General features: G+C 36.1%; 2 pseudogenes; both read right to left on the bottom strand.

Moving 5' to 3' along the window:
* Window positions 1-32,260: 32,260 nt before the first annotated feature.
* LOC131145729 (pectinesterase 2-like) lies at window positions 32,261-35,035 on the bottom strand (annotated as a pseudogene).
* Window positions 35,036-61,164: 26,129 nt separating this feature from the next.
* On the bottom strand, window positions 61,165-70,945 carry LOC131145728 (pectinesterase-like; annotated as a pseudogene).
* Between the last annotated feature and the right edge of the window lie 1,144 nt (window positions 70,946-72,089).

The raw sequence follows: 72,089 nt of genomic DNA, 5'->3' as shown, positions 1-72,089 counted from the left end.
GATTTTTAAGAATATGTGGGAATTAAATTACCTGCAGGGATTTCATTAAATTAGATTTTGAAAATATTTTGGAATTAAATTAACCTGCAGGGATATGATTAAATTAGATTTTTGGGAATATTTTTGAGATTAAATTAACCTGCAGGGATTTGAGTAAATTAGATTTTTGGGAATATGTGGGAATTAAATTAACCTGCAGAGATTTGATTAAATTAGATTTTGGAAATATTTTGGAATTAAATTAACTTGCAGGGATTTGATTAAACTAAATTTTTGGAAATATTTTTGGGATTTAATTAACCTGCAGGGATTTGAGTAAATTAGATTTTTGGGAATATGTGGGAATTAAATTAACCTTTGTGTGACATGAGATTAATACAGAACAATAATGATATGATGGTGTATAAGTTATAATATGATATCATCTAAATTGTGGGGCATGAGAAATAACTGTGCTACAACATAAGTAAGCCTGATAGAACATTTCGTGATGTTATAGGGCAAAGTATGTTTTATACCAAACTCAAAGAACATTGGATAAATATGGTACTTTGTTATGAAAGACAACGTTTGTACATACAGAGCTATAGTGTGATGGTATGTTGTATTCATGTGAATGTTTGGTCACTATACCCCCCACCATTTACGAATACATTTAGAAACCGCTACCTTACACGCAAAATTATAAAACTTAAATTAAACAAATTATAGAACATGAAACATATAATCTTAAACCATGAAACATATATTTAATAAGAATGATGACACACAAATTACGTTTAGGATAACCGAAACTTGCGAATAAAACCACACGACGAAAACATTCACCAAAACATACTAGGGTTCGTTAGAGTGATGGCATGAATGGCTAGTTTGAGGGACGATGATACGAAACGCCTCAAACTCAGAGAGTGTATGGTATGATTGGCTGGTTTGGGGGATGGCAGCACGAAACGCCCCAAACTCAGCTAGAGCATTGTATGAATAACTGATTGAGGGACGACGGTATGAAACACTTCAATCATGGTAAATGTTTGTATGAATAGCAGATTTAGGGACGATGGTACGAAACGCCTCAATCATGGTAAATGTATGTTATATATGACTAGGTTGAGGGACAATGGTCATGGTAAATGTATGTTACATATGACTGGGTTGAGGGACAATGGTACGAAACGCCTCAACCATACAGTAAATGTTTAATATGTGTGTGGATTATGTAACTTGCGGTTTTATGTATAGGACTTTTGAGCCGAATTGTGAACTGAATATGAATGGCTAGATTGGAGGACGGCGGTACGAAACGCCTCAATATCAGCGAATGATTTATATGTGTACATATCATGTGACTTGTAATTTACATGTATAGGGCTTTTAAGCTGAGTGATGAACTAAAAAAGAATATGCGATATAAAATTGTATAGGTATGATTATAGTTTAAACTGCTATTTCATTTAAGTTAATTAAGAGATGAAACATACGTATGTATATATATACTCACGTTGCCACACATTGTCAATAATTTATTCCGACTTACTGAGATTTGTCTCACCCCATGAATATTATAACATTTTTCAGATGCCCTATGAAGTATAACAGTAATCAGAGTAGCGCATTGAAAGCGTGAGTGAAACTACATTGAGAGATTTAGATTAAATGTTTATTTTGTTATCCTGATTTATATTGAAATTCCTAAAGATATATTAAATTGATACTAGAGATATTATTGATATTTTATTTATGTTTTTGATAAATTTTGAATTTCATTGTGATACTGGGATGGATTTATTGTTATATTCAGATATTTTAGTTACTTTGATAATATGCTTGAGATTTTCCATTGCTTAGTTATTTGGTATCAGAGAAATTTAAGCAAAATCTCTCGGGTCGTTTCATTATCAAATAGGCCGCAAGTAATATTGCCTCATGTGGACTGCCAAAAAACATGCCAACCTTTTTTTTTATCCCTTGATTGTAAGTGTTTGCCACAATTTATAGACGTAACAACTAGGTCTTGATTTTATATGTCAACTCTATCAAATTATTTGTTTGGGAGATTAATCCTTTGACTCAAATTTAAACTAGTATGAATTGATACAAATTAAAAATTATTATGATTGTGTTTGAGGGGAAATTTTATAGAGAACCTATCATTTTGCATGCCCTTTTGTTTGTTTTATAAATTTTTAGTATATTAAAAATACATCTCCCTTTATATATATATATATATATATATCTTATATTAATAAATTTAGTAACCATTTGCCTTATATTTAAAATCTAAAACATAGACACACGCGTATATGGATGAGCATAATTCAGATTTAACTGAATTAACTGATTGAGTTTGGTCGTTTAGTTAGGTTAATATATAGGTTTAGTTTGATTCAGTTTGAGATTTTGATAATTTCGGATATTGAGTTTTCAGTTTGTGTATGGGGAATCTTTAATTCAGTTGACCGAAATACCTAAATTATTAATTAATTAATAATTAAATATAAATTGGTAATATTAATATATGATATGTGTTAAATCTTAAATGTTTAATTTTAAAATATCCCTTTTAGCAATAAACCCTTTTACTAATTAAATTAGAATTGGTAAACTAGAAACAAAATTTTCAATCATATTTTATTTTTATAATTGACTTTAATTTTATTCAGTCAGACTCGATTAACTGAATTACCCGAAAAGTTGTTTCGTTCAGGTACGGTTCCGTTACAACAGCTAATTCGATCGGCTCGGTTAGGGATTAGTGTTAACTAAAAAATTCGGTTAATTAACCGAATTTGTCCGAATCAACCATTTGCACACCCCTATACGAGTATGTGAAATGACAGGTGTAGTGCATAATTTTCCACGTTTGGGAGCACAAACTTTGTTTTCTAGACTTAGCCCTTCATTTCAACATGGAGACTTTTTTTTTTTAAAGCAAAAGCACTTTGGAGAGACAAGCTTGCTTAAGGATGCATGATCTCATTTTCCAAAATTAAGATGTCATCTTTTGGTAAACAAAAAACAAAAAGGAAGATGAGAACAGCCATGGGCCCGAAGGATAAATGAAGGAACTTGATTAGAGGCAAAAGTTAACGTTGGGTGAATATTTGTGGATCCCAATTGTTGTTTGTTTGTCAACCGGCACACCACGCCCGCACGACCCCATTCTTATTTGCTCGGAAAATTATAATCACACCAATAATTGTGTTTTCTATGTCAATTAGCACCTTTTTAATTTCCTAAAAAATGAGGAATTAAAGAAATTCTCACCTAAAAATGCATAAACTAATTGGGCCTATCATTGCATTTTGGTTTATATGTCTCCTTCACATAATAATGCCAATTATGGTGGTAATAATATGAATAGGAAATGAGAACAAATAAAGGGCAAAAAAGAGTAGTGGAAAGTGGAATGATTAGATATATATATATTCCCTACCATCTTAATTTGGTCCATCCAGGGTGACCCCTTTTTTGTTTAATTGGGTAAATTACAGTGAAATTTCTAATTAAAGTTTTCCATAAGAATCTTCACTTTTATATATCTTTAAAACAATATGAAAGGACATGTGAAACTAAAAAGCAATATTATTATGCCATGTGAGATGAACTTCTTTTAGGGTTGCTTACATGGGGTTTTCTATATTTTTCAATAGTTGTTTTCCAAGTGTTCTTTTCATTTTTTACATATTCATTTCCGTTTCCAAATGTTAAATTGCAATATAGTTCAATTTTATGTGTTTGTTTATGATAAATGGGAGCCAAATAATGGTCCTACCAGGTGTGCCAAAAAAACGTTTATGACAAGTGGGTGCCTAAACATCTTTTAATGATGTGGAAGTTAGTATTTGCTTATAAAAATGAAGACGTGGATAAAAAAGAATTGTTATATTGTTGGAAATTTTACTCATATTTGAGTGGAATTCATACACCGGGAAAATATCGTGTAACAAAGAATAAGAGAGAGAAGTTTGCATGAAGAAACCGACAACGATTTGCTCGATGAATTCAACATTGAGGGATAACCTCCGACGGTTTGCACTATAACCATCGACGGTTTCAGTTAGAGTGCAGAAGGATTCTCTCGACTTCAAATCGTCGACGGTTTTATTCGGCGCAAGTTGCGATTTTTGAATTTAAAGATTAGTAAATTGGGGGGATTGGAGGATTTTCCTTCGAGGATTGCTATAGGGATGATTTAGATAGGTTCTAAGGTTCCTGTATGCTTAGAGTTCATATATAATCATATTTTGTAACCTTAATTGTAAGTTTGACATTATTTATAGTGAAAATTCAGTTACTGCTCCTGTGGACATAGGTAAATTGTCGAACCATGTAAATCTTGTGTCTTTTATTATAACTTCTCTTTATTCATTGTGGTTTATTGCTTGTTCCGTATTGGTCATCATTGAGTACGTACATTACTTGTTTTCGGATTCGTGAGTGTGTGTGCTTCTACTGCGCATTCGCTCCAACAATTGTTATTAGAGCTATTGGTTCATAATGACTGGGATCTCTTCAATGAAGTTTGATGTTAATAAGTTCGATGGTACGGGAAATTTCAGGCTTTGGCAGAGGAGGGTATGGGACTTGCTAGTGCAACAAGGTATGGTGAAGGCAGTATATAGAAAGAAGCCGGAAGGCATGGACGACAGGAGTTGGAAGGAGTTGGAAGCGAAAGTGTTAGCTTTGGTGTATTCCCAAGAGGGGGGGGGTGAATTGGAATTTTAAAAATTAATCCCTAGGTTCAACTAATCTAGCAATAGTATTACTCAACCTAAGGTATATCTAGGCAATCTCAAATATGCAGATAAATGTAATATGCGAAAATTCAAATCATACGCATCATTCACACTATAACATACATGTGCGGTAAATATAAAGTGCAGAAATATAAACAGACACATGATATGTTATCGGGGTTCGGCCAACTGTGCCTATGTCCCCGCCTCTAGCTCGCAAGTCTGAGGTTTCCACTAATAGCTCACTTAACGGGTGGAGTGGCACCTAATACAACTAGGTCAATTAATATAGCGCTGACCTCAACCTTTACAAACTCTCCTTGTGGGGTGGAGAAGGCCCTAAGTCAAATTCACAGGGCTGGCCCCAACCTAATCCTTCCGAGCTAGATCAAACCTTCTCAGGCCATGCCTGGAAATACAACAATATTTTTTACAATAAACTGGTACAGTGATTATGTTTTCATGTAAAGTAGATATGTACCCCAATACGCGTAGTATACTTAATCAATCACATACACATCAATAATGTAGGTAGATGTAAGCTCAGTGATGTGTATATACGTGCAAATACTTTATAACAAGATATGATCACAATAATGTTCAAGAGTATTCTAAACAAGCAATACTTTGGAATTTAACCAAAGCACATCAGTATTCCAAAGATATCAATCAGATATTCAAACTAGTTCAAAGAGATTTTCTTCAATGAAATAGGTACACAACTAGTTTGAAAATATTTTCTTGTTTGAAAATATCTTTGCACAACCAAAAACAAAGGTATTGGACACTTGCAATAACAATGCAAATATTCTAAACTTACTAGATTATCCCAACACAGATTTATAGTATGAAAATCTGTGGGATAAACCTAAGCTAAACTCCTCAAAAACATTATCTCAATCACACAAGCACACTGGGAGTATTAGCAATACTAGCAATCACAAGCATACTCACTAAGCTCTTACAATATCAAGATTTATCAAAGGAATGAGTATTTGAGGATATTTGAGCAAAGTGAGATTTTCAAATAGAGAGGATTTTTTCTAATTGTTTATGGCTAATCTCACTCTAATCCACACAAATGAAACCCTATATATAGGCTAAGACCAAAATATAACCGTTGGAGACTTTATGGGTATTATTAAATTTGTTTTAAAACCAATTAGGAAAATTAACTCAGTTTACTTAATTTTAAGCCCTATAAAAATTAATTTAGCCCGAGAAGATCGGGTGCCCGGTCTGAGGTTTGGGTGCCCGAATAGACTCAGTTAGAAAAGCATTTTCAAACAGTTTGGTCACCCGGGCCTAGGTTCGGTTTCCTGAACAAAAGTCAGAAACATTTGCCGCGCGGTTCAGGTGCCCAAAATAAAGTTCGGTTAACCAAACTAACAAGTTTGGTCACCCAAGCCCTTTTTGAACTGAAAAGTTCAGCAGCCCGAGTTGGTGAAAAGCACCCTGATAGAGGTTCGGTTGCCCAAGGGAGATACATTTATTCTTGGTTCGGTAGCTCGAACCCAAGTCAAACTGCGGACTTTCCAAAAGTTCGGGCGCTCGAGTAGTTTTGAACTCCAGGGGTTCGGTCGCCCAACCTCTCACATATTTGCCTATTAAGTCCAATTTTTAATTCAATTCTTCTCCTGATAATGTAAGTGATTATGGGGACTTTGTGCACAATGTGTAGGAACCTAGGGTCTTTTCAAGTACACCCAAAAACCTATGGTTAATCTATGGTCATTTTGAGCTTACAAAAACTTACATGCATGACATGCAGAGATTATTACAGACCATATCCTAATTACTATTATAGACCCAATAAAATTACAACAATTAATAAATGTGTCGGGGTCTTCACTTCTCTTCAAGTTGTCGTATGTCCTTATATAAACTTGTCAATGAGAACCTGTACAAAAACTTGGCAACCATTAAATATCAAAGTATTTGTCATTATCAAAACTGAGAATGATCTATAAGGTCAACAAAAAGCTATGTCCACTGTCAGGTTATGTCTGGCCGGCGACGTATTGTTTCATGTCATGGATGAGGAATCACTAGCAGTGGTTTGGTTGAAACTAGAGCACTGGTACATGTTCAAGTCATTGACAAACAAGTTGTATCTTAAGCAAAAACTATATTGGCTTAAGATGGCAGAGGTATCAGACTTTACTCAGCACATCAACACATTTGATCCGATCATTAGTCATCTGAAGTAAGTTGACGTGAAATTCAAGAAGGAAGACAAAACATTAATGCTGCTTAATTCCTTACCTAGTCTCCTATATACGAGAATCTGATTACGAATCTAACATGGGGGAAAGAAACCCTGGAGTCAGAGGATATCACGAGTGCATTGCTGAGGTTCCATCAGAGGAAGAAGGCCAGCGATGAGAGTTCATAAGGTGAAGGGCTCTTGGCGAAAGGTAATTAGGATCATGGGAGAGGCAAGTTCTCAAGCAGATCAAGTGGTAAAATTAGTTCAATAATTAAAAAATGACAAGCAATCCCTATATTTTCCCATGGCTTACAAACATATATATATGACACCACACAACCATTGGATTTAGAGATGATCCAATGGTTGTGACAAAATCCACAATAAATAAATAAAAATAAACATATTTTTTTAACAATCTCCACCTTGGCTTTTAATCACAGCCAAGCACAACATTTCATCCCCACACTCTAGGATGCTTTGTCAATAATCAACAAGAGACTACATTAACTAAGTCTAGACAGCGCTTAAACTTAGCTAATGTAATAGGCTTTGTGAGCATATCTGCAACATTTCCATCTGTGTGGATCTTCAATAACTGGAACTTACCACTTTCAACCCAACCTCTAACTGCATGGTACCATGCGTCAATATGCTTCGTGTGAGAGTGGTAGACCCGATTCCTTGCCAAGTGGATCGCACTCTAACTATCACAGAATACGTGTAACCTATCCTGCATAACACCAAGTTCTTGAATCAGTCCAATTAACCACAAAGCCTCCTTACTTACCTCTACCAAAGCTATATATTCAACTTCTGTAGTAGACAAAGCTGTTGTAGGTTGCAATATAGCCTTCCAACTAATAGAACCACCAGCCCTGGTAAAAATGAAGTCAGAAGTAGACCTCCTCTTATCCAAATCACCTGCATAATCGGAGTCCACATAACCCTGAACATTACAATCATCAATACTTTCAAACATGATACCACAATCAGAAGTGCCACGTAAATATTTGAAAATCTATTTCACAACATTCCAATGCATTCTACCTGGATTAGCCACATATTTGCTTACCAAACTAACTACATATGACAAGTCTGGTCTACTACGTACCATAGCATACATTAGACTCCCTACTGCACTGGCATAAGACACACTAGCCATATCCAACTTATCCTCATCAGTAGAAGGACATAGTTTAGCAGACAACTGAAAATGAGCAGCTAAAGGTGTACTTACTAGTTTAGCCTTATCAATGTTAAACCTTTCCAACCCCTTCTCAATATACTTACCCTGTGACAACCACAACTTCTTCTATTGTCTATCCCTTTTGATTTCCATGTCAAGGATCTTTTTAGCTGCACCAAGATCCTTCATCTCAAACTCATCCTGTAACCAGCCTTTCAACACATTCAACTCATCAGTATTGTTAGAGGCAATCAACATGTCATCCACATATAGCATAGGGATCACATATACACCACTGTTAAGCAATCTGAAGTAAACACAACTATCATAATTGCTTCTAACATACCTAATCGTCAACATATAAGAATCAAACCTCTTATACCATTGCCTAGGGGATTGCTTTAAACCATGAAGAGACCTATTCAACTTACATACTAGGTGCTCTTTACCTTGTTCCACAAACCCCTCTGGTTGCTCCATGAAGATATCTTCCTCCAACTCACCATGAAGGAAAGCTATCTTTACATCCATCTGTTTCAGATCTAAACCATGCATGACAATCAATGCTAACAAGGATATAATATAAGCATGTTTAACAACAGGAGAAAATATTTCATTATAATCTATACCTTCTTCCTATTTGTATCCTTTTGCTACTAACCTGGCCTTATATTTTATCCCTTCTGATTCTGAAGTAGGTTCTTTCTTTTTGAAAACCCACTTACAACCAATCAGCTTCCTATCATTGGGCTTTTGAACCAACACCAAAGTGCCATTCTTATGAAGAGACTCCATCTCCTCAACCATGGCTCCAAGCCAACTATCTCATTAAGAACTCTGAACAGCTTTTTGAAAATTAGAAGGATCTCCACTACTAGTAATCAGAGCAAATGCAACTAAGTCCTCAAACCCATACTTGACCAGAGGCTTAGCATTCCTCCTTTCTCTGTTGGTGGCTAGCCCTGTAGGCTCATATCCATCACCTGTCTAAGGAATTTCCTGAGGAACTGTAGCCTGTCTCATTGTATCCTCTGTGCAACAAAATCAACAACAGTAGTCTGAGTATTATCCATACATGAATTTTGAATACTGTCCAGCTCCACCTGAATAGGTACTTACGCTGAATCAGACTCCACCTTCTTATCAGCATTCTCCTTCAACATGGCTTCCTCATCGAAGACCACATCCCTTCTAATGACTACCTTCTGTGCTATAGGGTCCCATAATCAATATCCCTTCACTCTTTCTTGGAAACCAAGAAATACGCACGGTTTGGACTTAGATTCCAACTTTGATCTGTCATGTTCCTGCACATGCACATACGATGGACAACCAAATATTCTCTACACAAAGTAATCTATTGGCTTACCTGTCCATACCTCGTCAGGAACCTTTGCATCAATAGCTACAAAAGGAGACCTATTTACCAGGTAGCATGCCATACTCACTGCTTCTGCCCAGAATGATTTAGACAGATTAGGTTGAATTCTCATACACTTTGCCCTCTCTAGTAATGTTCTGTTCATCCTTTCAGTCACCCCATTCTGCTATGGCCCATGTGAAACTGTATAGTGCCTAATGATCCCCTCTTCCTTATATAAGTCAATGAACTGGCTATTTTTATACTCCAGTCCATTGTTAGATCTCATAAACTTCACCTGTTTCCCTGTTTGCTTCTCTACCTGAGCTTTCCATTCCCTAAACTTACTGAATACCTCACTCATGTTCTTCAGAAAATACACCCAGACTTTCCTGGAAAAGTCATTAATAAATGAGACAAAATAAATAGCACCACTGTGAGATTGTACCTACACTAGACCCTAACATCTGAATGAATGTACTCCAGCACCTCCTTGCTCGTATGCTTTCTTGTTCTGAAACTCACGTTGTGCTATTTACCAAACAAACTGTATTTATAGAACTTAAACTTATAACAAGAATTACCTCCCAGTAAGTTCTGCCTGTGTAGCTTCTGCAAACCATGCTCACTCATGTGACCTAGCCTTATATGCGACAGTGTAGTATCATCTGTATCTGTATCTAAAGAGGTACTAGCTACAACTCCACCTGTCACTGTGCTACCCACTAAAGTCTACAAATTGTTTCTCAGATGACCCTTCATTACTACTAGTGAATCTCTATCCACTTTCAGCACACCATCATTAACTGAAAAAGAGAAACCATTACTATCCAAAGAGTCTAAGGAAATCAGATTCTTTTTCAGATATGGAACATGCCTCACATCCCTTATGATTCTAACCACACCATCAAACATCCTGATTCAGACCTTTCCAATACCAAGAATACCACAGGAAGCATCATTATCCATCAACACCGTCCCTCCATAGATTGGTTCATAGGAATCAAACCAGTCCTTGTATGGACACATATGATATGAGCACTCTGAATCCAAAGTCCAGGTATCAACTAAATAACTGGAACTTGTAGTAATAGCCAAAAGATCCCCATCAAAAACTGATGAGCTGCTCTCTATTACAGTAGCATGCTCAGTCTTCTTCCTGTTCTTTTCCTCCTTAGACAGACCTTCTTCATATGCCCTTCTTTCCCACAATAAAAACAATCACTCCTCATGTTCACACTCTTACCCCTAGACTTGGATCGAGATTTTCCTTGATTCCAATTACCCCCGTTAGAACTCTTGTCCTATTGTTAGCTAGACTCACCCTTAGCCCCCAACCCTTCTCCATGTTTTGGATGATCTGGTATCTAGTTTGTGAAAATTCTCACTCTCTAGAATGGCAGTAGTCACCTTATCAATTGTAAGAGTTTCCTTACTTAGCAGTAGTGTGGTTTTCAAAGTATCAAGTGAACTAAGAAGCGAATACAACAAAATCAGTGTTTTATCTTCCTCCTCAATTTTTACCTCAATACTCAATAATTGCATGATTATATTATTGAAATAATTGAGGTGGTCTTTGACTTCTGTGCCCTCAGTCATCCCCAACTAATACAACTGTTTCTTCAAATATAGTCTATTACTTAGGGACTTGGACATATAAATAATCTCTAATTTTTTTTTTTTCCAAAGCTCATCTTGTGATGTTTCATTCAACACACTATATTTAATTTCTGTAGCTAAACTTAAGCGAATGGTACTTACCGCTTTCATTTCCATCTCCTCCCACTGATCATCTGACATAGTCTTTGGCTTCTTGTCTTTCCCATACAGTGCCTTAATCGGTCCTTGTTGGACCAACACATCCTTCAAAGTGCTCTGCCATAGACTGAAATTATTTTTTCCATTAAAAAGGTCCACCTCGAACTTGGCCGTCGAAGTACTCGCCATTAAAAAAAATTCTTTTTTTCTTCTCTCCTCTAACATTAGCAGTGACGTCGGCACTTGTCAGGATGATGCCAACAACGGCGCCTGTGTCAGCGTGACGTCAGCACTCCACGGGGAGGATTCGCGCCTCTACCCATGCTTTGACCCCGATTCTAAATACAGGTCTATCACCCAATTTTGGCACTGTTCATTGTGTTCTTCATTCGAGAAAATTTGTTTTTCTTCCAAATATTTTTTTCACACCTTGAATTGAAAAATGATCCTCCTTCAATTGAAAACCTTTGGAATAATTTTGCAGCACCTGATCTGAATCTTCGCATACCTCAATCAGATTTGAATGAACCGCTCTGATCTTGAGCACTCCCACAGAAAAATTTCAGATCCAAAAAATTTCTTGATCAGTCTCTCCCCGATCCTAGATCCCCTGTACACCCCTTTACCTTCAACCCGTTGAAGAAAAGTTTTTTTCTAAAGAGAACCCCCCCCCCCCCCTCTAGCTTTCTTTGCACAAAATGACAAGTAATCCCTATATTTTCCCATGACTTACAAACATATATATGACACCACACAATCGTTGGATTTAGAGACGGTCCAACGGCTGTAATAAAAGCCACAATAAATAAATAAAAATAAACATATATTTTAACAATAACCATAACTTTCGTCATCCCGACTTGATTCCTTTATATTAGCATCACAGATTCTCCATGACAAGATTTGCTCTAAAAAAGTTTTAACAAATTCATCACTTGCATATCATACAAAGAAAAAGGTATTTAAAATCATTGAATCTTTATAAAATGTTTAAATTATTTTATTAAAGACATCAATTGCTTACATGAGGTTTGAGCCATGATCTCTATATATTTTTTAAGATGGTTTTGGAAAATATCTTTAAAATCTTGAGACAATTGTTCATATGGCAAAGACAAAGAAACGGGAATTCAATTTCACAATCATCTTAGAATTAGGCATGAACCCTGCTAAAAATATTTTTTCTTTTTTTTTAATAAATATTTTGTGTATTTATTTGTAAATATTTATGGATGGACATCTAAAGTAATTAATTAAAATTTTCTATCATTTGGAAAAGATTATATACTTATTTGTCATTGATATGAACATCTTTTACTTTTATCAAATTTGTAGCAATAATGATGCAATAATTATTTACGCTTGCATTGACATTTGCAAATCAAATAATGGGTAGTTGTGTAAGTTGTATATTTTATATGCATGATTGGACTTAAGATTCAACAGGCTTAAGCTTTTGTGTCAAGTTGATGTTCATCCATATGTATCAAACTTACTCGTGAGCTCATCTGGTGTATGTGTGTGTGTGTACATGTAGATAATCTAGGCCTATGACATCTTATTAATGGCCATTAAAGGGGCCTCCGTAGCAAACTACCCCTAGCTCTAAGCTCCAACCCCGGCCTCCCCCACCCCCACAAAAGCATGGGGAAAACCCTTCCTTTGGGAGGAATTGAACCCCGAACCCAGGAGACGAACCACACAATCCAAAGGCTAGGTTCTCATAGATTTGTGAATTTAATTTTGTCATTATATAGGATATTTAAAACAAGCACAATGTGCAAAAATAAATAAATAAATGTTATTAGGATGCTTTTTTTTTTTTTTTTCATATTTTGAACATTTTTTTTTTTTACTTTTCATTGATTTTTTTTAATGATATAACTAGCATGTGCACTGCATGGGAAGGTAAATTAAAGTCAAGTTATACAAATTGAAAGCCAAAAATGGCTTCCTTCTGTTTTTTTAAACTCAACTTCTCTCTCTCTCTCTCTCTCTCTCTCTCTCTCTCTCTCTCTCTCACAAAGTAAAAGATATGTGTAGGGGTAAGCATAATTCAATTTTAACCAAATTAATGGATTAAATTTGTTTGGATCGATTTGGTTAATTTGTAGTTCGGTTTCAGAATGAGATAAATTCGGGCATTCGATTTTCGGTTCAATTATGGGGAAAATGTAATTTGGTTAACCGAATTACATGAATTTTAATTAATTAATAATTAAATTATATGATTTTAGATAGGGCTCCAAACTTCTAATGTTCCATTCGGCCACTCCCAAATTCCCTTCCCATTCGGCCATTCCCATTTCGACATTTCCCTTTCTCCTCTTTGGCTCTTCCCTTCCCAAGTTCGTACTTCACAGTTCAGAACTTCGTTGCACGCAGCGCCGCAGTGGCACACTTCCAATCCAAGTTCACTTCAACTTCCGCCTTACCTTTCCAGTTCCTTCCCACATCGCAGTGTGAACGTAGTCGGCGACTCGGCGCCCAATGGCACTCCCAGTTCCCCAATGTTTGTGTTGGTCTAATGTTCCCCAGTTCCCTTGCGGCACTCCCCCTTCCCAGTTTGGTTGACTTTAATTTTAATTTTAATTCTAATTCAGTTAAATTCGGTTAACTAAATTATCCGATAATTCGGTTCGGATGGATATGACTCGGTTAAAGAAACCAATTCGATCGGTTCAGTTATGAAGTGGGATTAACTGAAAAATTAGGTTAATTCGGTTAATTGACATTGATTGCACACTCCTAGATGTGTGTTAAGTGTTTGGTAACTAGTATTTTTACCAAGTCAACTTTTATAATTTTTTTTTTTAAAGTAAACTTTTAAAAGTTGAAAATTACTTATTTTTCTGTCAATTATCCTATTCCGTTATTTTTCTTAGTTTTTTTTTTTCAAATATTAAAATTTAAAAACTTATCAATACAATAATCAAATTACCTTAAAATAACCTCCATTTTACTCATTTTTTCTTTTTAATTTAGTTATTTTAAAATATAAAAAATATATTCGTAGTTGTCTTCTTTCTTTCTAACAAATCATTTTTCACAAAAGGATCAAATAAATTTTACAATGATCTCAATTAGCTTATTTTCATCATCTTTTTTTTTTTTTTTTATAGAAATTTCTTTCCAAAAGCTATATTTGGTCAAACTAAGCCCTAGAGTAAGTTCGGTTCCCCCTTTTTAGATCAAGTTCTTGTTTTTAAGAAGTAAATGCTCATTATACATAATGCATTTAGTAAATAGTTTTTTTTTTTTTACTTTTTAAAAATTATAAATTTGAAACTTCTAAAAATTAAAAGTTAACTTTTTTCCCAACAAATTACTCAATCATATGGATGTCCTTACTTGGTAGTTTTTCAATATTAATGCATTAATTAAATTTCCTAAGATGTCTGTCTATTTTAGTAATTTACTATATTTTTAAACACCTTACAACTATTTTATGCCACAACACTTAGAATCAACTTTTTTTTTTTTTCTCTTTTTTTTTTTTTTTTCTAATAGCTACTTTTTTATGAGACCAGACAATTTTTATAACAATCTCAATCGACAAATTTTTCTTAATTTTTTATTTTATAAAAGCTCATTTTCATAAGTTATCAAAGAGGGGTCAAACTGTATCAATCTTAGGTAGTTGTAAATTAGTTTGGCCTTACAAAAAAGGAGCTATTAGGGTAAAATAAAAAATTTTAAAAAATTAGATTTTAGGTGTTTGGTAAAAATCATCATACGACTCCTCAAACATCTAAAATAACCGAAACAATAAATTTTTAAGAAATGTACTTAATGTGATAAATTTATAATTTTTTTCTAAAAAAAAAATGGAAAATAATAATTAATTATAAAATAGAAGTCATCTTTAAACTTCTAAAATTTCTTAAAAAAACTAAAAATTAAAATTTTAAAACCATCCCGGGCCTTGTAAATATAAAAAATACTTATCACGTGACATTGAACATTTTCTCAGCTTGTAATTTGGACCGATTAATTGCAATCTTGGTAATGATAATATAACCCATTAGAATGATGATTAATATGAGGGTAATGATGATTAATTAATGACCATATAAATCAAATAATCATATATGCTTATGTTAATTCTTCTAGAAACCAATCCCCCATCGGTTTGATCACATGTAGGTTGCAACACACAATCAGAAAGACATGAAAACCAGCGGTGACCCAGTGACCATTTAGGCTCTGTTTGGGTGGGCTCCCGTGGGAACACGCAAGTCAGCCTTACATCACACTACGAAAGCAAAAGAAATTTTATTTTTATTTTTTATTTTTTGCACCCAGAATAAAAAAATATATATATTACGTTTAATTAGTCCTCTATCCAATGTTTTTTTTTTTTTTTTGTAAAAATAAAAAAAAAATTATGATTCAAAATTTTGATTGCTTACTAAACAAAGTAGTGTGGCCATTGGGAAGCAAATTAAATTAGGATAAAAATATTTATTAGTCTATAGCATTGAATAAACAAAATATATTATTCTCAAATTTAAAGATGAGAAAGTATTTTTAAAAGAACAAAAAATATTTAAACCATATTTTTACCTTATTCTGATCATGTTAAATGTTTTTTTATGCATAATAACATAAGTACTTTTTTTGAAAATTATTATACTCATGTACACCTATTTATTTCCACCCAATTATTCTATTTCATGAACCAATATAACTTATAAGACGTTTGATTCGAATTTGAATTTGGTTTTGTTTGGATTTAGACAAAATTAAAATATAATTTTGTATTATATTTTATCCAAATTTACACACATTCAAATTCAAAACCTTATCTAAACACAAGATAAATTATTTTTTAGAAATATTTGTACTATTGATTTAGCCCTTAAATTATGTGGCAATTCATAATATATTTTAATTATTACTTCTGCAACTATTTTACAAAGCTGTGTAACAATTAGGCAAATTACGAGTCAAAGTTTTATAACAATTAGGCAAATCATGAGTTAAAGTTTTGTAACAGTTAGACTTATTTTTAGACTTTCATTGCTAAAATAAATTTTGTATACTTGTATATATTTCCATACAAACATTTGTAATAGTAGGGTGAAACATTCTTCACGGGAGTAATAAGAATTTTACTATCAATATTTTCAAACTTTATCATGGTATCAAGAGAGTCTTCCTCCCATGAGAACCCAATCACAACCCCACCCTCTCCAACAGTGACCTCTCTTATTTCTCTCAATATCACTACCCAAATAAACGTAAAACTCCCACCTTCAACCTTCCCTCAATGGCGTGCCCAATTTGATGCCCTCCTCATTGGGTTATAATCTACTTGAGTATGTTACTGGTGATAACTCTGTCCCAACTCCACTGATATCTCCACTTCCATCCTTCAAAGAACCCACTAGATAAGACAAGATAAGCTTATTCTCAGTGCCATTTTGGCTTCAACGACCATCACCATAACACCATTCATTTCCATTACCAAAACCTCCCAATGCAAGAAGCATGTCAAAAATTACACACCATGTATGCGAGCAAATCCCGCGCACGTGCACTGCAACATAAAGAGGAACTCACCTTGACAAAGAAGGGAAATCAGATGGTTCAAGAATACCTGCACACCGTCAAATCTCTTGTGGATGAAATTTCCCTCATTGATCATCCTTTCTCTGAAGATGATCTCACGCTCTATATCCTAAATGGATTGGGAATTGACTTCCGCGAAATTGCAGCCCCTATTCACCCACGGGAACGCCCACTCACATTCAAGGACTTACATGACCTTATCATAGGTCACAATGCCTACCTGCGATGTCTTGAAGCCAAAATCTAAGTAGTTGGTCGCCTCTTCCAACTACTCTAATTGACGACCTAGTTCTAGCTCTTCTTCTGGAGGTCACAACACTAAGGAATTCTCAAAGAAAAATGGGTTTGGCCGTAACAATGGGTCTCAATAGCAAAACTCTTTATTAGCCCAGTACCGAAACAATGGTGGCCCACGAGACAATTGGAAAAACAAGCCCATTGGATAGTGCCGGTACACACGAAAATGCCAAATTTGTGATCAATTGGGTCACATTGCCAAATACTGTTCCTGTGTGCAATTCTTTGAAGCAACGACAAACTATACCTCAACATTACCAGCCCAAGACACAAAATGTCTTATTGACTTGGCAACATCCCACAATATTACTGGTGATTTGGCTAATTTATCAATTCATTATGAATATGATGGCACTGACGAGGTTGTAATCGGTGATGGTTTAGGTTTGCATCTCTCACACATTGGTTCATTGATTCTTCACTCACCCACACACATTTTTCATTTAAATGATAATCTTATGTCTAATTTTCTTGCTTCAAAAGGACTCATACACCAACACACTTGTCTTGCTACACCTCAGCAAAATTCGATTGTTGAACGGAAGCACCAACACTTGCTTAATGTTGCCCATGCTCTTCGATTTCAAGCTCACCTCCCTTTACCCTTTGGGGAAGATTGTATTCTCATTGCAAGCTATCTTATAAAACCAAATGCCTACTCCTCTTTTGTATAACAAATCACCTTTTGAAGTTCTCTTTTCTAAACTTCCTTCCTACAATCATTTATGGGTATTTGGTTGTTTGTGTTTTGCATTGACTTTATCTTCCTCTCGTAACAAGTTTGATTCTCGAGCTTAGAAGTGTGTATTCCTCGGTTATCCTTATGCTGTCAAAGGTTACCGATTGTTTGATCTTCACTCTCATGAAATTTTTATTTCATGAGATGTTATTTTTCATGAAACCCAATTTCCTTTTTCATCTCTTCCTTATAATTTTATCACCTCTGTTTTTTATTCTCTTCCTTCTTCTTTAGTTCTTCCACATCCTCCTAATGATATTTCTTTTTATTTTTTATCAAACATCTTGGTTTCTCCATCAAAAACCTTGGCTTCTCCATCTAATTCTACTTCTAATGCTTCTAATGTTCCAGTTTCTGTTCCTTCCCGTCGTTCTAGTTGTATTCGCCATCCTCCATAATATCTTTGCAATTATCATTGTAATCTAGCCAGTGTTTCACAACCCAGCTTGTCTGTACTTCATTGCTCTCGGCCTTCTTCAGGCATGCCTATGATCTTAGTTCAGTTCTTTCATATACTTCACTATCTCCTTCCTATCACTCTTTTGTTCTTAATGTCTCTTCCACTGAGGAACCACAGTTCTAGCATGAAGTTGTTAAGTTTTCTTATTGGACATATGCTATGGCCGGTGGGATTAAGGCTCTTGAGGAGAATCATACATGAACTGTCATTGCCTTACCTCCCACACATCAACCCATTGGCTGTAAATGGGTATATCGGGTTAAATATCATTCATATGGTTCAATGAACGTTATAAAGCCTGTTTAGTAGCTAAAGGGTATACTCAACATGAAGTTCTAGATTACATTAAAACTTTTTCATCGGTTGCTAAGCTTGTTAGTGTTCGGTGTTTACTTGCTATTGCTGCCTCTCGAAATCTCTTTGTTCACCAGCTTGATGTGAATAATGCTTTTCTTCATGGTGATTTGTCTCGGGAAGTGTATATGAAGCTTCCTCCCAGTTTTGCAGCTCAGAGGGTGAATATGGTTTGTAGATTGAATAAAAGCTCGTATGGTTTAAAGCAAGCTTCACGTCAATGGTTTTCCAAGCTTACATCAGCACTTTTCTCTTATGGATTCACTCAATTGAAGGCTGATTTCTGCTTGTTTACTCTTGTTGATGGTGTTGATTCAGTTTATTATTGAGTGCTGGCTTGACACTCAATCAACAGTTGGTGGGTAAGACAAGTAAGCACAAACGATCCTTTAGGAGTGTTTTGGGGGAGAAGAACAGTTCTGCAACCGACTCTTTGGATTTCCTTAAGCTTGATAAAGGCAGTATCAAAGCCTTCATCTCGTTTGAAGTTGGGATTTTTTATTGCCTTGCAATCCCACTTGACTACTCAAAGTCCAATCCCAACTTTTTTCTCCCTTTAAGCTTCATGATGGTCCTTTTAAAGATGCCAAAGAGCTAGTCCACTTTGGAAGGCTGGCCCCTACAAGACCTCCCTTTATAGGGATTTGTAACTTAGGAGGAGATAGTTTTGGAGCAAGTGCCCCCTAATTCACCAAATGATACTGGAAGGCTAGCCCTTGTCCCAACTCCTAGTACTAGCTATGACACTTTGTGTGCCAATCCCAACTTTAAGGATTTGGTTGATAAGCCCAATTTTGAAACTTTGAATGACTTGTACTCAGACAACACTCAATTCAAGAATCAGGTGTTTGTTTGGGTTCTTCAAAAGCTAAAATTGGTAAACAAAACCATAGATATGTCATTTGAATGGTTTGAGGATAGAGCTAGGATAAAGCCTTACAATTGTTTAAGAATATTGAAAGAAAGAGAAAAAAGGAAATGGGAAGAAATCACAAGAAAACTTGTGGGAAGTATTAAAAAGTTGGATACTAGTTGGGAATTTAAGTGCTTGGAATGTACAGTGATCTATGGAAAACAGGAGGATGCTCAAAAATGGAAGAGGCATGTGGTAGTTGAAGCCTTTGTGTTTAATCATGTTAAGAAATTACATTTCTTGGAATGTGAGGGGTCCCAACGACAAAGCCAATAGGAGTGTAATCAAGTCCTTTCTTTAGGATTGGAGGGATGATGTGGTGTGCTTGCAAGAAACAAAGGTGGAGACGATGGAGCAGCTTTTGATCAATGACCTCTGGGTTGAGATGCTTGTGATTGGATTTCCCTTGGTATAGTTGGTAACTCAAGGAGCATACTAGTCTTGTGGAAGCCTAATGTTCTGAAATTGTTGGACCACTTCATAAACTCCTTCTCACTCTCTTGTTTGTTCAAAAGCACGAACGATATCTTTAAGTGGATTTCACAGGGGTATATAGCCTAGGTCTCTTTTTTGGAATGTGCTCTTTGAGATTAGGAGTAGATGGGATGCTCCTTGGATTATTAGAGGCAATTTCAATATGATTGTGTATCTGTATAAAAGTTGTGGGGGTGGCCTTGAGACCAGTAGCATGATAGAATTCCTTGACTTTACCACTGTGAATGCCCTTATTAATCTCCCTCTCATTGGTGGCAAATTCACTTGATCCAACTCTAGGGAGGTGTCTACCTTTTCAAGGATCAATAGGTTCCTACTTTTGATTGAATTGGAACTTCATTTTCCTCGTATGATTTTGAGTCTACTTCCTAGGCCCATCCCAAATCATTTCCATGTCTCCCTTGACTCCCATCAGGGGGGGGGGGTTGTTAAAATGGGCTCCAGCCCCCTTTCACTTTAAGAATATGTGGTTAAAACATAATGGTTTTGGGGAGTTAGTGAAAAGGGAGAAGGCTAGTTTTGTGCTTGTCTCAAAGTTGAAAGGAATACAATAAAAGCTAAAGATATGGAACAGAAACACCTTTGGTAATGTCCAAGTGAAGAAGATCATTATTCTTAATGACATCAGAGAGATTGATTAGCAATAATTAATCCAGGGTCTTAATGATGAACATAGAGCCAAAATAGCTATGCTTAAGAAGGAATTAAAAGAGGTCATTAATCTAGAAGAGATATCTTGGAGGTAGAAATCTAGAGCTTTATGGCTCAAAAAGGGGATTGTAATACAAAATCCTTTCATCGGATAGCAAACACTCACCATAGAAGTAACACCTTAGGTAGCATTGAAATTGGGGAAATCACCTTAATTAGGGCAGAGGATTTTAGGAAAGGTATTTGTGATTTTTATAAAGACCTCTACTCTAAACTCGAGGCTTGAAGACCTACAATGGATGGCATAAATTTGAGATCTCTCAGTTCTTTCACTGCAGGGTGGCTTGAGAGACCTTTTAAAGATGCATAAGTCCTCCAAACTATTAAAAATTGCAGTGGAGATAGAGCGCCTAGACCGGATGGTTTGTCATTGGCTTTCTTTCAGACTAACTAGAGCCTCCTCAAACATGACTTGTTAAACATGTTTGAGGAGTTAAATAAATCAAGAAAATTCATTAGTTGCATAAATACCACCTTTGTTACTCTTGTTCCAAAGAAAGTTGGGGCTGCTAACATCAAGGATTTTTGCTCCATTAGCTTGATAGGGAAGCATTTATAAAATCATTACCAAAGCACTTGCTGAGAGATTAAAAAAAGCAATACCTAAAGTCTGATCATTATCAACAATGCTTTTGCGGTTGGAAGACAACTTATGGATGTTGCCCTTATTGCTAATGAAGTGGTGGATGCCTATTTAAAGGAGGGAAAAAGGGGAATAGTGTGCAAATTGGATATGGAGAAAGCATTCGATCATGTCAACTGGAACTTCCTTCTTTATCTCATTATAAATGGGCTCCAGGGAGCTCAGGTGTAGTTGGATTGCTCAATGCATCAAAACCCCAAGCTTCTCACTGCTCATAAATGGCTACCCTTTGATTTCTTTTGCTCCTTGAGAGGCTTGAGACAAAGAGATCCCTTCTCTTTCTTGTTTATTTTAGTCATCGAGGTGCTTAGGCTCATGCTGATGAAATCTACTAAAGGAGGGATATTTAGGGGTCTCAAGTTGGGCATAAAATGGAAGTTTTACTAAAGTTTTTCATCTTCTTTTCGCAACCATAGTATTATTTTTTGTGAAGATTATATCCTTCATATCCTCAACTTCTTATGCATTTTTTTAGGGTTTGAGGGCATCTTAGGCCTAAAAGTGAACCTTGGCAAAAGTGGGTTTATTCCAATTAAGGAGAACACAAGGGGATTTTCCCTATTGGTTTTTTTGTGCAAGATGGGAACCTTTCCCACCTTGGTCTCCCCCTCAAAGCCAAATTCAACGGTAAAGGATTCTAGGGCCCTATTATTGAAAAGTTTGAAAGGAGATTGGCAAGATGGAAAATAAATTTCTTATCAAAAGGAGGTAGACCTCACTCTTATCAAGAGAACTTTGACGAATTTCCAATTTACTTCATCTCTCCTTCCCCTATCAACCTTACTAGTTAGGAGATTGGAGGGAATTTAGAGAAAATTTCTTTGGGGAAGCTCAGGGGAGGAGTTTAAATATCACCTTTTTGGATGGGGAGTGGTCAAGCAACCCATTTGTTTGAGAGATTTGGGATTGAAATCCCTCCTCACTTTCAATAAAGCTCTCCTTGGGAAGTGGTTATGGAGGTTGAGGAAGGAGAAAGACCACCTTTGGTGGAATATTATTGTTTCTAAATATGGGATTGAGCACAATGATTGGACAACTCACAATAGAAGAGGTCTCTATGTGAGTATGGAAATTCATCAGGAAAAGATGTGATGATTTTTTACAATTTGTGACATTTTAAGTTAGCGTGATGTGTGGTGTGAGAAGTGAGAACCGTAATCTTAGAGCTGCATTTCCTTCCATCTATAGCTTGACTAGTGATAGAAATGCCCTTATCAGTCATCATCTTTGAATTACTTATCAGGGAATTTTCTAGGATAGTCCTTTTACAAGGAACGTGGCAGATTGGGAACTTCACACACTCTGATTTCTGCAGATTTCTACACAAATTATGTCATCAAAACATCCCCAACGAGCCAAAATAGGCTTTGGACAAAAATGGCGTTTTCACTGTTAAATCTTTATCTAGGAATCTCTCACAGTTGAGAACAAATTGCAGTAACTCCCCTTGGATTCACATTTGGAGAACAGCAGCCCCTTCAAAGGTTGCCTTTTTGCTTGGGACTCCGTAAATGGAAATATTTTAACCCTCGACAACCTGCAGAAAAGAGGGCTTACAGTCACAAATTGGTGTTTTCTCTGTATGGCTAATGCAAAATCAGTCAACCATATTCTTCTCCACTGCCCTTGGACAAGAAACTTGTGGAATTTGGCTCTTTCCTTGGCTGGACAGCAGTGGGTTACGGCAGATTCAGTTGGAGGGGATATTTGGGCTTGGAAAGGCATCGGATCCACAAAGGAGAAGCGAAAGGCTTTGAACTTCATCCCTCTCGCCATCTTTTGGTGTGCTTGGAAAGAAAGAAATAAGAGACCCTCAAAGATTCTTCTTCGTGGCGTCTGACCTGCAAAGCCCAATGGAGTCTCCAGCTAGCTCAGTGGGAAATTTGTTAATGATCATTTTGTTGCCCTCGATGTTTGCTGACACTCTTTAGAATAGTTGATGTTTTGTACCACGGCTTGGCATCCCCTTGATGCCTCGCTAATATATTGTTTTTGCTGATAAAAAAAAAAAAATGGAAACTGTATTTAGGATTATTTTGTTCCAATTTCCTGTTATTTGTTAAAATTTCCTGAAATCAACATTACCCTTCTCCCAAGCTTTTAGCCTGATTTGTTAATTATGTCATGCATCTGTGTTTTCATAAACCATTTCCCCCTTCTTTTCAAAGCTTCTTAGTCTCTCTGTCCATAGATGCTTGCAACACTCAATAGATGCTTGTACCAACAATTAATTTCCCATTATATGCTTTTATTTTTTTTTGGTAAAAGAGGACGGCACCTTCTTTCCTAATTTTATTAATAACCCTCACTTATGATGGAGAAATACTGTGAAAACAAAAGGACACTTGAGCCTTACAAATAACCAATAAAACACTCCATGCATCAAAATAAACAAAAGAAGAAAACAATCATATACCAATACCAAAAGGAAACCAATTAAACATACCTCATATAAGACGTACCCATTTTATCTAATCTATACAAATCTTTGATAACTTTAGGAAGTTGACTACTATTTGTAAATAAACTATTTCTCCCCATGGCACCTTATCGAGTCAACGCATCTGCCACTTTATTCTCTTCTCTATGAAGATGATCTATCGAAAAATCTACACCCTCCTTAAATGCTTCCTACATTATATTCTAGCAATGAATTTATATGATTCTTCTCTCTTTTGTCTCATTCATTTTGTTCTTTGCTTTCTCTCTTTTTTTTTTTTTTTTTTTGCTCCCACTAAGCAACATTTGTATTGTTTTTTGCAGCATTTGATACATATTTCCTCACATGATCAGCTTTATGCTGTCTTGATTTACAGCATTGAACTTCAGAAAAGTTCCACTATACAATTTTGTACTTTCTCTCTCTCCCCTTCCCTCTCTCTCTGCATTTGATCTTTATACATTTAACCCAGAAAAAAAAAATTTAGATTTTGTAAACCTACCAGGATGGTTTCATGTCTCCCACGAGACGGATTTTTGTAAACCTGTAGCTTCTCAAGTAGATTATAGTTGGCTGTGTTTTAATCTATGGATTATAAAGTGATGCATTTAGAATTTTGGTTGAAATGTTCACAGATTGTACTAGATTATATAGGAAAGTCACCCATTTTTTCAACATTTAAGTTACTCATAATCCTATCTCAAGCGATCGGCTATTTTTCTTTTTCTTTTTCTTTTTCTTTTTCTTTTTCTTTTTTTTTAAATCAACGTATAATTTGGTTAGATCTATTTTCCTCTTCTGTTTCATCCTGTTTGATTTTAAACTTGAAAGTTGGCAATTCACTAGAAGTGAAATGCTTTAAGAAGAGACTATGAATTCTGTTAAGTCTTGAAGGTTTGTTCTATTGAAAACATCTCCAATGATTTTTTTTTTTTTTAAGTTGGTAATATATGTTTTCTGCAGCCTATTTATTCAATTTTTGCTGATGTTACTATCATTATGTTCCTCCTAAACATTAGTAGCAAGTATTTTATATTATTTTTTTCATAGCAAAAGAAAATTTGTTAAGAAAGAGAACGTACAATCATATCGAGGATACTGCATGCTCAAGAAAAAAAAGAGAAAAAATTAAATAAAAGGAAAAAAAATGAAAGCAAAACAAAAGAAACTGCTGATATATATCAACCCAGAAACCCCCTCTTCAATCCCTTCCCGTCATAGTTCACTGAATACTTCAAATTAGCTAGTTCCCTTTGACCCTTCTTCACCTTTGATTTTCCAGCTGTCAAGCCCAACTTCATTCATCCAACAAACACTGAGTTTCAACGTCTTTCCTAGAGATTTCTTGGACTGGAGTTGGTAGAATTCCATCCTCAACCTTTTGTTCAATTTTATTAACCTCATAATCAAACATATTAATTCCTTCTAAAAAATTCTAAAGGAAGAGGAGGCGAATAAGATAAATCCCCTAGGCGATCAATGGAAGAATCAGAGGAACATCCATACCGCTCCCGGATATGATCCAAAAGTAATCCTTTTTTGCATTCAAAATCGCTATTCCCTGCATTATCCTCATCCGTAACATCTCCCCAACTCATTCTATTCTTGCACGGTTGCACCATTTGGCCGTCTCATCAACTGGCTCCTCCACAATACTTAGAACTCCTTTGGAGTCTCTCTTAATAATTATTTCTGATTTTTGTGATTGGGTGCCATTTGCAGCATTAATGATTGAAATACAATCGATTTTACCTGTAATGAAATACTTCTTAGAAGATTTACTATCTTCAGTTTTACGTGCCAGTGATAATCTAGTAAACCTATTTGTCTGCAAAGTGTACTTTTTGACAGTTGTGTCTTATTTTTATCGACATCTATTGGGTTGCTAGTTTGACATCCCTTCTGCCTGTGGTTAGATGTTTCTATTTGCCTGAAATTTCCTTCAAAGAATTTAATTTCAGACTTAATTGCTGAATGAGAATGTAATGTCCCTAGCTTACATATGCTTATTTGTATTTGTAGTGTTATTGTTATCTCTTTCCCTTATTACCCCCCCCCCCCCTCCCCCCTCCTTTTTTTTTTTAAATAAATCCTTGTGCTTTCATTGGCTGTAAGCATGGGCAGTGCATATTCAGTGAGTGGATTTACATTTTTTTTTTTTTTTTGCGTACACATGGCTGTGAACTAGAGCTACTATATGGGTTGGTCATTTATCTTACTTAATGCAGCATCTTGTTTCACTATATGATTGTGTTCTCACACTGTCTGTCTTTATATTTTATTTTGTATTATTTTTGCTACTTTTTTCTACTGTCTTGAAAAGAATAGGCTTCTTTTAAATTGTTAAACTCGACTGAACATTTCCCATGCTATACTGTACATGGTCTTGCTATCAATAGCTGAAATTGTGCTTTGGTTAGCTATGGTTGTTTTGGTTCTATACCATTTCCATTACTTAAAACTGGTCTGAACTGAAAATAGTATCATGTTCACAATTATATTACTGATTTGGCTTTTTTTTTGTTAAAACAGTGATTATGTGACATTTTTTTTTTCTCCAAACTGAAATGAATGGCAAATTTGGGATAACAATTATGATTTCGGTTTTGTTGTTACAACCATTGTTGCTTTTCTTCCGAAGTAAGAAATTTGGACATTGTGAAGTTGAAAATCATCATAAGGTTTCTGCAAGTTTAATCTGATTAGCTGATTTCAAGGGCTTGATTCCCATGGTAATTGCAAAGGACTTGCAGTTGACACACTGGAGCAGATCTAGGTGAAATTTGATCATTTTTGTATTGTTTGCTATATTTTCATCATGTTTCATTGAAACAAATCAAGTTTAGCCTCCAAGCATGTTAAGAAGTAAATTTGATTTATAAAAGAAAATGAATTTTCTGTTTTAGTTTGTCTAAATTAAAATTTGGTTCAATTTTGATTGTAATTGTTTGTGGTTTGGCTTATTTTAATTATGCATTTGATTGTTGTTAGATTACCAGTTCACTTAAAAATTTAAGTTGTTTAGTAGTGGATGGACAATGTATGTCAGGCCTTAACACTCACCTACATGTGTAGCCCGATAGTGCATGGGGAGATAAGCACAAATAAATAACACATTACAAAGAGCAATAATTTTTTTTCTTAAGCACCACACGATAAATGCAGACAACAAGACTGAACTCAAGACTGCTTGGGAATCAGCTCTAGTATCACATTAAATAATTGGGTAAGATGGAAGACCTAACCTCAATGATAGGTCTCTTCCTCTGTTATAATATATGTCAACTACAATATCAATGATAATAATACCCTTGTTAACATAACTTTACTACATACTAATAATGCTAAAAGACCAAATAACCGTCAACAATAATAATGCATTTTACATGTTATAGTAACCTAATAATGTTGAATCATAACAGATCATTCTAATCTTTCATTTGTTAATTTGTTTCTTATTTAGCTTTGGTTGGATTTGTAGTCCTATTTTGATTGGTTGTTAGTATTGGTTTTGGGAGACCTTTAATGTCTTTTTTATCTGTAATCTCACAATGATTGTCATGTAGTCACGATATTCCTCCGCTAAAAGTGAGGGTATATCAATAAATAATTAGAGGTGCCGCCCTCCTTTAGTTTTTTTTTTTAAAAAGTGTGAGAGGGTAACTTAAATTATAAATAAAAATGATTAATTTCTTTTTCATTTGAGACAAGAATGCTTTCCATTGGCTTGATGTTGTGCTAAGTAACTAGCAACATTGTATGCTGCGTTTTGCACTGAAATTACTATGGTGCTATTTGAAATGTAGCCATTTTCCCCGCTTTAAATAGAAAATTATTGCCTTTTTTAAATCTATTTCATAATCATAGCAGTTTATTATAGAATAAACAATGAGATAAAGAAACATGGGGTGGAAATTGGTACTCAAGTGAAGGGAAGAGAAGGTAATTAAAGGATTAGAAAATTTGCTATTAGTAATCCATTTGCATTTTATTGCCATCTTTATTTTACTAAGTTTGTTTTGGACTCTTATTTCTATCTATTGCTTATTTGTGCTTATCTACAAAAATCCACCTATTTGAATTCTTGATACTTCAGCTAATTTGGTCATCAACAGAGATGACTCAAGCTTACTCGAGCACCTAAACCCAATTTTGGCCCTTGCTTATTTGGGAGCCTTACCCAATTTGAATTTACTACTAACACGGTTGAATCCTCTTGAAGGGCAATGTTTGGCTAATCCAGTCATCAACAATGATGGCTTAAGCTTCCTTATGAGTCTTGCCTTGCCCAATTCTAAAGGCATTTTTCCTATGCTTTGAGTTGTGTGATACTTTTAATCTTCAAAGATTTTGATATCTCTTGGTAAGAGTAGTTTCTTGGCGAGAAATTTTAGGAAGTTGACACTTAGAGGCTGAGTGTTTAGTCTTTCTACTATAGCATATGGTGACAAATTATTGTATGGGATACTAGGGTAGCATCTATCAAGGATTGTGTGGTTGGGTCTCCCTGTTTTTTGTTGTTAGAAGTCGAGGACTTCAAGAATTGATGGTTTAGTACAAATCCATAATATTTGCCTTGCAAGTTTCCTTTCCCCACCCCCCCCCCCCCCTTTGTTTCTTGAGTTAACTAGTCTCTTTGACTAAATTGACTGGAAATATAATGTTGGAACGAGTGATGGTGAGATAGATCAAACGTACAATGAGTAGCCGAAACGAGCTTAGATCGGAGAGAAGATCATCATCTGTATTATTGAGCTTCATATTTTGTTCCGTGGGAAATTGGGTAGGACGAGCACCAAAATGACCGCTATCAGTGAGGATGTCAAGAGCAAATTTGTGTTGGTTAAGAAAAATGTCAGTGGGAGAGCGAGTTACTTCGAGGCCAAGGAAATATTTCAATTTGCCAAGATCCTTGAGCTTGAATTTCTGAGCGAGCATGGCTTTGAAAGTGCTAATATCGGAGAGATTATTGCCTGCCATGAGAATGTCATCAACATAAACAAGTATAAGAGTAAAAGACTGACCCCGAGAGCAAGTGAAAAGAGAGTGATCGGCCAAAGATTAGGTGAAACTCGCAGCAAGTAAAAATGAAAATAATTTAGAGAACCAATTACGAGAAGCTTGCTTAAGGCCATAAAGGGATTTCTGAAGATGACAAACATGAGTCTCCCCCTGTTTGCAATAACCCAGTGGAGGGAGCATATAGACCTCCTCATCAAGGTCACCATGGAGAAAAGCTTTGTTGACATCCAATTGAAGGAGATGCCAATTCCGAGTTGCATCCACTGCAAGAACACACCTAACAGTAACAAGTTTAACAACAGGAGCAAAAGTGTCATGATAATCCAAACCTTCTACCTGAGTGTAGCCCTTGGGCCACCAAGCGAGCTTTGTGTCACTCTATGGATCCATCGGCTCGAAGTTTTGTTTCGAACACCCATTTACAGCCAATTAGTTTTTTGCTAGGTGGAAGGTGTTGAAGAACCCATGTACTATTGGTTTCTAAGGCTTGGATTTCAAAAGTCATGACAACACGCCAATGTGGGTGCAGCACGGCCTGAGAATATGAAGTGTGTTCGGGATGTTGAGACATGATAGAAAGAAAAACCAAATGTTCATTAGAGAACAATGATAAGATAAAAAAAAAGGAGAGAGAATGAACCGTACTTGAGGAACATCTTGAAACTTGTGAAGCCGTGGAGGACTTTGGTAAAGTATGGCAGATATAATCAGCCAAGTAAGAGGGATGTATGACAGCTTGTTTGGGCCGTGAGGAGGTGGGTGGAGGGGGTGGTGGAGGGGTTGGTGGAGGGGGCGAGGGTGTCGGGGAGGATACCAAGGGAGAGGGAGAGAAAGGTAGGGGGCTAGGGGTGGGTGTGTAGGAAGGGTGTATATCAAGAATAGAAAGGGGAAGAATGGGAGAAGATGTAGGAGCTGGAGGTATAAGATGATAGGGAAAGACATGCTCTTGAAAAGTGACATTACGGGAGATGAAATTTTTTTTGTTTTCAAGATCGTATACACGATAAGCCTTATGATGACCAGGATAACTCAAGAAAACACATTGAAGAGCATGAGGAGAGAATTTATCATGATGTTGGCGAGTGGTTTGGGCATAGCACAAGCACCCAAACACTCGCAAGTGCGTATACAATGGTGGTTTCTGAAAAAAGAGTTCATAAAGGGACTTATGATTGAGGATGGGTGAAGGAGTGCGATTAATTAAATAGGTGGTTGTTAGAATGCATTCGCCCCAAAAGGAGATGGGAAGGTTGGCTTGAAAATGTAAACACCGAGCCACATTAAGAAGATGATGATGTTTACGCTCGGCAACACCATTTTGTTGAGGTGTATCCACACACATGCGCTCGTGAAAAATGCCTTGATAATGGAAAAAAGTTTGAAGTAGGGTGGATAGAAATTCGCTACCATTATCAGTGCGTATATGCTTAACAGTGCAATTGAAATGATTTTTGACCATGGCGCAAAAATTTTTAAGGCAAGTGAAAGTATCAAATTTCATGCACATAAGATAGACCCATGTAACACGTGAGTAGTCATCCACGATTGTTAAAAAATAATGTACACCAGAGAGTGAAGTTGTGTCTTAACCATCCTATATATCACAATAAATCCGATTAAAACAAAATGTGCTCTTATGTGTATTCAAGGAAAAAGGTAAACGAGTGTGCTTTGCTTTAGTACAAACATCACAAGGCAAATGAGAAGAAGAAATATGTAAGGTTTTTGGAATACATGAAATAGAAGGGTGATCAAGACATTGCTGCCAAAGAGCAGTGTTAGAAACACGTTGAGAGTGGAAAACTGAGGCTGAGGGAGGTTTAAAGTGGTAAAGCCCATCTCGTACTTCACACGTTCCAATTAGCTTCCTCGTGGATAGGTTCTGAAAGACACAAAAGGTAGGAAAAAAAATATAGCCACGCAATTGAGATCAGTGGTAAGTTTGCGGATAGATAATAAGTTAAATTTAAATGAAGGCACATAAAGAACATTAGAAAGAGAGAAAGTAGGAGAAAATCGCATAATGCCGGTATGAGTTATAGAAACAATGTCACCATTTGGAAGCTTAATGGGGCATGACTGATTGAAAAGCTAAATATTATCAAGAGAAGATAAATTGGAATTTATGTGATCGGAGGCACCTGAATCAACAATTCATTCAATGTTAGAAAGAGAAGCAGAATGACAAGAGGCCAAGTTACCAACAAAATTAACAAAGTTGGTGTTCAAAGGTGATAAAAGATCCAAGAGTTGACGACATTGTTTACTAGTGAGATTAGGGATAGCAATATCGGAAGAGGTTGAAGAACCAGTGACAATATTTGTTGCCATTGAAGAATCAAATGCTTCCATAACGTCAGATAGTTCAAATAAATAAAATTGCCGAATCGAGTTAAAGTCGATCTTTGCGACGACTAGAAAATGAACCTTCGATTTTAATAATTGCGCCGTAAGAATTGTAACTGAAAGATGAGAGAAAACTACTGGAGAGATAGAGTGAACGATGACGAGTGCAGGTGAAGAGGACTGTTGTTGAGAACACGTGAGCACCGGAGATGATGAGAGAACTAAAAGAAATGAGAATATTGCCGCTGTTGTTGCTTTCGCAGATGACAAAGATGATGATCATTGAGAAACGGAGAGATTGCCTGAACACACGCCGAAGAAATACAACGAGCGCCAATGATGGAGACTTAGAGATATGGTCGGACAAGACTGCTGCTTGCCCTTTCCTGAGAAACTGCCGTAGGACGAAGACATGAACTGAGAACGTTGGAGAAGACGCCTAAAGAAGGATATGTAGCAGCAAATTCCTGAGTACAGAGAGTGCAACAGCATGACAAAGAGAGATGGTAACACAGCGGAGAAGGCAAGAGACCTCTGAAAAAATAACAAAGAGAGTTGAGAGCACTAAGAAGCTTCCAGAGAGGGGACTGAAAACTTCCCTGATATGGGAGCGTCGGAGAACTGAGGGAGAGATCAGCAAAGAGAGGACACAGAGGACTGCGGTGAGCACTGGAGATAATCTAAGAGAAGATGGTCTGCAACAAAGACACCGCCTGTGACCAAGACGGCCGGAGTACTAGAAAGAATCACCAGAGAACTAGAGAGCACCGAGAGCTAAGACGTGGCCAAAACGGGTCTATAGGCCTGCAAGGTTGCTGGTGTTGACATTCCCTTATGCAGCTGAGAGCAATGGAGAAGATGACACCGATGTGCTGGAGAAGACGACGCCGGAGAAAGCTTATACAAGAGAAGATGAGAGCCGCTACTGAGAGAACCTGCTGTTGAGAGACGAGAGGCTGAGAGATACAAAGAGAGAACCGAGAAGCTGAAGAGACGAGAGAACTGAGAGGGCTAAGAGCTGAGGGAGACGAGACTGCGAGCCAAGAGACGGGCCACGAGCCAATAGACAAGCCGTGAAAGATGAACATCAGAGAAGACAAATGAACACTTTGCGGCGCTAATGAGCCGCGACTGAGATACGGTAGGACAGGCAGAGCATGTGCTTGGATGCCGAAATCGGCGGGAGTTTGGTGGGTGTGTGGCGACAAGGGTGGGCAGCGGCAAGAAAGAGAGAAAGAAAGGAAAAAATTAGATTTGCTCTGATACGATGTTAAATTGGGAGAAAAGTTTTTTCTATGTTGATTTTCACACATAATACAAAGATTACAAGAGTATATATACATGAGAGAATTGGAAAAAATAGAAAGTAAAAAATGGAAAGTATATATTGTGATAAATGAAAAGTGTATATACCGCTCATATCTTTGAAACACAGTATGGTATTGACTCAAGAGGTCGGGAGAAAAACGCACCCCGGTCGCCGGCAACCATGACTGGCCTGCAATTAAATTCGCCACCGTGAACTGCGCCGCTTCCTCCGCGCTCACCACATTCCTCACGCACCGCCAATTCGCTCTGCTGGCGGTGGAAGAACCCGGCCCAGAATTCCCATACTCTCCAAAATACGAAGTCTGCAGCCCAAAATCCCCTCTCCACTCCGTCCACCCCGCCGGATCCACCAGCCCGTCCAGGCACGTCCGGATGAATACAGCTCGCGAGTACTCCTTCCAGGGCCGACCCAGGAACACCTTGAACGACCTGACCTCCGGGAGAAGGTCCGGCGCGGCGTCGATGCGGCTGTTATGGATTGCAAAGCCGGTTCCCTCGTGGGGCTCAATGCGGCCTTGGGCGCTGATGGTGATTTTCTGGCCGGGGAGCGGTTTACGGGCTAAGATGGAGCAGTTCTGTAGGACGCCAGCCGCGTCGCCGAAGATGATGTCGACAGTGCCGGAGATGGTGCAGTCGCGGAAGAACTGGCGGTGGGAGTGGAGGTAGAGGGTGTCTTGGTAGCCTTCGAAAGCGCAGAGGTGGAAGACGGAGAGGTCGGAGGATGACCGGAGCACCACCGCCTGTCTGTGCTTGGGACCTGCTGTGTTGCGGGACGCGCCATGAAGCCATCGCCGGATACAGGTATACAGCTGCAAAGCAAAGCAGATTTAAGGTTATTTTTGTAAATTCATAAAGTCCAAATGCGTGCACTTGCTTTAAGAACTGGAAAAATATTAGGAAAAAGAAAAATATGAAAAATATTATTTTTCTAGATAGTAAGAAAAATAAAATAAAAATTTATAGTAAATTAATGAACAAAATTTCTGTTTTACAAATTACTAACATTTATTTTTTTATTTTTTAATTGCATTAAAAATTGCTTTGATAGGTGGAAAGAAAATTTAATTAAAAAAATGTATTTTTTATTTTCAAGCATACTACTTAATCTAAATAGAGTTAAAAAATTTATATATTATTATCCATAAATTGGAATCACTTTTAAAAAAAAACATTTTATTTACATGAAAAATATTAGGGCAAAAAATACAGATTTCTTCTAAGATTTAACAAAAAGACATGAAAAATTTTTATAAACCTCACTTGAGATTTGATAACAAGACATCTATTTTACTACAAATTTTGAAAATTTTACAAAGTGTTTATCCCTTTTAATTATGGGGATACTAATACCCATTTTCCATGAGTTTGGTAAAGAGACACAAATCTCACGGGAGATTTTAAAATTTTCACAACCTCCATTCTTGATTTTGGGGATGTTTATACCTCATCCCTGGACTTGTCTGTTTTGCCAAATATTTGAGTGATTTGTGAGATTTTTGAAAATTTAATGAGGAAGGATGTACGTGTTTTTTTCAAACTTTACGGAAGGTTTTGAAATTTTTGAAATTTAAGATAGGTTTGCATCTTAAACCTATTTAGAATATATATATATAAACAAATTGACCTCGTCCCAAAAAAAAAAAAAAACATGAAATCTCTCCTATATTTTTCAAAAATTGTACAAATTCCCTTCAAGGTTTGGTACTTTCCCCAAAATTTGAAAAACTATACAAATTTTTAAGATACTATTATATTCTTATCTGGACTTGTCTTTTTGCTGGATATGTTGAAGGTGATAATGGTGATAATGGTGTTCTCCAATCCGTCCCCAATCAAAGTGGTGTTGTTCATCTCTTCCCCAATTTCTATATCCTCCTCCGCTTCCCGGTCATCTCCACCACCTCCCCAATGCTCGTTTAGTTCCCCGACCCATCCTTTGCCACAACCACGTCCGCCTTCGCCACCTTCGGTGACGCCAACAACTCATTATTGGCCCTTGAAGCCCATCCCATGAAATCTGGAACCTCCTTTCTCTCCTCCCCCTCTTTCCCAACATCCACTTTGTTAGTAGCCGACAAAGTGTTGCTAATCAGCTTGGCCACGTCTCGAGAGATGAGAGGCAACATGTCTTTTGAAACCCCCAACTCCTCAAATTCAGTCTGGCACGTTTTGATGTCTGTCAATGTGGGCACTAAGCCAAGTTCGGGCATGGGAGGACTTAATGCCTTCTTTTAGGGTTTTCTTGAGTCTTATAATAGAGTTTCTATAGAGCCCCGTCATTTGGGACTCGGCTATGACGGCACACTTCAAGGCCATCTCAATTGCTGCAATTGAAGATTCCTTGTCGCTTAAATTACTATGACTGCCCTGACAATAGTGGTGAATGTCATCAGCACCGCTAGTAGTGGCAAGCATAAGGGATGATAGTAACAGGACAAGTAAGGAGTCGGACTTCATTGTCATAGGTATTGGGTGGTGATAGAGACGAATTACTGCGTTGTTTAGGAAATGAATGAGAAATTAGAATCCCTTTTCTTTTTCCTTATCTACCAACCGTTCTGTGTTGTTCTTAACAATACCAAGTGAATTTCTAGGAAATGAATAATGGAAATTACACTCGGGGATTTGTTCCCGAGATGATGCCAAAATGGCTATTTATATATAGCAAGTCTCATGGAAACCTTGTAAAATGCATTTAATTACATCAATTGCGATTACAAAATTGGTCCTCCTCTATAATAGAACTTTGAATGGGTAATATTAACTGTAACTATTAACCTCTGTAGCTTTTAACATGATTAAATACTCTTTAAATATGGATATTTACTCAAAAGTCAAGAAAACTGAAGGGTTCAATTAATTAGGGCATTGACCTTCAATCGTATTTCAGAAAGCTTGGATTGGGGGATTTAGCATTACTTTTAATTTTTGAAATCGTGGACTAGCTACGCAATGCATATCCAATTGCTTTTAGGTATGCCATGCATAATTTGTTGCCATAGAAACCTATGAATTAGTTTTTCTATTTGGGTTTGCAACAATTAAAAATTGATTTTGCACATTGATTTTTCTTTATATTTAACCATCTTAAAATAAATTTTATTTATAATAATATTGAATATAAAGATAGAAAATATAATGAAAAATAAATTTTTTTCTTATTTTTACTTTTTTTCTCAAACAAAATTATTGATTCAAATAGATCGTAAATATTATAAAGTCTCAATTATAAGTTTAAGAATTTTATTTTGTCATTTCTATGAGTGTCATGAATATAAGCAAGAATTATGCACAATAAACTATAATTTTTTTTTTAATTATTTTTTTTGTCTTTTTCAAGAAGGAAAGGAGGTTGCTTCCTACAAAACACAAGAAAAAGAGTTAAGAGTGATTTTTCCTATACATGATAGCATAATAATTAATATGCCAAAATAAAAAATACAACTGAAATAATAACTAACAAATTAACAACTAAACTAATTAACAGATTAACAACAAAATTAACAATTCTAATACGCCCCCTCAAGATGGAGATGGTGAATAAAGATTTCACATGGTCATCTTGTGGTAAAAAGATGATGAAAAAAAAAAACCTACATTAACGTGAAACATGATAGCAGCAGAGAAGACAACGGCGACAAAGATGATCCGTAGGAGAAGATGCCGATGCATAGAGCAGGCAAAACGTGCCGGCGAAGACGAAATTTTCTATGAAGTGAAGAACAAAAATATGGCCAAAAACGAACGTAAATCCTGTTACAATTTCTTTAAAAAAAACAAGAAATTAACTCCAAGAGATCAACTGTCTCTAACAAGGAGTGACGAAACACAGCATCGCCGGAGCGAGAATGGCTGACCAGCAGATCAGACCCAATACGAGTGAGCCGGAGACAAGACGGAGACAATGACACGGACTATCTGAAGTGTGAAGCTCCTGACCAGAAATCACTGCAACTAAAAACAAATCAAAGAAAATGGATATACCAAGCCACATTCTAACATAGGTTCCAGAATAAGGACACCAGAGTCAGAGAAGTGGCCGGAAAACCCAAGGTCGTGAGAGGACCCAAGATGAGTGGCGAAGGCAAAGATACTTGAAGGCTCTACTAGTTGGCTTCCTCAACAAGTTAAAGAAAGCACTTCTTAAAACTGAGAGAGAGCGGAAAATGCGCACTGGAAACTCTGAACTACTGACATGGTGAGTAAATGAAGCTCTAGTTGTAGAAACCTCAGGGAGGTTTATCTTTATCCATCCAGCTTGAAATTCTTTTTTTTTTCTTTTTTCTTTTTTTCTTTTTTTTTTCGTTTCACCGAAAAAACGACCTGGATATGCAAACGAATCGCGATACTGGAACTTGCTGTTGTTCTTGCTGAATTAGGATATGCTGAGAAGGAAGCCAATGAACAAGATCAATCTCGTGGTGCTGCACAAGATAAAAATGCAGAGAATCCTAATTGAGGGGCAGAGAAGAAGGAGAATGGCGCTGGGGAGAGCAAAAATTCCATAAAGAAGAAAAAGAAGGATAAATCTTTGACAGAGACTGGAACAATCAATAGAGCCCGATAAGCAGTGCTCTGAGAGGGAAGGCCATTAGAGGATCGGACGAGGCAAAGGAAGATCTCGATCTGCATTGCGAGCCGAGACAAGCTTGCAGGGAGTACGATTTCGATCCGACTCAACAGTAACGTTGGAATGGAGCAACGAGTCGGTCGCCATAAAGTCCGCAGTTCTCGACTATTGCGACAGATTTGAACGCGAGGGGCGAACCAGTGGCGGCAGCCATGAGAGCTCTGTCGAAACTCCGAACGGTGATGACTGAAGGAAATGAAGACGAGGATGAGTTGAAGAGTGTCGACGAAAATTAAAAAGATTTGACCATAGCAGATCCGGAGATCGATCACGGTGAGTCTCTTGAGGTGCTTCTTGAGAAGCCACTTGGAATCATTGATGTAGGACAATCCTAGGAACCCTAGTCCTTCCAAAGACCCTCTCACAAATGCACACACCAAATACATTTTAAGATGAGAATTTAATTAACCACAATGACCAATATAAATTATATGCAAGAACTACAGGTTGTGGAAAATTCAAAAAGTTATAGGATTCATGTACACTTGTCCTTAAGGACCTAATCAAGTAGGATAAGATAATTACTTGAAAGATGGTAGATTCAAGCCTTAGAAATAAGCCTAAACATGCATCTTATATATTCTTAGAATAAGACAAAATCAAGCATTCAAGTATGAAAATCTTTTGGATTTTGAAGAGTTTGTCTACAGATATTATTCAAAGGCATACAATGGATATTTTGAAAAGGCTAATGGAAGGTAAATATCATATTGGCTACCTAGGAGTTATTTTGGAAGTAATTGAAATGAGCTTACTGAAATTATTCGGAATGATGAGCACAACACACTCGAACCTTGCTCGATATCTTGAATGATGATTCTTGGCTTTTCTTGGGGTTGTGATTGATCTGCTTGACTGTCGAAGTACTAATCCCACAAAATAGCTACTGGAATGGTAATATGGAGAATGGATAATGATAATCTCGTGGCCTCTCACCACTCAATCCCCAAAGGAGAAGGGATGTGGTCTCTCACCACTCACTCACAAAGAGGGAACAAGCTTAAAGCTTAAACACAAGGCAACAAATCTTGATTCAATTCAAAATACTTGATGTCCCTAATAACTTACATGCCCAGCTATATATAGAGGTGTTGGAACAACCCTCCAACCATAAGTAAATAAAATATAACAAGCTTTGAATGGAAAATGAAACCAAAAGTCAAAAATGTAAAATTTTCAAAACAAAAAAAGTCTCATTCTTCGGCCTTCTAGACGTTCCATACTTTGAATTAGTTTACCTACCATATACCAAATCAAAGATATGGAAGTCTTCTTTGCAACACACTTTGAACCACTCCATTTGGACTTTTCTTGGGAAAGTTATGGCATATTTGGTGAGAGGTGTGCAGCTGTCCATGTGATGCAGAATTTCTTGACGAATGCCTACTGTTATTGGGCTGCCAAGACGTGCACAATTTGAATTTCATGGTTTTCCCTATACCCAAAGAAAGGTATGGAGTCTTCTTTCTAGCCCAATTGGAATCAGGTTATTTGGGCCTTTGTAGATGAAGTTATGCATTTTCTTGTACAGGTGCGCAGTTGCCTTCATCCCAGCGAATGCATCCACATGACACCATCTTAGCAAATGTTATGTTTAGGGAATGTTGATCCCCATCAATCATACTCTCTAATCTTCTTCCGTGCCATTTGAATTGCGCCAAGATCAATCGACGGAAGGCTTTGCAATTGCAATGGCTAAAGTAGGGATTTATAGAGTAGAGTTCTCTAAGGAGGAGGAGGAGCGATCTCAAACAAGGGACAGTTCGAGCGGAGAGTTCACGCGAAAATGATTGCACCTCGCTGGAAGAATGAGACTGTAATGACCCTAAGAATAATGGTATTTAAACAATAAAGAGAGAGAGAGAGAGGAAAATGGAAATAGTAAAATAGGGCGGCAGCAAACTTCGTCGACAAACACTTCGCGTTCGTCGATGACGTGGCGTTTTGGGCTCATGGACGAGGGTGCGCTTCGTCGACAAGAAGATACCGAGAGGGTATTTTGGAGACTTTGAATTTCTTCGACAAAGGGTGAGAGTTCGTTGAAGAATTCACTAACTGACCCCGTCAACGAAGTAACGTGGCTCATCGATGAAGGCCGGTGTATAAATAGGCTTAACCTTCATTTTATGGCCGAAAAGCCTACAAAAATCTCCCTCTCCCTGATCCCTTCATCCCTTCTACCTTCTCTCTAAGATCTTGGGTCGGATTCTTGTCGGTTTGACGATCTAAGGCCACCACAATGCTCTTGGGGAAGTTCTCTGCAAACCTACCAAAGTGAATCATCGGTGGGGCTACTTTGGAATTCATCCCTGATTCAAGGTAAGACTATTTATTTATAATTTGGTATTCCCATAGTTATAGGAAATTTTAGTCATGGAAAAATACTGAAGTTTTGTTTTGAGAGTTGTCGTTTTCAGGGTGTTGAACAGGAAACTCTGCGAGTGTAGGACTAGTGAATTTTAGGGAGGATTTCTTTTCAATAATCAAGTAAAGGAATAAACTAAAACAATCATTTTCCATGCAATTATTATTATTTATTAGCAAATTAATTTTCAGGAAGCATGTATTATATATATATGAGTAGATTGGTAAAAATACATATTTGGGAAAATATTGCTATTATGTTGAAATGTATATATATTATGAAATGTCAGAAAATATGATTTTAGAATAGAATGTATGGTTTTATTCAACATTTTGTGGCATGAATATTATTTTACATGAAAAGTATCATGTTATGACAATTTTACGAATAAGGTATGTTTCAGAGATTATGAAATAATACAGTACATTATGATTTTGAAATACATGATAAATGAATTATTTATTCAAAATGATAAGTATGAAATGTTCGGCGCAAGGCCATGATTGATAGTCGGCGCAATGCCATGTATTATGTATGATTTTGGCACAAGGCCGTATTTATGAATGTTTGGCGCAAGGCCGTAGATATAAAAGAATTCGGCGCAAAGATGTATGTATGTATGTATGTATGTATGTATGTATGTTATTATTGAAAATCCTATCAATCTATTTATGTTAGATAAGTATATTATCATGTATTATATGTTATCAGAACTTGGATGATAGTTTAGTTCAGTTTCAGGAGCACGGTACCGTAACTATACAGATCAGATTATTATGTTCAAACTTGTGCTAACCACCCCTACAAGTAAAGGGGGTGGGAGATGGATAGTCGATGTGGCTTTCAGTGTAGAGTTGTAGACGTCCACTTGGAAGTCAAGACCAGGATGTGGCGGGCCCATCGTACTTACGGACATTTTTGACTCGGCAGTGGTCGACCAGCCATTGTCGGGTCCCACCTTCGGCCTGCACACCCTGTCATTGGGGGTAATACATGACATCAGTTAGCTATACATCCTTGGTAAACTACATTATTATCAGTTATATCATACATTTTATGTATAGTATGATTTATTAGAAATTACGAAAGTATACGCTTATCCAATTATGTTATGATGAATGTTTGCTGATATATAAAATGTACTGTATATGTATAATAGCATCAAATATTCATGTTGCCAAACAGCTGTATTTAGTTTATTTTCTCTTACTGAGAAGTGTCTTACCCCCCCCCCCCCAAACTTAAATAATTTTTCAGGAAACCCAGAAAGATCGGTAGATCGAGGCCGCCATTGAGATAGGTTGATTCTACCCCACTAGGAGGGTAAGTTTTGATCTAAGAACAAGACAATTGTGTTGCGGGTTCCTAGATATGTATATATTCTTGTATTTTTTGAGATTGTATATAAACACAGTATTCTGGGAATGTAGCTGACTCTAGTATTATGCATTTTTTGGTTATGAGAAAGTGATTTATATTTACCGCTGCTTAGGTTTCCGCTGTGAATGTCAGATGTGTCCCCGTTACCTATGGGTTTGGGTTGACTTAATTATTAAATATGTTTATTATATGATTAGATATGCAGGTCGTTACAGAGACTGCTACTGCAATAACCCAAGAAATTCTTCCAGGCCTCGTCGACGAACACAGGGATTTCGTTGACGAGGGTTCTTCAGGATCTCGTCGATGAAGACCCGTCTCATCGACGAGAAGATACCGAGAGAGGGTTTAAGGCAGACTGAAACTCATCGACGAGGGTGCAAGTTTGTCGATGAACTTTCTACAAGACTTGTTGGTGAGATGATATGTGTAGTAACTCGGGAGAAATAATGGTATTTAAATAATAAAAAGAAAGGGGAAATGGAAACAGAAATAGAAGGAGGCAGCCGACTTTGTCAATGAACGCTTTGCATTCTTCGACGACGTTGCATTTTGGATGGGATAATCGCAAGAAATTATCTAGGCCTTGTCGAAGAACACAGGGGTTCGTCGATGAGGGTTCTTCAGGATCTCGTCGACGAAGCTCCATCTCATCGACGAGAAGATATCGAGAGAGGATTTTGAAAGTCTGAAATTCATCGGCGAGGGTTGAGGTTCATTGATGAGTCTCCTTCTTAGCCTCGTCGATGAGATGATATGGCTTGCCAACGAAGGCCACAGTTTATATAGGCCTAAAATCCATATTTGGCCGAAATTTTCTGCATAGAATCTCTCTCTCTCTCTCTCTCTCTCTCTCTCTCTCTCTCTCTCTCTCTCTCTCTCTCACATCCTTCGGTTTCTCCTCCTTCTCTCTAAGTTTCAAGGCTAGATTTTCACCAGTTCGATGATCTGAAGCCACCACAACGCTCCTCGAAAAGTTCTTTGCAAGTCTGCAAGAGCAGATCGTCGATGGGGCTGAGTTGGAAAACATCCCAAATCCAGGATAAGGCTTTCTACTCAGTATTTGCTGGCCTACTTGACAGTTGTAGAAAGTGTAGTACGTGTAGTAATACTAAACTTTAGTTATGGGGAATAAGGTTTTCAGGGTGTTGAATGGGGAACCCTGCAAGTGCGCGGCTGTTTGTTTTAGGGGCTTTTTAGGACTCAGGTAAGGGGATAAACTAAACTAGTATTTTATGAAAAGTATGTATAATATTATAGCATTTGATTTCAAGGAAATAAATATATTTATATATATGATTTATATTTGGGAAATACTACTGAAAATGATGGTATGTTAGATATATAAAAAACCTTTTTCGTGTGGCATGAGTTGGAATTACAATGAAAAACTATTTTTTGGGAATGTGTTAATGATACAGATTTTTATAAAGGAAAACCAGCGTATGGACCGAGATTTTGATATATTTGCCAGCGTACGAATTGAGTTATGTGTATGATTTTCCAACGTACAGGTTAAACTATGGATATGATTTTTTGGCATACGGGCCGTGCTATGTACATGATTTGCCGGCGTACAGGCTGAGCTATGGATGTGATTTTCCAGCGTATGGGCTAAGCTATGGATACGATTTGCCCGGGCACGGGCCGAGCTATGGTAAAATGTGAAATATCGGCGTACGAGCCGATGATTTTCATGATATACGTATATATGCAAAATGATATGATTGATTTGATAATTAATGAAATGACATATCTATGTATCACAATTTCAGTATATGTTATATAATATCAGAACCTGGTTGGCTTGGTCTAGGCTAGCACCTGCACGGTACCATTGCTATGTGTCCATGGTCATCATGATCATGATATTTGTGTTAACTCCGCTGTACGGAGTGGTGTGATATTGGATGGTTGATGTGATTTTTTAAGAAGTGTGTGAGCGCCCCTGGTGTACGCCCTTGGTTTTTAAGGTAGTTATATGGCTCCGTACGAGGCACTCTATGGCAAGAGATGTAGTTCTCCTATTTTTGGGATGAGGTAGGCGAGAGGTGAGTATTGGGTTTAGAGATTGTTCGACAAGCGTATGAAAAAGTCCGACTAATTAAAGAAAGAATTAGTACCGCACAGAGTTGGTAGAAAAGCTACGCAAACACTTGCCGCCAAAGTTAGAGTTTGACGTGGGAGACCGAGCATTCTTGAAGGTAGCTCCTCTGAGAAGGGTTATGAGGTTTGGAAAGAATGGCAAGTTGAGCCCTAGGTATATTGGCCCTTTTGAGATACTAGAAAGAATAGGGTTAGTTGCTTACAAGTTAGCTTTGCCGCCAGTTTTATTTAGAATACACGACGTGTTTCATGTTGCTATATTGAGGAAATACGTTTTAGATCCATCCCACATAATCAACTATGCAGAAATAGATCTTAAGGATTCATTAGCTTATGAAGAAGTACCCGTACAGATCTTAGACAGAAAGATACAAGAATTGCGCACCAAAGAAATTCAGCTAGTAAAAATTTTTGTGGAAGAATAATTCTATAGAGGAAGCTTCTTGGGAGCACGAGGAGCAGATGAGATAGAAATACCTGCAGTTGTTCCAAGAGGTTTAAAGGTAATCAGGTAAAGTATAATAACTAGATAGTGTTTCTTTTGAAGGTACATGTATTGAATAGATAAAAGTAGTTATTAGTTTTATATGTGTAATCTCCCAGAATTTGGAATGTAACCACGGTATTCCTCCGCCTTAAGTGAGGGTAAGTAATAAAATAAGTAAACCATTATCCTCAAAGAATGATGTATGATACAGATAGTAAATTTCGATGAAAAAATTTTATAGGGAGGGGAGAATGTAATAACCCAAGAAATTCTTCTAGGCCTCGTTAACGAACACAAGGGTTTCATCGACGAGGGTTCTTCAAGATCTCGTCGACGAGGGTTCTTCAGGATCTCGTCAACGAAGACCTGTCTCATGAACAAGAAGATACCGAGAGAGGGTTTAAGGCAGACTGAAACTCGTCGACGAGGGTGCAGGTTCGTTGACGAACTTTCTACAAGACTCGTCGACGAGATGACCTGTCTCATCGATGAAACCGGCTCTATAAATAGCTGAAACCCAAATTTTTAACCCAATTTTCAGCACAGAAAATTCCTCTCTCTCTCTCTCTCTAAAACGCACCCCTCCCCTTCTCTCTTCAATCTTGGCTCCATTTCTCGTCGGATTGAAGATTTGAAGTCACCACGATGCTCCTGACGAAGTTCTCTACAAGTCTGCCGGAGCTGATCGATGGTGGAGATAGTTTGAAATTCATCCTAGTTTCAAGGTAAAACAATTTATTCAGGATTAGCTTTCCCAACAGATATAAGAAATGTTGTATGTAGAAAAATACTGATACTGGGAAATGTTATTTTCAGGATGTTGAGTAGGGAACCCGGCAGGTATAGGGTCAGAGTACAGCAAGGCTTTTCCAGAGTTTAGGTAAGAGAAATATGTTATGCTAGAGATTTTTATATGTATAACAGAAAATTATGAATGAGTATTTATAAGCATGCAGATCAGATTATTTTTTCTAAAATAACATGAATATTATTTTTACAGTAGAATTACAGAAATTGAGCATAAGATTTTGATTACCCAAATGTGTGGCATGAGTTTATTACAATATAATATGTAGATTTTACAGTATTATAGATATTCAATTATACAGATTATAGCAATGAATGAGACTTACAGTATTTCTCAGAATAATATGATTTGTAAACCATAACACTCAGATAGTTTATTCAGACAGATTATGCAATTATAGCATCAAGATGCTACAATTAGATTGTTCAGAGATTACAGATATTATATACAGATATTTTATACAGATATTATAGATAGTACAGACAGAAATCACAAATGATACAGACAGATATTATATATATATATATATATATATTTCAGTCAGATATCTCAGATAATACAACTCAGAATTATAGTGTTATGGTTGTTTTTGAAATCATGTTAAAAGCAGTAAGATGATTATATATTTATATATGTATACAGTATTACACGATATCAGACCCCTGTGGATATTACAGATAGAGATATACAGCAGAGCACAGTGTCGTTGCTATTTCAGACACGTGGAACCACATGACTTAGACAGTATGTGGATTTCGTCTAACCGTGCGAGGAGAGATTGCAGTCTCCCCAACATGCTGGGTTGAGGTAGCCGATTAGACGATGATAGAGGTCGTTAGAGATGGCCCGGAGTGATTGCAGTGGGCTAGATTGATACAGATTGGCGGATAATAGAGATTGACTTTTCTGGTAGGCCAAACAGAGTAAGTCCAGCCTACGGGCCGCATAACCCTATCATGAGGGGATATATCATGATATACAGATCCCAGGGTATAGCATAAGTTCCTATGTACAAATATATCACACAGTAGCAGTTTATACTATGTTTTAAATTATATTCCATATATTCTGTATCGTTTTTCAACTTACTCAGATTACATTATCAGTATTATTCCAATATTTTAAATGTATAACTTTTTCGCCACACACTAGTAATAGCATATTTCATTTTACTGAGCGTCGATTAATCTCAGTGACTTATTATTTGTAGATAGAGATTAGCTTGTACTGTCATACAGGAAAGGGTAGGTATTTTTGAGATACCAGTGTTTTGGGATGGTTTTCAGATTATAGTGACGTCACTAGGTATTTTTGTATTGTAAATCTATATATATTTCAGAATATGGTAGTTTTTTGGTATTGTATATAGTAGTTCCCAGTTTTTGTATACCACTGCTTAGATATGTATGGTGCATAGAGTTTCTTCAGTCCTCATTTAAGCTTGAGAAATTATCAGTAGTATTACAAACATAGAATATTTGTGTATATGAATATAAAAAAAATATTAAAGAAATAGCAAGTCGTTACAGCTATCAATCGCTGGCGAGAGCGAGTCCATCAAATGGGAGATCTCAGCGAGGGAGAATCAAAGGAGATCATGAGGGGGGAGGAGAAGGCTCTGATACCATGTTAAAATAAATAAAATAGTATTATTCCGAAATTGATTACAAATGTTAACTTTACAGTTGTATTTATACTAGTATATGAAATGAAAAATACAATTGAAATAATAACTGACAAATTAACAATTAAATTAACTAACAGATTAATAACAAAATGAACAATTCTAATGTCAAAATGTTAACACAAAAATTTGGTCTACTGTTATAATCTCAAATTTGGTCTACTATTATAATTTAGACTCCAATGTTACCATACAAGACTTCTTTTATATACATCTGATTTGGACTCCAACCATACAAGACCTCTTTTATATACATTGTGAAATCAGTGGGCCAAAATGCATGGACAATTTTTCAACAAATTGATCGAGTTGGGCCGAAGACCATGACATTTGGTATCGAAGACACCCTAAGGGTAATATCGTTCGGGATCCTTCACAGTTCACCGAAGTACTTTGATGAGGGTGTTAGAGATTGAATCGAAGAGACTGTTTAAGTCCCACATCATATGTGTACTAGAAAAGTTTTGGACTTCTAAGAATGATTTGGACTCCAACTATGTGAAGTCTCTTATAGGATAAAATCGTGAGGCTAATGGGTCAAAGCAAACAAAACCTCACTAGATTTGGCAAGAAACCATGAAATTCTAGCCTAAGAGCATGAATCTCGTTGTGCAATAGTTACTCTTAAAAACTAGAACAATCTCATTATGATGAACAAATTTAGGCCCATTTAGTTATGAAATTTTTTTTTTTTTTATATATATATTTTAAAGAAAACAAATTAAAAATTAAGTTTGGTTTATTTTTAGTTTTTCAAGATTTGGTTGAAGAGGGAGAAAATAAAAAAATTTTATTTAACTCAGAAAAATGAATGACTTTCATTTTCGGGAGAAAATAAAAAAATTTTATTTAACTTAGAAAAATGAACGACTTTCATTTTCATTCTAGATTTCAAAATAATTATAAAAAAAAAAAAAAAAAAAGACACATTATTTTTCAATTTTTCAGAAATTATATGAGAAATATCAAGAAGGAATTCACATTCCTCGTAGAGATTTGAAGTTTGAAATTTGGTTGCGCTCCTCCATTAATTGACAGATTCTTATAAAAAAAAAAAAGGTAACATTTTTAAACAATGTACTCGAAAAATGGAAGTTTTGTACTACTCACTATATTTTGATTTAGGTGCTTTCAATATTTGTTGAAGGAATCATTTTAAGAATTTTGAAAATAATGAAAAAAAAAATTCCAAATTTCATATACAAATTTAGGAATGTAGAAAATAAGGCGGCATTTTTTTTTTACTGTTTGAAATTTTGGACAACGAAAATAATTTTTTCATAAGTGATTAATAGTGCCAAAACTTGTTATACTAATGTTGCGAAATTGAGTAATAAATTGATTTTTTGTAATTTTTTCAAAAAAAAAAATATATTTTCTCACAATTAACAGACTTTTACTACTATTTATTGTCTGAAAAAAAGCTGTCAACATAGGATTCTCTATTACTAAATAGGTGTCGCTTTTGAGTGTAAAGACCTAATTAATTTTGTTCGAAAAGGTTTGACATCCTAAAAGTGATATCTCAGGTGTGTCCACATCCAATCCGAATGGGAGCCTACCCTTATAAATGGTAGAAATACAATCGAGATACTACAAGAGTATTGAACCAATTTACACAACAAAATTACACCATATATTTCACGATCCTTAAATTCAAATCTCCCCAATTCATAGGAACCCAAAAGAATAGCTGAGGAAGAGTATGTGGGTAAAGCTAGCTTTGAGGTGTAGAGTGAAAGTTGATCGGAATTCTTATCCAAAGCCAACAAATTATTTTCATTTTGAACACCACGCATTGAACATTCAATGCCTTCGCTAGCTTGTTGGGAAATTTATGTCAAGTCAGTGTTCAGCATATGTATAATAACGATAATAACCACTCTAAACTTGTATATCCTAAAAGTATTTGGGACACATAAAGTCTGAGAGAGGCTCAACTTTGAGTTTTTTTCCGTTTTAACCTTTTTTTTAAAAAAATATATTAAATAATACCTCATTCTGGGAAGTATTTCCCAGAATGATTCTGACGTAATTTCGCAACTCCAAGTAACGAGATTTAAACAAATCTCGCTATTTGGAGTAGCGATATTTAACCAAATCTCACTACTTGAAGTAGCGAGATTTATCACGTGTCAATTTGAAAATTATTTTTCTAAAAAAATATTATTTAATATCTATATTTTAAAAAATGATAAATGGGGAAAAAATTCGGTTCGTTGTGCTGTGGTGTTTTTTGGTTCTTTGGATAGATCGCCTTGTGTGAACAACCCCAAAATGTGCAGAGTTGGATGGCTCACGTCAGCCCAGATTTGTCAGTATCTGATTGGACAATATCAAATGGTTGACAGAGAGCTTAGTCTCTTTGGACGGCAGCAAATCTCAAGATGGGATTTAAAATTTTTATAGAAATAATTACTAAATATGTTTATATACATTATATTATTTTTATTACTTATTAGTATCCGTAGTTGATGGATGCTAGCAAAAATAGGATGGTTATTGCTTGAGACTAATTGAGAAAGAGGAAAAGGAGGTCATCTGTAACACAATTCCTTAGTCCCAATTTTAAGTCTTAGCTAGTTTTAAAAATAAAAATAAAAAAATTAAATCTAATTTTGTTGATTTTAGCCTATTTTTTAAAAATATATTTACTCATATTAATATTTAAATTAGAAGGATCCGACACCTTCATTTATTAAGTCAAATGACAAAAATACTTATCATAGATAATGCTAGATCTTGGGGATCATAATAATAATAATAATGCAATTATAATTTTACAAAAAATTCATTAATATTGTATTGCTGCCCCTTTATGTTTTTGGATCCATTTAAATGTTTATTAAGATCAAGCAAGATAACAAAATTAAGAAGTGTATCCTCATTTCAAAATTTTTTCATATACTATTCAAAATTTTGAATTTAATATTTTTCATAACAAATTTGTATGATATCCCCCCCATAGTACAAGCATCAAATTATCTTTTACTTTACAAGCCAAGAATTAATTAAAGTATTATACAATATATATTGGAAATATTTTTTACCCTTTTTATAAAATATTAAAACTCAAATCCATCTCTAAATTCCAAAATTATGATTTATTTTAATTTCTCTTTTACCTACCTAACTCCTAATCTTTCAATTTTTCTTTTTTAAAAGATTCCATAATGATAATGATAAATTACAATAGACACGTAAAAAGTGAATGCTTAATAAAAATAAGTTTAACAAAAATTATTGTTTAATAATTTTTTTTCGAGGGGATTTTAGAAGTTAGCTCAGCACTCATATGCTATATTTGTTAACATTTTTATTCAATATTTTTATCTAATTTCACATTTAATACATATATATTTTATTTTATTTTATAAAATTTTAATTTTGAATTTTTAAAGAAATTTTAATATTTCATCTTTAATATTTTGGAAGTACTATTCTGTTGAAGATTAAACTTGAAGACCGGCAGCCCACCTCCATTGAAGACCAGCAGCCCACCGTTGTGGACATTGGAGATTTGCAGGCAACCTACTCCACCTACCAGCCCACCTCTATTGAAGATTTGCACCCACCATTGTTGATTATTTGATTTCTATAATTACTATAAATAGCTGAGTTGTGTATGAGTAAATGTGAGCAAAGTGTGGTCTGTTGAGAGTTGAAAGCCAGTGAGTGAGCGAGAGATTCTGTTTGTTTGAATTCCTCTGTATTATTTTTCAGATTGAAATATACTTGTTTGGTATTTATCCTCACTGAGTTTCAGTCACATCCAGTGACTGAGTGTTCCTCTCCACCCATTAGTGGTATCAGAGCGTCTAGGTACGCCGGAATTCGCCAAACAGAGGCGAACAGAGGAGAAATCCGATTTTCTCCCAGTTTTGAAGTTGCTCCAAATCCCAAATTGAGCCTGCCACTGTGCAATTAGACTCGAGACGATTCCAACAGTGGAAACTACGTCTCAAAAGGCCACACGGAGAGTCTACACGCGCTCCCACGCGCCTCCCACGAAGACAGCGCTCTTCCCACGCGCTGCACGCGCCGACGAAGACTCCGGCAGCCGGTGACACGCGCCTCACGCTCCCGCACGCATCTTCTTCGCCCGATTGGCTAGATCCGACCCGGACAGCGACCCGCAACCCGGCCCATCGACCCGAGAACCGGATCCAGCGACCAGCAACCCGGATCCGTACCCGAGACTTGACCCGCATCCGACCCACCTCCAGAAGCGGACACGCGGCAGGCGCAGAGAACGCCACGTGGTGTAACGGAAAAATTAACGCCGTTAAGCGGCCGTTAAGTTAAACCGGTTAGTTTAAAAATTCACCAGAATTTTCCTATAGCCGGTTCGGTGATTTTTAGACCGGTTCTTTGCAAACCAAAACCGGTTCCTAAGGTTTTTAAATTTTCCGAATTTATTGGTGCCATTAGATTTACCAAAATCAGTCCCCATCTCTCTGTTTTTTATATATTAAATTTGATGGCTAACGGTACTATCCAATCGGTCATTCCAAAATTGACCCGAGAGAATTATGACAACTGGTCGATTCAAATGAGAGCCCTTCTAGGTTCTCAAGATGTCATGGACATCGTTGAAGATGGGTATAGAGAAAGCCCATCAAAAGAAGTCGAAGCAGCTATGCCCGATGCTCAAAGAACGACTTTGCGAGCCGATCGAAAGAAAGATTGCAAGGCAAAATCCATAATCTACCAAGGCCTTGATGAGGCCACGTTCGAAATCATTGCCTCCGCGAAGACATCTAAAGAAGTCTGGGACTCTCTCCATCGAACACACAAAGGTGCAGATAAAGTAAAAAAGATTCGTCTTCAGACATTGCGAGGTGAGTTCGAATCTCTCAAAATGAAGTCTACTGAATCCATTTCAGACTACTATACACGAGTAATGGTAGTATCAAATCAATTAAGAAGAAATGGAGAAATTCTCAATGACGAGAGAATTTGTGAAAAAATTTTGCGATCTTTAGATCTAAAATATGATTATATAGCTGTGACCCTAGAGGAGACAAAAGACTTGGAAACAATGTCTATAGAAGAACTTGTGGGCTCACTCCAAGCCCATGAGCAAAAAGTCAATAGAAGAAGTGATGATAAAGCACTGGAGCAAGCTCTCCAAACGAAGTTGTCCCTCACTACAGATAGATACGACAAAGGGGGGACGTCACAACAAGGAAGAGGACGAGACCGAGGATCTCGTGGAAGAAATTCTGGAAATTTTAACTCCAGAGAAGGTGGCAGAGGCAGAAGAGGTCCCACTAGAGGAGGACGAAATCAACAGAGCTATGTCCCACAAGGCAGAGGACAAGGAAGAAGAGGAGGATATAATAATCGCTCAAATGTAGACAAAAGAAACATTCAATGCTACAATTGTCACAAGTATGGACACTATAGCAATGAATGTTGGGGGCGACAACAAGAAAAGGTTAGCGAGGAGGCCAACCTTGCCGAAACTGATCATGCAGATGGAGAGTCGTTGATGCTGATGGCACACAATGCAACTCCTCAGGACCAGAGTGTTTGGTACCTTGATTCTGGAGCCAGCAACCATATGACTGGCAGAAAGAACCTATTCTTTGAACTTGATGAGAAAGTTCAGGGGGAGATCTCTTTCGGCGATAATTCTAAAATCCCAGTCCAAGGGAGAGGAGATGTTTTGATCAAACAAAAGTCTGGAGATCATGCTTACATCTCCAACGTCTACTATGTGCCAGCCATGAAGACTAATATACTTAGTCTCGGACAGCTCGTGGAGAGAGGCTATCGAATTAGCCTCAGTGATAAGCAGATGGTGATAATAGATGCTCGAGGAAAACTTGTTACTCGAGTTCAAATGGCAAAGAATCGAATGTTTCCGCTCGCCATCCAACATGATACGCCAAGGTGTTTGAGCGCTATCATCAAAGACAAAGACTGGCTATGGCATCTAAGGTATGGGCATCTAAACTTTGAAAGTTTGAAACAATTGGGAAGCAAGAAGATGGTGAAAGGCTTACCAAATATCCATCATCCAAATGTGATATGTGAAAGCTGTATTTTGAGCAAGCAACATAGAAACAGCTTTGGAAAGCAAACAGACTGGAGATCAACTATGCCGCTCCAACTAATACACACAGATGTGTGTGGTCCACTAAGACCATTTTCAAATGGACAGAATCGATACTTTCTCACCTTCATCAACGACTACAGCAGGAAGACCTGGGTCTACTTCTTGAAAAGGAAGTCAGAGGTATTCGATAAGTTCAAAGAGTTCAAAACCCTTGTGGAGAAATAGAGTGGCTTCCGCATCAAGTCACTCCGGTCAGATCAAGGAGGAGAGTACAAAAACGAAGCTTTCCTGGAATTCCTTAGACAACAAGGGATTCAGAAACAGTTCACACCATCATACACTCCCCAGTTGAATGGTGTAGCCGAAAGGAAGAACCGCACAATCCTTAACATGGCTAGAAGCATGTTAAAGGATAAAAATGTGCCCAAGAGTTTTTGGGCAGAAGCAGTGTTATGTGCAGTCTATCTACTCAATAGGTGTCCGACGAAGAGTCTTGATACAAAGACACCATATGAAGCCTGGAGTACTCACAAGCCCAGTGTGAGTCATCTGAGGGTGTTTGGCTCCATAGCCTACGCCAAGATCCCAGAAGCAAGAAGGACAAAGCTGGATGATAAAGGAGAGAAGTGTATCCTTGTAGGATATGGCGATAGCACCATGGGATATCGACTCTACAATCCCATCAACAAGAAAGCCTTTCACAGTCGGGATGTCATCTTTGAAGAAAATGAATCCTGGAAATGGGACCAGGTTGAATGTTCCAAAGATGCGGAATTGACACTTGAAGGAGAAGAACCTACACAGACAAGAGAAGTGGCTATCGAGCCACAAATTCCTGAGCTGCAGACACCTCCACATGGTTCACCACAGAGGAATGAAGCTCCATCACCAATTGAGTGTGAAATCTCAGACATGAGACCTAGAGGAGCTCGAAATCTAGCCGACCTGTATGAAACTACAGAACCAATTGAAGAGTATGTTACTCTTTACTGTCTATTGTTAACCAGCGACCCGGTTAGCTTTGAGGAAGCTAACGAAGAAGACAAATGGAGAAAAGCGATGGATGAGGAGATTCAATCCATCGAGAAGAACAAAACTTGGGAGTTGACAAATCTCCCGAAGGGCCGCAAAACCATTGGTGTGAAATGGGTCTACAAGACCAAAAAGAATGCTCAATGAGAAGTTCAGAGATATAAAGCAAGACTTGTCGCCAAAGGCTACAAGCAAAAAGAAGGGATTGATTATGGAGAAATCTTTACCCCGGTTTCCAGACTCGAAACCATCAGATTACTTATTTCACTTTCAGCACAAAATGGTTGAAAAATTTACCAGCTGGACGTGAAATCAGCATTTCTGAACGGTTTTCTGGAAGAAGAGATTTATATCGATCAACCACCTGGATATGTAAAGAAGGGCAAAGAAGATAGAGTGTACAAGTTGAAGAAAGCACTCTATGGCTTGAAGCAGACACCTCGTGCGTGGAACATGAGGATTGATGACTACTTCCAGAAGAATGGATTTGAGAAGTGTCCCTACGAGCATGCGCTATATATAAAGATGGAGACAGATGGAAGCATGCTCATAGCCTGCCTATATGTTGATGATCTGATCTTCACCGGCAACAATCCAGAGATGTTTGCCGCTTTCAAAAGGAGCATGGTCAAAGAATTCGAAATGACAGATATTGGCCAGATGGCTCATTTTCTTGGCATAGAAGTCATGCAAAGCGAGAAAGGAATTTTTATCTCCCAGAGCCACTATGCAAAAGAAGTATTGAAGAAGTTTGGGATGGACAAATGCAACCCAGTGACAACTCCAGTTGAAACAGGATTGGAGTTGAGAAAGAATGAGCAAGGAGATGTTGACCCCACATATTTTAAGAGTCTGGTTGGAAGCTTGAGGTATTTGACGTGCACCAGACCAGATATACTCTACGGAGTTGGACTTGTCAGCAGGTACATGGAGACTCCTGACCAGTCCCACCTGAATGCAGCGAAAAGAATACTCCGATATGTCAAAGGTACCATCACCGATGGTATGTTTTATTCATCAAGAGGTAATTGCAGACTTATTGGCTATTCAGATAGCGACTGGGGAAGAGATCTTGATGAAAGAAAAAGCACAACTGGATTCACATTTTTCATGGGAGATACAGCGTTTACATGGTCTTCAAAGAAGCAACCCATCGTAACGCTGTCATCATGTGAAGCTGAGTATGTTGCTGCCAGCTCAGCTGTTTGTCATGGTATATGGATTAGGAATGTACTGAAGTATCTGGGATTTCTTGAAGGTAACCCCACAGAAGTTTTCATCGACAACCGATCAGCGATTGCACTTGCGAAAAATCCAGTTTATCATGAAAGAAGTTAACATATTGATACTCGGTATCATTTTATCAGGGAGCATGTCAAGAAGAAAGAAGTGGAATTGATATCTTGCAGAACGTATGATCAGATTGCTGACATTTTCACAAAACCACTCAGACATGATATTTTTGCAAGACTGAAGACAATGCTTGGAATGACAAAATTAGGAGAGTCAAGTTTAAGAGGGGATGTTGAAGATTAAACTTGAAGACCGGTAGCCCACCTCCATTGAAGACCAGCAGCCCACCGTTGTGGACATTGGAGATTTGCAGGCAACCTACTCCACCTACCAGCCCACCTCTATTGAAGATTTGCACCCACCATTGTTGATTATTTGATTTCTATAATTACTATAAATAGCTGAGTTGTGTGTGAGTAAATGTGAGCAAAGTGTGGTCTGTTGAGAGTTGAAAGCCAGTGAGTGAGCGAGAGATTCTGTTTGTTTGAATTCCTCTGTATTATTTTTCAGATTGAAATATACTTGTTTGGTATTTATCCTCACTGAGTTTCAGTCACATCCAGTGACTGAGTGTTCCTCTCCACCCATCATATTCATGTGAAATTGACATGCAGAGCAGCTGCAGGTATAGCCATTATTTCCTGCCATCCTATTTTTGTTAACATCTATCAAACTAGGATACCAATAAGCAATAAAAATAATATATATATTTAGTAATTATTTATATAAAAATTTTTAAATCCCATCTTGCGATTTGCTACCATCCAAAAGACTAAGCTGCCTGTCAGCCATCTCATATTGTCCAATCAGAGGTTGACAAATCAGGGTTTGGGGCTGTCCACCCGAGACAATCCATCCAACGAACCAAAAAACACCACAGCACAAGGAATAAAGTTTTTTCCCCATTTATCATTTTTTAAAATATATATATATATTAAATAAATTTTTTTTGAAAAAATAATTCTCAAATTGACACTTGGCAAATCTCGCTACTCCAAGTAGTGAGATTTCGCTGCCACGCGTCTCCACAAGAATAGGGTATCGCCTTTAAATATCGCTACTTGGAGTAGCGAGATTTGCTAAATTTACAATTTTGTGATTTAATTAAAATCTAATATATAACAATCATACACTATAAATATATATACATTAACTATATTTAATTAAATAGGAAAATCTTTATATATTTTATTATTGAGTAGGAAATATTTAAATGTTATGTTCCATTTATTACCTCTATCTGTAGCACAAAGAGAGTCGATGATCCATCAATTTATCATACTATTTTTTTGATCGAAAAGTAAATATATTGATCAAAATGAGTATTTACGTGGAACACTGGGCAGATATAGGGGGGAAATGAACTCCATTAAAATTACAAGCAATAAAGTTAACACTCAGGATCTTAAAAGAATCTGAGCAAATCTAGGGACCTTTTGGCCTAGTACTGTGTATATATGTTTCTGAATGGTCACAATCAACTCCATTGGAGATACGAATTTTCTTTCAAACCTTTTCCTATTTCTGGCATTCCATATGAGATAAACAGTAAAGGCCAAACCAACTCTCTTACCAACCAAAAGGAACAATACAAGTTTCCTTCAAACCCAATAAGCCTATCACAAGTAGGTAGTTTCCTTATAATTCCCAGCGAAAGAGTGAAAGCATGTATAGGGGTACTTCCACTCTTCCAAACCACCATGGACCAAGGAACCGTAGTTCCTTTAGTTATCCAGAATTTATAGCAAATGAAATAGTTAGAATGATCGAGGTCCCATTCCTCAAAAAGCTGAAGCATGCATCCAGGTGGTTCGCACATCTTCACATAATTTGATTCTTAATTCTAATGAGCTTTTTGTATAGTGAGAATTCATCATTTGATATCCTGGCCTCCCACAGACTTGAACCTTTCAGGTAGATTTGATTGGCGCATTTGGACCAGACAAAGTCTTTTTTAGAGTGGATATTCCAGAGTGTTTTTTTGAGCAAGGAAAGATGCCAGACTTTCAAATCCAGCACACCCAGACCACCTATCATTTCACATTCCCTCTCCTTTCCCATATATCATTTCACAGTCCCTCTCCTTTCATTCAGTAGTAGTTGCAGGTCACCATCCGAGGGATTGTTGTGCAATTTTTGTTGGGAGAAATGGGATGCATTAAGAGCCTTTACAGGTTTTTTGAGGCCCTGAAGTCTCCTCACCAATTTGAATTGGTCAAAGCCCTGGACCTGCGCATCCCAACCTTGTCTGATAATGTCGAAAAAGTTATGGTTTAGAGTCCACATGTTAAAAATTTTTTAAAATCGTCTTCCCAGACACGCCTCTTCAAACAGGGAAATTAGGCAGAACGAGTTATTAGAGAGAATCATAGGGAAAAAGAATTCAACCTTAGCCCTCAGACCCCCTATAATCCATCTCTGATTAGCAATCACCCTGGCCAATTTGCTCCAAATCGTACCATTTGTCCAAGTAAGGGAACACCCTGATGATCTCAGATCAGATAAACTAGTCATTACTCCTCAAATGACTACTAAAATTAAACTTATCGAGTCTTCTGCTTATTTCAAAACTTATTGTTTTTTATGTTAGGAATTAACATGAAATTCCCCAAGTGCCAGCGAGGAAGAAAGTATCAAAGGCTGCAGCACAGAAAAGTCGTTCACTATTACAGAGATATCTGATGGGGAAGATGAAAATGATGATTTCAGCGATGAAGATTTTAAGGTGGATGTGATAGCTAGTGGCCCAAAATATGGAAAGAATGGGGGTAGAAGAAAACAAGTAGCAACAAATGCCAAATCGACAGCAACAGCTGCATGAAAGAAAAGAGGACAAGATAATAAGCAGCAACCTCAGCTAGTAGGCCAGAAGCTGCTGATGGACATTTTGAAGCCTGCAGAGAATCCATGGATTTCACTAGAGAAGAAGAGTAGTTCAATGTTCGGCAGGGTAGGTGGTAATGAAGAGAAGACAGTGAGTAGCTGAGAGAAGCTGAATTCTAATTCTGCTTCTCCTTCAAATGACAATTCCCCCTTTGGATTGTCTTTACATTTCCGAATGTTAAACGGTTTCACCCTTCATGAATCCTACAAAATTTAGAGATTTGTAAATTATTGATTTCTTCTATGTTATTAACATGTTCTAGCATATAGAGTTGGGACAACACTGTCCTACATTTAATGTTTTTTAACTTTTACTTCTTCATCATATATGTATCCATTATCGATAGGAGTTAATAGAACTTCCTCCTTTACAGATCATAGGTTATTATTTTCGTCTGGCTCATGTTTAACTTTCTACATTTTGGATTGTCATTACATTTCTGATTTAATGATTGGTTCTATTGTGCCTTTGCTTAGCATTTGGTTTGTGCATTCAATGATTCCAAAGTATTCCAATGTTTTCCCTCGTTTAGTTCAAATTCCATTATCGAGAATAAAGATTTTTCATTGAAGTTGTTCATTTATATCTAAATTCACAACTTGGTATTAATTAACAAAAAATCTTAATTTATATTTAAAAAAATAAGACATACCCTCCTTTCCATATCAATCTTATTATGAACAAAAGATTAATGCTCCATGCCAAAGAATCTATTAGCAATATGTTTGTGGTCAAAACATTAAAATTCTTATGTTCATGAAACTTTGTATCTTGAGTAACACAATTCTGAAGCATCCGAAAGTGGAAGGATACAATGATGCCACGAACCAACTGTTGTAGAAATACAAATGGCTCGGTATACACTTTTTAGGATTTTATTTTTTTTTGGGTAGTTCTAAAGATAAATCATCATATCATACAGCTCTTTTACTGAGTATACATTTCAACCCTATTCAAGTTAAATTGCACCTAATTGAATTCTTTCCTTTTTCCTCGGGGGCCCGTTTGGTGTTACTTTCAATATTGTGAAAATAAAAGTAGAAATAAAACCTAAGAAGCATACATAGAGAGACTAAATTATATTTCACAACGTTACATTCACGAGATTCGTATACATTGAATCTATCAAATTACTATACTAATTTCGGCAGAGTCCTGTTTACAAATTGAGCATATCCATCCACGCACCTGTGCAAAGAAAACATTATTCAAATACAATTGATACCAGTATGTTCACAACGTTACATTCACGAGATTCGTATACATTGAACCTATCAAAATACTATACTAATTTCGGAAAAGTCCTGTTTACAAATTGACCATATCCATCCACGCACCTGTGCAAAGAAAACATTATTCAAATACAATTGATACCAGTATGTTCACAACTTTACATTCACGAGATTCGTATACATTGAACATATCAAAATACTATACTAATTTCGGCAGAGTCCTGTTTACAAATTGACCATATCCATCCACGCACCTGTGGAAAGAAAACATTATTCAAATACAATTGATACCATTATGTTCACAACGTTACATTCATGAGATTCGTATACATTCAACTTATCAAATTACTATATTAATTTCGACAGAGTCCTGTTTACAAATTGAGCATATCCATCCATGCACCTGTGCAAAGAAAACATTCTTCAAATACAATTGATACCAGTATGTTCACAATGTTACATTCATCAGATTCGTATACATTCAACATATCAAATTACTACACTAAATGATACCTACTTGGCACTTTACCTATTGCTGCTCTGTAGATTCAGAATTAAGAAAATTACATTGTGTACAAATGATACTCCAAATAATTACATTATGTACAAATGATACTCCAAAAAATACATTCTATACAAATGATATATTCTATACGCCCAAACCTGCAATAAGCGGAGTGCTCCTCCGATCTGTGAGTGCGAAACGTCAGCGGCACGGTACATCTCCCAGTACAGTCAGGCTAACATCGCAGCGCCCCACATATCAATCGCAGCATGTGGGCACGTGCGTGACACGTTTCAAGGAAAACTAAAGCTTGAAATTAAATATAAGAAACATCAAAGGCACGTATATATATATATACTCTTTGCGTTATCTATGAAATATATCATAGGCATTACATTCTTAAATGAGCTAAAATTATTAAAGTTTGTGTAGGAAATAAAATAAGTCAAAATTAAAATTCTAAATTTCATTAACTCATAGAAAAGTATATGCACTTAATACGATAAATGACAATACAATTTATAATTACAATGTGCACTCACATTAACTCAAAACATCAATTAAAACCATACAATTTACATGTTCTTGAAAAATTTTAGTGGATGTGCCCAATTATATTAAAAACAGCAGAAGGAAATTCAAGGATTGAATAACAAAATTTCCCATTTTGAAGGTAAACCATATGATCTAATTATAATTGCACAATTATATTAAAAAGAGCAGAAGGAAATTCAACAAATTTAGTGAGTGGAGGAAACTTCAACAAATTTTAGGGCAGGAAAGATAATGCATTTTACAATGAAACAACAATCTAAAAAAAAAATTAAATATTGAACAACAGTTTGAATGGAAAAAATAAAATATTCTCGACAAAAAATTAAATTCAAATACCAAAAAAATGAAATACAAACCTTAAGAAAAGTGTTTATCCACGAATCTTTTAACACAAATCACAAACTCTGTCTCTCCGATTATCAAAGCTTTGGATGAAATAAAAATAATTTAAAAATATATGCACTGAACATGGAAAACATAACTTACCCCATCTCATTATATAACTCTCGATTTGATGAAGCCCGCAACGGTTACCTGCTCCGGAGTCTCCTCTCTTTCAACGGTAACCTGCTCGGCTCTGCAATAAAGGTACTATCTGTTCGCGCAAGAAAGGAAGAAGAACAGGCAAGGTTATTCTGAAGCAAATCTCGCTACTCCAAGTAGCGAGATTTGCCAAGCGTCGAAAGCCGGGTGGATGGTCATTTAAATCTCGCTACTCGAAGTAGCGAGATTTACCACGTGTCAAAAGGCGGTTGGCAGAGCATTAATTATCCTAAGAAAATCTCGCTACTTGGAGTAGCGAGATTTACCACGCGTCGAAAGGCGGTTGGCAGAGCATTAATTATCCGAAATAAAATCTCGCTACTTGGAGTAGCGAGATTTGCCACGCATTAGTACGAGCCCTTCAGTCAAAAGTAAATCTTGCTACTATTACGTCAGAGTCATTCTAGAAAATACTTCCCAGAATGAGGTATTATTTAATATATATTTTTTAAAAAAAGTTAAAATTGGAAAAAACTCCTCAACTTTTTTGTCTTGAAATTTTTTCTGTGCATATATAGAGCTAAAGTTAGGGTCGTTTACCCCCAAGATGTGGTTCAAGTGGTAGTGCGGGCTGTGGGAGTGCCTCTCATGAGGTCAGGTGTTCAAACCCTCCCGGGTTCATTTTCACCCCTAGATTCCTAAATTTTACCTCCTTTTGGAGTTGTGGGATTGGCTTTAAGGGGCTTTGGATTAGTCACGTGTACCATAAAATGGACACGTGAAAACCTAGTGCGTGATTCAAAAAAAAAAGAAAAATTAGGATCGTTTCAACAATTCCGTAAACACACAAATGAGGATTGTAGCTTTGCCAATACAATAACTAGTATTTGCATAAACCAATTAGTTCAACATAATCAAATGCAAAATACCAAATTACAAAAATAAGAAGAAAAAAAAAAAACCGCAATATCTTATATCAATAATCTGATATAATATATGTCTGTCAATTGATTCCAATGAACAAACAATAATAAATATATATAGAGGATGGACCCCTGCTAATGCAATGGCTCTCGCATCACAACCCGGGGGTAAACGGCACACCGGTGGCCGGCAGCCACGACCGGCCAGCAATGAACCTGTCGACGGTGAACTGCTGTGCCGCGCTCTGGCTCATGAGATGGTAACCGGGCCACTTCACTCTCCTAGTAGGAGAATAACCCGGTCCGAAATTGTTGTACTCCCCATAATACAAACTATTCAGGGCAAAATTAGTGTTGTCCCACGCGGACCAACCGGACGGGTCAACCAAGCTGCCCAGATAGCTTTTCATAACAACGGTCCGGGAGTATTGCTGCCAGGGGCGGCCCAAGTACGTTTTGAAGGAGCCCAGAGTCTGATTAAGGTCCGGGGTGGCCCGGATTTGAGATCGGTGGATAGAGATGCCGGTGTCCTGGTTCGGGTCGCCGCGGCCTTGGGCCGTGACAGTGTTGGCCTGGCCGAGGATGGGACGTCGGACGAAGATGACGCAGCTTTGGAAGACGACGGCGGCGTTGCCGAAGATGATGTCGACGGTGCCATAGATATAGCACATGTGGAAGAATTGGCGCTGGGAGTGGGCGAAGATGGTGTCTTGGTAGCCGTCGAAGGCGCAGCCGTAGAAGACGGAGAGGTCGGATGATGACCGGAGCGCTACGGCCTGACCGTTTTGTGGACCGGCCGTGTTGCGGAATGTGATGCCGCGGGCGATGAAGCCCAGCCCGTCTATGGCTGGGATGAAGTTAATTAAGGAAATGAATTATCACTTTTGAAAATTTTTGGGGCCGAAAATTTAAAAATAAACGAATAAAATTTGAAAGAAACTATTTTTAAAGTTCGTTTGTTAACTAAAGTGAGGAAGAGAAAAACATATGAAATAAACAAATAAATTTGGATTCTACGCACTGATATATTCAATTTTTAAATTTTTTTATGTTAAAGTAATTTTTATTTTAAATAATATTTAATACTGAGAGAAAAAATAATAAAAAATACATTCCTTTTTTGTTCCTTTCTATAAATAAAATATCAAATTCAAATGGACCCTTATAAATCATAAAAAGAAACATATTTGGTGACATAGACGGGTGATATTATGGGATCATGTGATAGTATTAAAAAAATTTAGGATAAAAGACACTTATTTTTCTTAAGATTTAATAAAAAAAGACAAATATCTGAGGTTTCAAAAATGTCACTGACATCTTCTAAACTTTCAAAAATATTATAGAACTCTCCTAAGGTTTACCAAAATGATACTTCTACTAAAAAGACTTGTCCTTTTACAAAACATAAAAGGAAAATTTCGTAGGACGTTCTTAATTATAAATTGAGTTAATCCTGAAATTAGCCATCTTGTCATGTATTGGGGGTTCAATTGCTCCTTTTGTGATAATAAATATCATTGTCTTTGCGTAATTTAATTCATAAAAGTTTCATTTTGAATATAAACATGTAAAAATAGACCCATTTACACAAAATAAGTGCACGACCGTCAAAAATACTATCCATTATATACTTTGTTGAAGTTTCATGTTTACTTTTAAAATTCTATGAAATTCAATAAATTTTTCAGGTAAGTTTATGTTATATTTTCTTCAAATTATACAAATTCACAAAATTTATGACTTAAAGTTTCAAACATGTGAAATGGTACTTTGGATGATTGATGAAAATGGGACAAAAAAAAAAATGATGTCTTATAAAAATTATATATATAATGTGTTATGAAAATAATTTATTTGACTTATGACTTGAGCAACTTTTTTTTTTTTTTTGTTTTGTTAAGATCTCAAATAGGAAGATAATTTAATTAAATTAAATATTATATAAATAACCTATATCTTTATAAATAATATACAAGCATACATAAAGATGGAAAGTTAATATAATGATTTATGTAAGAGGTCCTCTACGAAACATTTCAATAATTAGAGCATAAGATTTCTATATTAAAAATTTCAGATGAAAAAAAATTACAAAGTATGAGATCAACTATCTCCTATTATTAGACCTAAACTATAAAATTCAAATTTAAGAATCAAACACTGTACTCTTAAGCATATTACATTTTTTTTGTGTGTTTTTTTGTAATCCAATTGTATGTTCTAAACATTTAAAGGGTATTTAGGATGACTCACAAAAATTAGACCAAAGAAGAAAAAAAAAATAATTATGAAAATAATTTATTTGATTTGTAAGAGAAAATGAGCTAAAAAGAAAAAGTTAAACTAGAACTTACATAAGTCGTTCTAGATATTTTTTATAATTAATATTCTGGCTTACTTAACGAGCGGATGATTAATACAACAATTTATGTTAGAGTTTCTTCAAGAGACATCTTAATAATTAGAAATTGAAGTTTCCTTTTAATCTTAAGAGGGAACACAAAGACTTAAAAATAATACATAAGTAATTTTTTATTACATACTGCGTCGACCAAAAAATTTGAATTAATTAACGAAGAAGTTTTGAAAAGGTTATTGTTTACTCAAAAAAAATGAGTTGCGTGGTTGCGAAGGGCTTGTGCACATTTATTAGACCCATCTACCCACTTGGGATCAGAGATTATACACACATGACCCTTAATTTGAAATGAGAGAGTGGATTCAAATGTTAAATTAGCTGGTTGGTCAATGTGATTAGTAATTTAGTATGTTTAAATAATCAAGAGTTGCAATTAGAAGCATTGGGATTAATATTTAACATATTTTCTTATACTTGACTTTGGATCAGTGAGTCCAAAGTTTGTCCATATTGTGAGATCCAATGCAATGCTAACTAATTTTCTTTATTCATTTTGCTTTGGGTATAACAAAGCACTCGTTATAATAAGTTTACTCTAACCCAAAATTCTATTTACAAAATAATCAACGCAATCTTATAATTAATGAATTCTAAATTTTACGTGAAGGAGTCATTTCTTGTAAGTGTAGTCATTTTAAACAATTTAATATGTCAAAAAAAATGAAATTATAGGATAGTACTTTTACCTTTAACTGAAATCTATTTAAATCCTTCTATTTTGATTAGTACAATTACAGACTTATATCTATTAATTTTATTCAATTAAAATTACCATATAAAATAATTAAATGATTATGATTAATTGGATGGTAGAAATTAAGAGAAAGTCTCTCTATCCTACGAATTATTTAGTCGTTTGGGGCCTAAATCTTTTTAGTTAGGAAAAAAAGTTTATTTATTATTTTTGAATTATTTTATACTAATTATACACAGAAGCCTTATATAATCATTCTACGAATAAAACTTTTTTTAATTTATTTTGTCAAGCTCCGTACAAATAATAGTGGTGCAATCAATAATACCAATTACACTTATATATATTCACTAACATATTTAGATTTAGTTAGCATGACAAAAATAATTGCATAAAATCGGAAAGTATAAGTCCTTAACTATATTTATTAAATGTATGGGAATTTTAATAAATTTCGTTTAATGGTATCGTCAAAAAAATAATTACATCTATTTAGCTATGAAAATAATTTTATGTTTTACTTCTAAGTTTTTAAAAGCAATCACAAGGAAGTTGCATATTATTTTAAAAATTTTCAATCTATGCAAATGTTAAAAAAAAAAAAAATAGAATAGAGTAAGAACTTTTTTCTAATTATTTAAAAATTGAAAAAAAATGGGAATTCTTTTTTTTTAGACTGTAAAATTTACGCAAGATTTAAAATTTATAAATTACACGATGTTACATTAACACATATACCCATTAAAGTAACATGTTTAAATTCAAGTCAAAATTTACTTCTTTATTTAATTGAATACTAAAAATTGGTCCTTTTATGATTGATGAATTATACTTAAGTCTTTTAATTAATTTCCATCAAAATAAATATTAATGAAAAAGTGAATCTTTCATTTTTATTTTTATTTTTTTTTTCATTTCCTTAAAATCCTGTTTAGAACTTAAAAATATTAAAAAAATATTAAGGAATCCATATTCTCATGTTTAGTTATCTAAAAAAGTGAGAAAGAAAAAAAATTATATCAAATCTAAAAACAAATTTCTGATTTTACATATCATTAATATGTAATTTTTCTTAATTTTAGTCATATTAAAATAAACTTTTTATTATTATTATAATATTTAATAGAGAAAAATTATATTAAAAAATTTCCTCTCTATTTTTCTTTTTCCAAATAAAATCCTCAATTCAAACATTACTAATATTTTCAAGTGCTCCTAAACGACACCCAAAATTTTTCTTGCAATTGAATTATGGAGAGAGAGAGAGAGAGAGAGAGAGAGAGAGAGAGAGCATACCAACAGTAGCAGTGTTATAGGTGGTGAGGCCTGCTTTAGAGCTCAAGCTTCCCGTAATAATAGTGCTCCTGAGCCCATCCCCAACCATCATTATATTATTCACATTCTTCCCAATCTTCACGTACTCCCCATACACCCCGGCCTTCACATATATCACAAACCTCCCGCCACCTCCTCTCCTACTCGCCGCCGCGTCCACCGCCGCCTGCACAGTCCTATAATTCCCCGACCCATCCTTCGCCACCACGGCATCCGCCTTCACCACAGCCTCCTCCACCGTGCTCTGCAGCAGCCGCCGCTCCCCCGCCGTCACCCACGTCGGAAACCCGTCTTCCCACTCCCCCTTTTCCTTCATCAGCCCGCCGTTCAGGGCCAAACTATTGCTGATTAGCTCCGAAACGTTCCCGATCAACATAGGCTTTATGAAGTTCAAGCATTTCATCTCGACGGCGCCGTTTCGGCAGGTCTGGAGGTATGTGAGGGCCGTGCTCAGCCAAGTCTGCACGTCGAAGTCGGAGCACCCCGGGCTAGGTTGGCGGTTTAGACCGGTCAGGGTCCGGTTGAGGTGGTAGACCGTGTAGTCGTGGAGCTTCAAGCAGTCGGCCCAGGCTGCTTTTTGGCGGCTGTTGCTGAAGTTGGATCCGCACTGGAAGAGGTGTCGTTGGGCCCTGATGGCCCGGTCCATTGCCACTTGGATCGTCATCTTGCGAAAATCAGGCTTGGATTGGGGCGGCGCGAGGCGGCGCATGTAGCGCTTGCAGGGCTCGGGGTGTGGAGTGGTGTCGCACCACCAGTTTATGTCAGGGCATGGGGGCGGGAGGGACGTGGTGGCGGTGACGGCGACGGTGACAGAGAAAAGGATAGGGAGAAATGTGAACAATGGCATGAGCAGAGTCATTTTTGGGGCCATCGTTAACCAATAAGAGAAATTTTGAAGTCCTGGAGGATACTGTTTGAGGGAGAGGGTGCCTTATAAATGAATATGGGAGTGGGGTTTGGATCTTTTTGAAGGGTCCTACTCCTACGTGAGGGGTAGGGTGCCTTATATGTTGGAGAAATGAGGTGGGCTTTGATTAATTAAATATAACTGGATTGTTTGAATTAATGGCGGCGCGAAGGTCAAGAAATGAAACCCACATGCAAGCAACAAAAAAAATGTGATTTTAATTTTCCTATCTTCACTCATACTCCATTTGCGTGAGGAGTAGAGGACACATGTTCTTTATTAATTTATTTTATGCAGGAGACACGGTTTTTTTATTTATTTTTGGGTAATTGAGGAGATAATGTATAATTCTTTTAGGTCTTATAATTTATTTTTTCACATAATAAAACTCGATTGAACTTCAAGTGTTTGGGAGCATGGATTTCAAGTTTTGGATTTAGATTTACGTGAATTAGAAAAAAAAGTTATTACAATTTTATATTATGTTTGCATGTTTGAATTTACAAAAATTCAAATTCAAATTTTAAAATCCATACACTCAAACTCGGGTAGGGTCTTATTGAAAGCATAGATCGTGAATTTTGGACTTAAATTTACGTGAATTTGGTCTATTTGGACAAAATCTAAGAAAATTTTGTATTATATCTTTTGTCCAAATCTTCACATATATCCGAATTTAAATATTCTACGCATTTGGGAACTTGTACTTTTAGGCTTTGAATTTTGATTTAATGTTATTTTGGACAAAATACAATAAAAAATTATGTTAAGTTTTGTGCAAATTTGCAATCCTAAAATTCATGTTTCAAATACAACTTTAATCCCAACTCCCAAATGCAAGATAAGGTTATATTTTGACATGAATTTTAAGTTTTATATTTGAATTTATGTAAATTTCTATAGCATTCAGTATAATTTATATTATACAGGGGCGTCCCCTACGAGCGACGCGTTGTACTTGAACCACCCAGGTATAGCGAAAAGTGGGCGAGGGTGGGCTAGGTCGTCGCTCCGAAGCGACGTGCCGTGTCGGCGCCCGAATACGGTGTCAAGTATGCGAGGGTTCCTACATCATTCTAGACGTGGGCAAGTAAAGACGTTAATTCAAGAAACTAGGGTTAGATTAGCAACTTGGAATATAGGGGCACTTATGGGTAAAAGCATAGAAATTGTGGATACAATGATTAGAAGAAGAATTAATATAATTTGCCTTCAAGAAACTAAGTGGGTGGGGGAGAAAGTTAGAAAAATCGATAAATCGGGATTTAAACTTTGATACATTGAAAAAGAAAAACATAAGAATAGAGTAGTTATTATTATAGACAAAAACTTAAAAGATAGCGTTGTAACAAGAATAAAAGATAGAATTATAAAAATTAAGATGGTATTAGGACAAGAGATGATAAATATCATTAGTGTTTATGCTCCTCAAGTTGGCTTAGCAGCAAATCTTAAGAGACAATTTTGAGAAGATATGGATAGTATTATACAAAGCATACTAGGGACTGAGAAAATATTTATAGGAGGAGATCTGAATGGACACGTTGGAAGCGATAATAAAAATTATGAAATGATACATAGTGGATATAGATATGGAGACAAAAATGAGTTTAGGGAGATGATCTTAGGCTTTGCTATGTCAAATGATTTTAGTATAATGAATACTTGTTTTAAGAAGAGAGAGAAGAACACTTAATAACCTTTAAAAGTGACAAAATAGAAGTCAAATATATTTTTTTTTTTTTTAACTAGGAGGGTAGATCGTTTATCATGCAAAAATTGTAAAGTTATTCCAAATAAAAGTCTAACCATACAACATAGAGTCTTAGTGTTTTATATATATATAGAAGAAAAAAGATAAAATAAACCAGTGTAGGAGAACTAGATGGTAGAACCTAAAAGGAGAAAATATAATAAAATTTAAAGATAAAATGATCAAAGATAGGGATTGGACCGTAGAGGATGGGATAGATACAAATACTCTTTGGAATATATTAGCTAGCTTTATTAAAAAGATAGCAAAAGAGATTTTAGGTGAATCAAGGGAAAGATTCTTGAATAGCAAAAAGAGTTGGTGGTGGGATAAAGATGTACAAAAAATCATAAAAACAAAGAATTTGGTATAAAATGTGACAAAAATGTAGAAACAGTGATAACTTTGAAAAATATAAAGAGGCAAGAAAGAATGCAAAAAGGGTCGTTAGTGAAACTAAATATACATCATTTAATAGTTTGTATGATAGATTATGTACAAAAGAAGGGGAAAGAGATATATTTAAACTTACTAAAACTAGAGAAAGGAATAGTAAGGACTTAGGAAATGTAAAATGTATAAAAAGTGAGGATGATATTGTATTGGTTAAGGACAAAAATATTAAAGAAAGATTGCAAAGTTACTTTAGTAAGTTGTTTAATGAAAACCAAATAGAAGGCTTAAACTTAGAATTGTCAAATGAGCAAAAGACTAAAAATATAAGATTTATTTGTAAAATTAGAGTTAACGAAGTTAAGTTTGCACTAAAAAAGATGAAAAATGAGAGAGCTATGAGACCATATAACATCCCAATTGAAGTTTGGAAATATTTGGGTGATAACAGAATTATATGGTTAACTAATTTATTTAATACAATTGTAAAAACTAAGAAAATGTCAGATGAATGGAGGAAAAGCATTTTAATACCTAAATACAAAAATAAAGGAGATATTCAAAATTGTAATAACTATCGTGGAATTAAACTTATGAGTCATACGATGAAACTATAGGAAATGGTAGTTAAATAAAGATTAAGGTTAAAAACGAAGATCTCAGAAAATCAATTTGGTTTTATGCCTGGGAGATCTACCACGGAAGCTATTTATCTTTTAAGAAGATTAATGGAAAAGTTTAGGGAAAAAAAAAAAAGAGGGACTTGCATATGATATTTATTGACCTTGTGAAAGCATATGATAGGATACCTAAGTAAGTTCTATAGTGGGTTTGGGAAAAAAAAGGGGGGGGGGGGGGTTTATGTTGTAGGTATACCGATATCATTAAGGATATGTACAATGGAGTAATGACTAGTGTAAAGACTATAGATGGAGAAACTAGAGAATTTCCAATTACTATAAGTGTACATCAAGGATCTGCTTTGAGTCCTAATCTTTTTGCTTTAGTGATGGACCAATTGACTAAAAGTATTTAAAAAGAGATTCCATGGAGTATGTTGTTTGCAAATGATATTGTATTAATTGACGAAATTAGGGATGGAGTAGAGGCTAAGTTAGAATTATGGAGAGAAACTTTGGAATCTAGAAACTTTAGGATAAATAGAAATAAAACAGAATATATGAAATGTAATTTTAGTAATGATAGGAGGAATATTGAAGAAAAAGTTAAACTTGATGATGAAGAAATGAATAAAACTTGTAGATTTTGATACGTTGGATCTATTATGCAAGTTGAAGGAGAAATTAAAGATGATGTAATGCATAGAATTAAAGCAGGTTGGGTAAAATGGAGAAGTGTTTTAAGTATGCTATGTGATCGTATGTAACGCCCCAACCCCAAAAATCCGGTCCGGTGCGTTATACCAGATTAACCGTGTCTTGTGGCACCCTGAACCCACCTTGTGGGACTCGGGTGTCACATCGTTCATTTTCCTGTACCTTCTATTCCATTTATAATTAAGCAGCGAAAAACATAACTACAGTCCTCAATCAATATAATACCAGAGTTTTCTACATCTATCTACACTCCAACATAATTCGTATAATCCACATGTATCCACATATAAACATAACTCCAAAAACATAAACCACCACTTCTAGTATTCACATTCATCCATTTCTCATATGGTTTAAAACATAAAACATAAAACATAAATTTATACAACCCAAATTATCATCAAGTTTATACTTTTTTTCTTTCTTTCTCTAACTCAAAAATGCTATAATAACCTCGAATTCTTTAAGCTTGATCTCGTGAAGGTCCTGAAAAAGAATAATTTGTATTCGAGTAAAACACATCTCAGTAAGGGAAGAAACAATATATTAAATCATCATGTGGCCAATATGAGATTATAATCAACATATTATTCAATATTTGCAAATCTTAACATAATTTCTGAAATCATTTTCTTAACCTAATCAATCACATGTAAGATATTTTACCCATGAGAAAAACCTAAGGATAGGGATGATTACCCGCTCATACAAGTAACACCCCACAGCTCAGATACTTTAAGCAACCCGAAGGTCACCACTGAAACATACCAGGACACTTACCTTACTCAATAAGCCCTCAGGTGAAGAAGTAATCTTGTACTCACACTGTTCATACAAAAGTTTACCAATGAAGACTCCTAAGAATAGGGAAATCTACCCGCCCATACCAGTAGTTTCCCTCTACCCTAGTACGTTATGCAACATACTACTACATCTGATACTAACCAGGGTACTCGCCTTTCTCAACAAGCCCTCGAGCGAAGAGTTTGCCTCACCCAAACATAACATGTTCTACAAGCATAAATAATGATATTACTATAATACATTATTCTGTCTTTCATTTATCCTGTCTTTCACAACTGTTCACATTTTCATCTTTAGCATTTCATTTCATTTCACTTTACGTGGCATTTCCCATTTCACATTGTTCATATTTCACGTTTCATTTCCATTTCATTCTCATTTTCATTTCATAATATACCTATCATCTTTCAGCTGTTTTGTGTTAGTCCTAACATCTTTCAGCTATTTTTGCGTTAGTCCCAACATCTTTTAGCTACTATCGTGTTAGTCCCAACATCTTTCTGTTGTTTTTGTGTTAATCCACATACAAATGCGCTAGTCTGCTACCTAGCATCTTTCAGTTATTTTTGTATTAGTCCTAGCATCTTTCAACTGTTTTTGGTTCCATGGTTGCATTAACACTCACAAGCAGCATAATTCATATAACACTTTCATTTCAATTCATTTCCTACATATTATGCATCTCATACATATAGCATAATTCCACACAGAATTCAATTTTACTCATGCCACACTATTTAGCAGTAAAATTCATATATATATATATATATATATATATATATTGTAAAATATGTCAACCTACATTTAACATTCATATATTGAAAATATACTTTTCATTTCTTACATACTAGGCTCAGAAAACATAATTTAAATAGTTGGCATTTTAAACCTATACAAAAACATTTAAATATATATATATATATATATATATATATATAAATTATCCATTTTTATTGGTTTAATTCATAAAATCATGGTTTAATATATATTCCCCCTTACCTGCTTTCTTGAACTACGCCAATAGGAATCCCCAAAAGATGCCTGTGACGCTCACTCGAGCCCTGGTTCAAAAACCCTAGTTTAATTAAATAAATCCCAAATAACCTACTATTTCTGCATTTTCTCTGCCTATAAATCTCAAATAAACCTTTAAAAACCCAAAACTGAGAATCTTAACCCTTACCTCAACTTAGGAGCGTTTCCCAAAAAGCTCAATTTAGAAAACTACTCCGCTAGATGTGTAGAGAATCTTCCCTAGAACACCGTAGCGGTCTCCGATCGTTGATTCGGTTTGAATTCGGGTCGAAAAGCTAAAGAGAAGGCAGAGGGACTTTTAAAGAGAAAGAAAGAGGAGAAAATGAGTTTCTTCATGTGGAAGCTTCCCCAAACCCTTTTATACTCGACTTTGCGTCGACGAGTAGAGAGGATTCGTGGA

The sequence above is a fragment of the Malania oleifera genome, chromosome 13 (genome assembly GCF_029873635.1).
Source record: "Malania oleifera isolate guangnan ecotype guangnan chromosome 13, ASM2987363v1, whole genome shotgun sequence".
NCBI lineage: Eukaryota > Viridiplantae > Streptophyta > Magnoliopsida > Santalales > Ximeniaceae > Malania > Malania oleifera.
This window is presented reverse-complemented; position numbering and strand designations above follow the sequence as displayed.